This window comes from Adiantum capillus-veneris, chromosome 19 (genome assembly GCF_014529385.1).
Source record: "Adiantum capillus-veneris isolate H3 chromosome 19, ASM1452938v2, whole genome shotgun sequence".
NCBI lineage: Eukaryota > Viridiplantae > Streptophyta > Polypodiopsida > Polypodiales > Pteridaceae > Adiantum > Adiantum capillus-veneris.
This window is the reverse complement of record NC_140949.1, coordinates 96,057,845-96,129,933: the sequence shown is the minus strand read 5'-3', so window position 1 is coordinate 96,129,933 and position 72,089 is coordinate 96,057,845. Positions and strand designations below refer to the sequence as shown.

The window sequence follows — 72,089 nt, the reverse complement described above, 5'->3', positions numbered from 1 at the left end:
GACACACTACTTCATGGTTTAAAGATGTGCATTGGCCAAGGTATACAACGTCTCATGGTAAAGGGAGATGCACTTCTCATTGTGAAGCAGATTTTAAGCATTTGGGCATGCAAGAATGAAAGCCTAAGGACAAAAGTTCATGCCCTTCGTAGGTTGTTTAGGAAGTTTGAAGAAGTGCAACTATATCATTTTCCTAGGAAACAAAATGAAGATGCAGATTTACTTGCATAACAAGCAGTTACATGTGTTGAGAAAGAAGTGCAGGTCATCATGGTGGCAGCAGTTGTCAAGCAACCAAGATACTAGGGATTGGAGTCATTGGCTCCCATTATTGGCTACATTTTGGAGGGCAAGTTTCCACAAGAGTTCACAAAAGTTCAAAAGAGGAGACCCATGAAGAAGGCAAGTTTCTATCTCTTCCTAGAAGGCACCCTCTATCAAAGAGGGAAGAATCAAGTGTGCAAAAGAGTACCAACTATCGAGGAAATTCTAGCCATTCTAAAAGGTTTGCATGAAGAGGCATGTGTTTGGTCATTTGCCCAAGAATTAACAGTGAAGAAGATATGGCTTGTGGAATATGTTTGGCCAAGCTTGCATGTGGATGTCTAACATTGGTGTAAAAGCTGTCACAACTGTCAGGTAAATGGAAATAGAAGGCTGGTGCATATGGTCCGAGGCAAATAGTGCTTGCAAATGGACCCTTTGAAAAGTGGGGCATTGATACTATGGGTCCTCTGCCTAGAACAAAGCATGGTAAACTCTACATTTTAGTGCTTTTAGACTACATAACTAGGTGGGTAGAGGCTCAAAGTGTGGCAAGGGTAAATGGAAAAATAGTGAGCAGGTTTGTCTACACTAATATTTGTTGTAGATTTGGCACACCTCTAGAGATTGTGTCGGATAATGGTTCAGGGTTCAAGAAGGGTTTTAGTGGTTGTAGACTACATAACTAGGTGGGTAGAGGCTCAAAGTGTAAATGTGGAAAATAGTGAGCAGGTTTGTCTACACTAATATTTGTTGTAGATTTGGCACACCTCTAGAGATTGTGTCAGATAATGGTTCAGGGTTCAAGAAGGGTTTTACTCACAGAAGTTTGTGAAGAGCTTCATATTCTACATCTTCATAGCACACCCTACTACCCACAATCAAATGGTTTGGTGGAGAAGGCTAATGGTGTCATTGCAGGCATCATTAGAAAGATGGTGCAAAACAAAACAAAGTTATGGGATGACTTCTTGGATGGTGCCTTGTGGGCGTATCGAACCACATATAGGGAGGCAACAGAGTTCACGCCATTTCACTTGATGTATGTTCAAGAGGCTTTGCAGCCTATCGAGCTCAACATCCCAACAACACGTCTTCATGGCAGAGGTGCACAAGCTGATCAAGAGGTATGGATGGATTGACTTCTCACACTATTGGAGCTTGAGTGGAAAAGAGAAGCAGCTTACGAGTGCTACAAGAGGAAAGCTATACAAGCAAAGGAGAAGCTTGACAAGAAACTCAAGGACAAAGGCATCAAGGAAAGAGAGCTTGTGCTAAGGTATGACAATCGACTCGACAATCGTTTTGATGAGGGACCGTACATACTCAAGAAGGCTTTCAATTCAAGTTACTATCAGCTTATGGACTTGAATGATAAAGAGCAAACGGGTATCGCTTGAATCCCTATTTGAGTCGCCTTCTACCAAAGGATCTACCATAGATCTATCAAAGAGTGACTATCTCATGTAAGTTTTTTTGCATGAGGCATGAGTGTGACAAGATGCCACACAATGAAAATCCTGTCAAGGGACCAGATATCATAGAGGACTCAAAAGCACTCTCTTTGGAAAAGATGCTTTATGATGGTACATGAATGTACCATCATCCTGGGAGGGCTAATGATCGCCATTTTTTGGCTCTCCGTAATTGCCATAGTGAGATACCTCACCCTATCAAAATCACCCAAACATTGTGGCTATCTTCAGCCTTCCATTGTACATAGGCGTGTGTGAGTTAGGGAGCTTTCCCCATATCTCCTTAAAACCCTCACTTAGCTAGTCACTGTACTAGTTGAGCCAAAATAAATAAATAAAAATAAAAGCCAAAGTATATTATGGACCTTTTGTGTATAAGTATTGTATTGTAAATAGGGCCTAAATATAGGGATTTTTATTATATTTATTTTGGTTTTATTTAAATATTTTTGTGTAGGTGTGCGTGATTTACCTATGTATGCTATGTACATTGACTCACCATTACTACAATTCTTTTTACCATTTTGCATACTCTTTATTCCATATAGAAATATTTTCATGTAAGCTTCTCTTATTTTGGGTGAGAATCCACTCCAAGGAAAAACCTCAAAAATACCTTTCACAATCAGTCATTGCCTTTCACTAAATTCCTATTTCCTCGAGGTAATTTTTCTTATCTCTTGTAAATAAATACACTTTAATAAAAACAAATGAGGTTCCCCTCATTTGATTTCCTATGTTTTCATGTATTTATTATATATATATATAACTCACACTATTCTAGATTCCATAAATCGTTTATATATACTAGCCTCTTTTTTCCCATCATATCCATGTATTAAATTTATGCATAATCCACAACCATGCATATTTTCAAACCCCTAATAATCAATTATGTCATGCTCTAATGCAAGGAGGGGCTCACCTTTGGAGCCATATGCAAATTCAACAAAAGGGAGGCCACTGAAGACTTTTTTGTGAAGAAAAGTAAACATTTTGGTGGTATTTTTTATATCCATCTCCACTCCAAATTTGAAGCAGTAGTTACAAAACAAAATGTGGACTAAGAGCTGAATAATCACCTCAAAAATTTTGATAATTTTTGGAGCTACCACCGGTGAGGTATGATTTTTTGATTGGACCCCACTTTGCCCACTTTTCTCACAAGTAGCCCATAGTCTTCTCTCACCTCTTTCCTACTTCCACACACACACACACTCTCATTCCTCACCATCCCCCACTCAAACCTGCAACTTTCATGGCTTCTTTCATCTTCTTCACCATTTCCATCTCTCTCTTACTCCATAGCTCAAAATTGTCATCTCCACACCATATAGCTCAATTTGTCTCTCTAGAATCAAACTCATATTACCATACCCTCTTCATACTTTCACAAAAAGAGAAAAAACCAGCAAATAACCAAGCTCAAGCTTTGCAAAAGAAGGAGTTTGATCATGGAAAATTCAACTTTTCCATGGTCACAAAAACTACACCGACAGAGTTCTACAACCGCTTCATTCACTAGAGGAGATAGGTGGAAAATTCCCTTTCTATCTCGTGGTTTTCATCAAATCGTGTATATTCTCATCCTTATCTTACTCTTTATCATTGTATAAATCATGTAATGCACCTTGAGTGCATATGCCATTGTAATTTTAACCCATCCCACTAACCACTAACATACTAACACAAAATAGCCATTGACCTAACTATAAAAAACACCTCACCTCAAGACATGTGCTTAGTAACACACACTCTCTCTCTCTCCTTCCTTAAAACTCTACTTTCCCCTTATCTACCATCAATAATGCTCTCTTCTGAGCCCACATCCATGACTCAAGCAGACAAAGAAGGCCCGCAATGTTTTGATATTCAAGCAAAATCATAATCCTGATTTGTTAGCTTATAAATTAGGATTTCCACTAATCTTAATGAGAGGTCTCCAACCTATAAATAGGCCTCTCTCATTCTTGTAAATTATCTCCAACATCTCACATAGCACCCCAACACTCTATACGTGAGGAGAGACTTAGGAGTAGCAACCACTTTGTGAGCTTCACTTTCGGTGTGAGAGAAGCTTTCAAGCTACACATTGCAAGTGAGAGAGCTTGAGTTCAAAATTCTCAAAACCAATATTTTATATGTTCCTCCATCATCAATAAATTGAGGTTTGATGCATCAAAGGTGTAATTCGATGTTCAAATCTTTGTCCCTCCACTCGTGCAATACGGTTTGATGAATTCAAGGTGACTTGTGTATTTTAAGTTTCTATATTTTGATCTTGTTTTAGAGAGTGTTTTAGTGTGATTCATTGCCAATTTTGGTCCATTGTAAGAGGGTATTGTGGTGAGAGGTCTTCCACACCCTAGGACAGTGTGTGTGTGTGTTGGGAATGTTTAGCATTTACTAAGCATGAGTTAGTATTGTACAAGATCTACCATAGCATCATAACGAACCATTTCCATTTGCAAGTCACAAACAAGGTACTACGTAAGTTTCATTCCTCTCTCTCTCTTCCCTTTGCTCTAGCTCACTCTACTCCATTTAGTGTGTCTTTGTGTGAGATTAATTGTGTGTGTTTTGTGGCGCATCTTCTTGGTTGTGACAAGTTCTCTATTGCATCCTAGTTCGCATACCATAACTAGGTGATGCCCTTTCAATTGTTTGGCTGTGGGTTTGTTGTTGTTGTTTCTTGCGTGTGGTTACCCCAGTCCCAATTGAGCAGCACGGAAGCCTTGAGGGGTGTTTAGAGGTCGCCTCTCTTATTGCCCGCCCCGGATCTCCTCACTACTATGCGTACTTTGTATTTTCTTATTCATCAATCTATTTCTCTCTCCCGTGTCACATCACACAGTAGTGCTCGTGGTTATTGTAGGCACTTTGTGGTGTTAGAGGGCAGTGCTATTAGCAATTGGTGGTGATCTTGACCCCCAAATGGAGGTCATTCAAGCGGGGGGTGCCCATGAGCCCCTCCCTTTTATTAGAGGCACATGAACACATGCTTGGGTCCCAAGATATCGGTCACCACAGCTATGGCTACTGTGAAGCCTCATGACAAGGTCCCGGATCCTTTCTCCTCTAGCTCTTGTAACCCTCTTTGAAGTAGGTCATTCGTCCCTATTCTCATGCCTTCACTTCTCTTTCACAATTGCTTCATTGTTATGAAACTTGGCAAGGTATGCATGCATTGATAAAGAGTCCACACGATCATCCCTACTTGTTGTGTGGCGTATGCAATCACAAGCTTCATGCAACACCTATTTAGCTACCTTTTGTCAGTTGATTTCATTCCATACACCCAAAAGCCATTTACCTCCTCAAAACATGTTTATAGGTCTTGACCCTTTCTTTGGGATGAGCTCTATCTTTGCCCCATAGGTAGCGGCCTCCACTACAACATGGAATGATTGATTTCCATATCCTCTAGTAACTTTTGCATACCTAATTTTCCAAAGTTAGTTCCCAATGGATTTTTGTCCAAACTGTTTTCCTTTCTCTTCAAGCTCAGCCTTAAACTTCAGTTCACGCATGCCCTTCATAAGCGCATCAAGCATAGAAGTATCACCTTTTGGAGTCACAGTAGCAAGCTTTGTTGGGATCTCGGGCATGCTAGAGGTAGGAGTATCACCACCATCTTGTCTCTGGATCGTTGCCTCTTAGAAAACAATGAGACTGCATCCTCAACCTCTTTCCATGTTGCCTTTAAACCTTGTTCTGCATTCTTATCTTAGCAGTCTCTCTAATTTTTCTTGGAGTTCGGGTCCTACGGCTTGAAAAAATAGTTCAATCTTTTCACTATCCAAAGTGCCTTGACAGTTAAGCATAGCGTCGCTCAAACTCCCTTAGCGGTTCAGTGATAGAAAGCCCTTCTTTTGGCTTTGAAGCCCACTTTAAGAAAGCTTGTTTTGTAACACTGTTAGAGTCTTCCATAAAGTATTACTTCTTTTTTTTTAAATCCAAATTGCTCGGAATCTCTTCCATGCTATTCCATGATAGCCCTCATATACTAGGCTAATCTTAGGAACCACAACAAGCTCGAAACTTTGGATCATCTTTGCCTTTAGTACTTGTTGTAACTCCATCTCTTTCACATAACCACGAATATACGTTGTGACATATTTCCCTTCAAATTGATCCATTTTATTCACAATAGACTTAAGGACTTTGATTGTTGGCATCTCCTTTCGATTCTACAGCTTCTTGTTGTTGCACAAAAATAGCAAAAGCTTGAAACATTTGTATTGTACCTTGTTCAAAACGCATCCCACGTTGCTCTGGTTGCTCCATAGCTTATAAGAATTATATTGAGACCTTTGAAAAAGATTTTGAATCCTCACTCTAGCCCACTTCATGCCGGATTCACCAAAAAAATGTGTCAAAAAGTTTGCGGTGCGGCTTGGAAAGCTTCGGGCCTCTTAACTGTGAGAGTTCGTTGCAAAATAAAGCAAATCGTAGACGATTCAAATAAAAAATACACTTGAAATGAACAAAAATCCAACCACGGAAGCTTCACTCTATAAAAAGGTAAGATAACTCGCTCCCAATTGCACAGATACAATGCCTGTTTGCCCTATTGAAAACTCTTTCTTCCTCCTTTAAGACTTCATCAAGGCCATTTCATGGAAGCTTCAACACTAATATAGACAAGATGACACACTTTTTTCTAGAGAGAAAACCCTAATTGGAATCCTCACATGCTCAAATACAAGGTAGGAACAGTACAAGATTGCACTAGCACACCATAGAAGAAGCACCTTTTTCTAGAGAGAAAACCCTAATTGGAATCCTCACAGGCTCAAATACAAGGTAGGAACAGTACAAGATTGCACTAGCACACCATAGAAGATGACACACCTTTTTCTAGAGAGAAAACCCTAATTGGAATCCTCACACGCTCAAATACAAGGTAGGAACAGTACAAGATTGCACTAGCAGTCCACAGAAGAAGCATGTGTATTCCTTCTCCAAGAGGATTGAAGTGCTCATATTTTTTCCTATAAGCATCCCCCCTGTTTAAGCAATCATACTCACCATTGTTGATGTGGAATCTTGATCCATTTTTTGCTATTTTGGGAGTATCTTTACCCATTTTTTGGCTTTTTTGCTCTTTTTAGCCCAAAATGCCCTTTTTTGCCTGTAGAAAGTCCAAACGAGGTTTTAAAATTTCCTAAATCAGTAGAAACATTCCCTTAGGCTCAGATTTCATGTTGAATCTCAACTTCCCACTTGGAAAGCACTTTAGATACATCATGTACAGCTGCATATGAAACTTGTTGTTCTTAGGTGAGATCACCAACTTTCTAGGCAAAACAAGTGTGCCCTCTTCATGCACTTGACCTATGTACACTTCTAACCCAAATTAAGCATGTTTCATTGTGAGAAAATGCCATAGTGTCACATTTAAAGCCTCACCTCCTCAATAAGGTTTGTAGATAACAGCAGCCGTGGCATGTTGATTATAGATTGTAGCATTGGATCCCACATATCAAAAGACATTAAAAGTGAGGTGAACATTTTTATTTCACATTGTAAACATGCCACGGCAAGACAATGGTGCCCTTTTAGTTTGTCCATGGCCATTGAAAGGCTATTGAACTTTGTCCCTATTTCTTTAATAAAAGAGAGGAGAGAGTCGTCTTTTGCTTGGGTTTTCTCCTATGGAAGCACCAATTGCTTCCTAGGACTTTAATTTCACTCCAAACATATGCTCTCTCTAGAGAGAGAGAGAGAGATAGGCTACGCACATACGTCTCTTCTACAGTTTAGCGAGTCAAAAAGGTGTACAAGGACCACCATAAGCTCAAAAAGCCCCTATCTATTTTTCATCATCTCTCTCAAACAGCTCCATCAAAGCTCTAACAAGGAGTTTTCTATGGTGGACCTTGTGTCAGACCTCCTCTCTTTCTATCTCTCTCTAAAATGGCATGCATGTGCTCAAGAAGATGAGACCATAGCAATCGATTGCCCATGATCAATCTATCACCGATGGTATTGCATGTGCTCAAGAAGATGAGACCATAGCAATCGATTGCCCATGATCAATCTATCACCGATGGTATTGCATGTGTGCAACATGAGAGAGAGAGAGAGAGAGAGAGAGAGAGAGAGAGAGAGAGAGAGAGAGAGAGAGAGAGAGAGAGAGAGAGAGAGAGAGAGAGAGAGTTCGCTCAGTGCTTGCTCACGTCAGTGAAGTAGAAAGCGTCAAGGGTGAGTCTGCAAACGGCTTAATCCTTAAGGACAATTGTTGGCTAGAGAGATAGATAGATAGATTTCATTCACGGAGGTCACATATGACCCATGGGACTAAAAAACACAACATCACAATTTTCTTCCAATATAAGGCGTCAGATTTATATCAGTTAAGGACTAAGGGTCCATTAAAAAAAAGGGGAGGTGGAGCAAAACAAAGCCTAAGGAGGGTTAGGAGCGAGGAGAGCTGGTCTTGGAGTTCAAAACTCTTGAATGACCGCTTTGCCCCCTCGGTAAACTGCCCATTTTCCTTGTTTGTGTGCTTCGTTCATCTTCTTGAGCTTGATTGCTTTGCATTTGAGTTGTTCGGTGGTTAATTCCTCGACAATCCAGAGCTTGGTCCCCTTGAGGAGATGAGATTGGCACAATAGTTTCAATCATTCCTCCTTGTCCTTGAAGGTGATGATGCAACGCTCGGCTCGCACACGTTTTTGCGTGTTATCAATCCATGACATTGTGCTTGACTCAATGGTGATTGGTTGGAGGATGTCATTGAGCTTGGTGATCGCGACCTCGAGGATGTCTTCTTTTGTGCACCATGGTGATGGAAGCCCCCGAAATCTGATTGATCGTATAGAAATGTTCTTTTTTTATTATTATTCATAGCACTCTTTTTTTCCACACACAAGAGTGCCCACAGGGGGAGGTGCTTATCCCTTCCAAATATTAGCCATGTTACATGTTCGAGCAAGGGCCGCGTACCATCGGGCAAGAGCCATGCGTAGACATCACCATGGCCACCTAATTGATGCACCACGTGATGGAAACAACGGAGAGAACTCATAGAAACCAGCTAGGAACCTCCTCCTTGGGTGACCCACCCCAAGAGGAGAATGCACTCAAGTGTCCAAGGGCAAGATCCCTAGCAACGTGAACACCAGGTGAGCACAAGGTGTCCCTCTAGAGTGTGACCCAACAGGGGATTTGAACCCACAACCTGTAGGTTGAGAGGCCAAAGCCTTACTATTAGACCACCTCTTTGGGGACTCTTTTTATAGTGGTCTTTGTGATGGACAGCAGAAGGTCCATAGGACCTGCCTACTTCTCTTTTGTCTTAGCTTCATTTAGGGGAAAGCAGCACCAGAGAAATAATTTGATAGCCAAGAACGGGCCTAAATAGCTAAAAGCCTTCGTGAGTTATACCTTATGTATTCATTATGCTTAACTCTTTTTTCCATTGGGATGCGTTTGAAAAAGTTTAGATAGGGGATTTGATTCTTGTGAATCTTTGGATGCACAGCTTTTTGAACAGGGTCGTAGGTAGTCTAAAGGAGATCAAACACGGAGGATAAGCATGCTTGCCTTTTTTATTAGTATCCCCTCTTGCTCCCTTCGAATAAAGGAAGGGCTAAAGAATCTGCAAGAAAATAGAACAAAAAAACAAGATTTCGGTACCAATTCTCCCTAAGAAAACAAAGTGCTTGGCACTTTCTTGCTCCACTCTTTTGTTTGTAAAGCCAATGAAGTTCTCTGAACCTAAACAATTTATAAAGAAATTTAAGCAAGTGATTCGTACAATGGGTGACCCTCTTCCGTGGTTCTGAGGGGACTGGGTGTCCCGGAATACCGAGGGTAACTCTATATTACTACATACTTTTAGTGAAAATAATGTATTTTGATACGCCTAAAAGATGGATTCTATATAACTAATGGATCCTAAAAATTTGTTACTATCAGCTAATACTTTCTTGCTGATTAGTTTTCTTTTCTTATATCTTTCCGCGCTTTCCTTAGTTACTTATGAAATGGCTTGTTGTCTATGTCTTTGAGTGGTGTACTCTAATTCACTATACAGAGGAAAGGAAAGGATTGAGATAAATGAGAAAGGTGATCCCAACTTGTAGGTCATTTCATTTTTGTTAGCCTCTAAGAGCACGTTAGGCTTGGCCCTTGAAATCCATAGAAGTGAATTGGACTTGGAAGCAGGTCAATTGATTGAAGTAGACTAAACCAAATTATCTTTCTCTCAAGCATTCATGGCAAGGAAGAGGAGGGATTCAAACCCTCTGTAAACAGGAGTCTACATAGCATTTCCAGTGCTACACTTTAAACCACTTAGCCACCCTTCCTTAGACCCTTCTCATTTCTTTTTCACTTCAAACCCTTAACCAAAGGTTTTGGGGACCATTGTTCTACTATTGGAACTATTCTCCCAAAATCGAATGATTACTTACAAGCCCTGCTTTGTTGGGAATAGAGAACGTCAAGCAAGGAGATGGGGGAGCGCTTCTTTGCTTTATTTGTAGGTAGCATGTAATATAAGTGCCACGTAGGATGTAAGAATCTTGGGAATGGTTGAATTTTGTTTGCCTCTTCAGCAAAGCACGTATTGTCACAAAAAGAAAAAGACTATCTTCTTTCTCTTCCATCTGAGCTAGCATACATAGGACTTTGATACTTTGATTGGCCTTTAGCATCCCATCTATCAAGTTGTTTTACATCATTATGTTTGGCTTGTAGCCTATACTTAGCCTTTCTTTAAGGACCTACAGAGCCACATCAGTTTTTCTTTTCTTGTCTGGTTGTGTTGCTTTAATAGTAGTAATAGTCATATATTTTACATTGTTTTGTAAGTTGAATTACCACAGTCGTGCATATGCTTATTTCAGACGTTGAATTTGATTGGTTTGATTCCAGTCATGGACTGCCATGAATTCAAACCCTCAAGCCAATATCCTATAGTATCCTATAATTAGTTCAATGTTATATGACCCATCATTTCCCAACTTTCTTTGTCAAAGTAGCCTTTCAAGATTTACTAAAGGTATAAAAAGAACATATCACCAGAATGTTCACACTAATTGCTCAAGTAGGAAATATTGGTCAAACAAGCATTATGTGAAACCATACGCCCGATTAGTCCACTGGTAAAATGATCAACATAATGCCGTTTATTACGGCTACATCTTTTGGCTGCATAAACTCTAATGGCAACATGGCCTCTGAAAGTGTGGACTCTGTTAATATGCACAAAGGATTATTACTTTTTAAATAAAAATAAATAAAAAAGGAGGATCAAAATAGGTTTGACTCCGCATCCTAAGTGCTAAAGAAAAAGGGAGCTTTCTATATAGTTTGAAAGTGGTAGCTATTGTGCCATGGCATGATAGCGGAAAAATAAACAAAAAACATCAACATCATAATTATTACCAATAAAACTAGTGTTACCATATACATGTGGTAGTGATGTGTGTGAACACACTTAGGACCATCAGGGCATTTTTTCCCTCACTAGGAGATTTTTTCCCCCTGTGCATTGTATATACGCCCATCACTCTAGGGCTATCTTATCTTTCCATTGCACACTAATTAATACACTCTCTGTGGTGTGCCTTGAGCTTCCTTTGTCTTCTTGAAGACGTGTGTGTTTTCCTTCAACCCTAATTCCAACAATTGGTATCAGAGCAAATTGCATCCTCTAGGGCTTAGTCGCCAATAGTTCAAACTTTGACGAGCGTGCGCAGGTTGACAAATATTTTGGCGGAGCTCAAAGATCTTGGCTTGCTTAAATTTTTGATTCAGGATCATTTCGGCCTCCGTTTCCACTATGAACAGTGTTGTATTGGCAATTCAATGCCGTTTTCTACATAATAGGTCGCTTACAGTCTTCTACGGTTTGTGCTATATAGCACATGTTCTTCTTGCTCCATTTCTCCTCTTTTCGATCAGTTTTCGCATTAGGTGCAGCATTTTCCATGGCTAACAACAACACAAATGTATTCAAGATGTTTGTTGTTGAGGATAGATTGGATGGGGACAATTATCCTATGTGGGCTTATACGATGCAACATGTCCTTCTGTCAAAGGTGTCTGGAATATTGTGGAGGGCATTGATGTATGTCGTGACTCTGAGTATGTACGCGATGTTGAGGATGTTGCAGGTTTTGGTGGCAAGGTTGCTGCTACCAGAGCTATTTCGCATATGACTGAGCAAGTTCATTGGGATGTAAAAGATGCACAGGCTCATGCATTGATTGCATTGTCTGTGAAGCGCACTATTACTCCTCACATTTGTTCAGCAAAATCCGCAAAACAAGCTTGGGATATTGCGGCTGGTCTTTATGCAAGTCACAATGAGGCAAAAATTGCATTGTTGTGTAAAGAGTTGTAGTCAAAGATTATGCACATTAGGAGAAACTTGGACTCAATTTTGGGCCCTGTAAGAACCGCCAACTCAGCAAAAATGCAAAAGGTTTTTTTTGGAATTCTATTTCTCATAGTACATACGTAAAAGTTTGCTCAATCACTTAAATGCATGCTCGTACAAAATGCTTTTCGAGAGCCCAACTTAAGTGCACAAAATTCCATGTCTGTGAATCTTAATGAGTGATGTGATGTGCAATGAAAGAAAACACATAAGAGTTGTTTTCAAAATACAAAAATAATGCCACGGAATAGAGGCACAAGTATCAATCACCTATTTATGAAGTACTCGCAATTTAAATTCGAACAGATTGTACTTGATAGTGATTGATAGGTACTATTTAAGACTATGAAGGAGTCAGAACCAAGCGAATAGAGACGCTTGAGGGGTCTCTGGGACCTCTATTCGCTTGGTTCTGACCTTATGAGGCCCTAGGATTAAGACATAGCACTTTCTAAGCCCACGGATGCATCCGGAACGTCCAAAAACCATAGGATAGCTCTTTAAAACATTGAAATCTGACGTCTCTAGCTCAAGATATAGCATTTTTAAGCCTAGGGCCTCATGAGGTCAGTACCAAGCGAATAGAGGCCCTTGAGATCCTTTAAAATCCCTCAAGGGCCTCTATTCGCTTGGTACTTTGAGGTCAGTACCAAGCGAATAGAGGCCCTTGAGGGATTTTAAAGGATCTCAAGGGCCTCTATTCGCTTGGTACTGACCTCAAAGTACCAAGCGAATAGAGGCCCTTGAGGGATTTTAAAGGATCTCAAGGGCCTCTATTCGCTTGGTACTGACCTCATGAGGCCCTAGGCTTAAAAATGCTATATCTTGAGCTAGAGACGTCAGATTTCAATGTTTTAAAGAGCTATCCTATGGTTTTTGGACGTTCCGGATGCATCCGTGGGCTTAGAAAGTGCTATATCTTAATCCTAGGGCCTCATAAGGTCAGAACCAAGCGAATAGAGGTACCAGAGACCCCTCAAGCGCCTCTATTCGCTTGGTTCTGACTCCTTCATAGTTTTAAATAGTACCTATCAATCACTATCAAGTACAATTTGTTCGAATTTAAATTGCGAGTACTTCATAAAAAGGTGATTGATACTTGTGCGAGATGCACAAGTACAAGTACTTCACTTTATAGGATAGCAACAACGGGTCATAAAAAGACGTTCGGCGCTTGTGCCAGATGTTATTATCAAGCGCCTTACTTTTCTAATGATAGTGACAATTTCACCAAAATGGTTTTCATGGACATTTTCAAATGAGAAAAAATGTTTTTTCAACGTAACGGTAGCCTTCTTCCTATTGGCTAAGGAGCATTCTCTCACTAGAGTTGAAAGGCCCGAAAATGACTCCATTTCTTTCCTAATGTGAGGAAGATGATATGGACACTTTGCTTGCTGGTATCAAGGATATCAATGAGCAACTTATTTCTGCAGGCAAAGTTATTTTTGACAGTTCCCTTGTGCAGACTGTTCTTGATGCTTTGCCAGATTTTTACCAAACTCTTGAGCCTAGTACTTGGAGACTTATGACCCAAGGACATCCAGAAGTTGTGAAGTTTGATACATTATACACATTGTTGTTGCAAAATTCACTTTCCAAAAAAAAGAGGACTAAACAACGTGCAGTTGAATAGACCTTTATTGTTGCTCAAATAAATGGTGGTAACATTAATGTAGCAACTTCTCGTGGTTCTTCTACGAGTGGTAAATCACCTACCTGTTCCTAATGCTTCTATTGGCAGCAATTCGTCCGGGACTTCTAGTGAAAAGGACAAAAAAGAAGATGTGTTTTCATTGTTGTAAAGCTAATGATCACTTGATCAAGCAGTGTCCTAAGTTGAAGGCCAAAGAGGCTAAGAAGAAAGAGGTTGGTTCCACTACAAATGCAGCTATTGTTGAGTCTACTGTGGAAGGAGACAATGATGCTGATGTTGATGCAGAATGGGCTTTTAGTGCAGAGTGCACTTATGATCCTACTGTCCATGATGCATGCATGTCAGTTGGTGCAGATTCACATGTGTGGTATTTTTATAGTGGTGCTGCAAAGCACATTACCTCACATCGTGATTTGTTTACCTCTCTTGAGTCTCTCTCTCATGGAAATTCAGTCACTTGTGCCAACAATGCCTCTTATCTGGTTCAGGGAGTTGGAAAGATTGTCCTTACTACTCCAAATGGCAGTTCTTTCACACTTGTTGATGAAGTGTATGTGCCTGGGATCAAGAAGAATTTGTTGTCTATATCTGCACTTGTTGGACTTGGTCTTGTAGTCAAATTTGTGGATGACAGATGTATAGTACATTATCTCAGTTTTGGCGATGAAATTGTTACATCTGGCATTTTATGTCGTGGGTTGTATAAGCTCACTTTGTATGACAAGTGTGGGCAGAATTTTCCAAATGCAGTTGTGGATTCTAAGGCTATTTCAGATGCTAGTTTGCTGCATTTGCAAAAATCTGATATAGTTGCTTCTTTGCTACCTCTTGAAGCACATGTCAAACATGTTTGTGAAGGTTGAACTTTGGGTAAGATGCAGCGTTAAAAGTTTTTAAAGAATGGTCCAGTTAGGGCCACATGCAGGTTGCAGATTGTGCATAGTGATGTTTGTGGGCCCATGCAAACTCAGTCCTTGGGCAATTACCTTTACTTGCGAAGTCCAAAGTGTTTTGGTGCTTCAAGCAATTCCTGGCTATGGCTGAAAATGTCTCGAAATGTATTATGGGCACCCTCCGTTCCGATCGAGGGGAGGAGTATATGTCGCATGAACTTAATGCATTTCTGGCTAGTCGTGAGATAAAACACCAATGTACAGCTCCGTATACACCTTAACAAAATTGTGTTGCTGAAAGAAAAAACAAGTTGCTTACACAATGGCATGATATATGGTCAAAAGTCAAGCTTTGCCACATTCGTTTTGGCTTGAGGCTAGCTATCATGTGTGCCACTTATGTACTTTATAAGTGTCATATAAAGGCTTTGCAGTCTATGAATCCTTATGAAGCACGGCATGATAGAAAGCCATTTATTGATCACAGATGCGTTTTTGGTTGTTTGGCTTATGCTTTGGTGCCACAAACACAGCGCATGAAATTGGATGATAAGGCTGTCAAATGTATTTTTATTGGTTATAGTGCTGAAAGCAAAGGTTACAGGTTGTATCATCCACAAACAAAGAGTATCTTGGTTTTACGGGATGTTGTGTTTGTGGAAGAATCTGTTCAGCCCTTGCTGTCATGTATTAGAGACAGTACTTGATGCAGATATACATGATGTACTTGATGAGAAAAGGGTTGTGAATGAGTGAGTAGGCTAGAGGTATGCCAAAATGGCTGGTGCATACTTTGTGTGACAATAAATTGGATGCACCTTTTTCTAGTCGTACTCGTTCTGGTTCTTGCCATGCATCTTATGCATCATATTGTTCTACTGTATGTTTTCAATGTGCATTGGCAGCGCATTTTGGTTGGGATGTATATCAATCAGGCATTGTTACTGCTTTCTTGAATGGTGACATAAATGAGGAAGTTTACATAACACAGCCTCGCGGTTTTGTCAAAAAAGGACAAGAGTATAAAGTGTGCAAATGTAAGAAATCTTTGTATGGGTTGAAGCAATCTCCTCGTACTTGGTATGAGAAGGCTAACACTCATTTGGTCAAACGAGGCTTTCATAACAGTCCAACAGAAAGCACATTGTATGTAAAGCATGAGGGTGATGTACTTCTCATTGTCGTTCTCTATGTGGATGATTTGTTGATCACTGGACCAAATGAGAAACATATTGCTGAATTTAAGGCTGATTTAAATGCTACTTTCAAGATGAAAGCTTTGGGCGTATTCCCCTTTGTGGACTAATCATGTGCTTACGGCATGGCACTTCCCTATACTCTAGGTGCCAGCACTCGTTCACCGCATCACTCCCAGGGGGGGATTTGTTACCATATATATGTGGTAGTGATATGTGTGAACACACTTAGGACCGTCGGGGCATTTTTTCCCTCACTAGGAGGTTTTTCCCCCGTGCATTGTATATACGCCCATCACTCTAGGGATATCTTATCTTTGCACACTAAGTAATACACTCTCTATGGTGTGCCTTAAGCTTCCTTCGTCTTCTCCAAGCTGTGTGTGTTTCCCTGCAACCCTAATTCCAACAACCTGGACTCCAAAAGACAAGCTAAATTCCATTTCTCCATACTAGAGCGTAATGGCACTTGGGTTTTCTGTTCTTCATCTCATACCTTGTGTTACCTACCCACTTGGCGATAGTCAAAGCGAAATGCAAGTCTTTTTTGTTTATAGGAAATTTGAGATCCCCGAGAAATCCAAACACCTCAAAGGGCTGAACACAAAACAATTAAAATTGTGGAAACAAGGCTTGTAGCTTAGGGGATTAGAGCACATGGCTACGAGCCACCGTTGGGGGTTCGAATCCTTCCTCTCCCATCTTTGCTAAGAAAATAAAAGCAAAGCCACTAATGTATAAAGGAACGCATACACGAAGCTAAGAAAGCATTGTAGCCAGGAAAAGCCACTAATGTTTGCCTTGAGTGAACCCTTGGGCGAAGCTTCACATTATCGGCTCTTGCTTGGCGCACTTTCCACTTTAACGGTGTACCTTTTTCATAATGGGTTAGCGAGTAAATGGGAATAGCAGCTTAAGCCATTAGGTATAGGCGTGATGAGGTTGAATCTTTGGCGTTATTTCTATTTGACCCGAAACCGATTGATCTAGCCACGAGCAGGTTGAATCAAGCTCTCCATAGAGGCCTTAGAGGACCAAACTCACGTGTGTGGAAAAATACGGGGATGACTTGTGGCTAGGGTCCAAATAGTTCCTTTGTTGAAGTCCTTGGAACATAAGAAACTATAGGCAAGAAAAGGAGTCCTTTCGCTTTTCGCCCCACAAGCGTGCGAAGCTTTTTCAATAACTTACGCATAACGGTGAAACCAGCTGTTTTCGAAAGTAATGGCCACACCATGGGAAGTTGTGAAAGCTTCTCCCCTTTATTGCTTGCAATTGAGTGCTCTTTTTGCCGCTCAACAAAAGAGAAAGCAAAAAAAAACCTTGTTTTTAAGTTAGGGAATCCCTCTTTTCTCGTAGCTACAAGCTAGCTCACTGACCCCGTAACGTCTGATTTAAAAGATGAGAGCATGATTGTTAATGCTAACATGCAGGTTCTTATCCCAACCTGAATCCCTCTTGTGAAACTATCATTTACAAATGATGTACCTGACATTAATGAAAACAACACACAATACAATAGACATACATGAGTTTGGGTCTATACGAATATGTTGTGACGTGCTTTTGGAAAATGATGTAGATCACTTCAAAAACTTTAAGATGGCTTTTTAAATGCTTTTGGACTTCTCATATGTGAATAAAGAATGTGTGTATACAAAGACGGTGTCTACTAGGTGTCAATTTGCATGAGTTACAGCTACATGGATGTGATGCTAAGTGTGGCGACTTTGTGTATTAACTAATTCTAAGTTGTAAGCAAGTAGAGGGATGCTTAGTTTAGCTTTTTATTATTTTTTGGTCTGAGATTTTCATGTGGGGAAGAAGCCCTCGTCGTTGCAGTTTGCAGTGGTGGGTGGGGGTTGTGTAGTCGAGGTGCCCATGTGTGTGTGCAATGGCCTAGAGCCTTGATTGGAGAACGTGTCTCATCAAGAGAGCCATGAACATCGATGGTACCCTCTATGCTTTCACCCCTCTTCTATTTGTTGTTTTTTCCCCCCCAAATTAAGTGGTTTTTTTGCCTTGAGTCCAATTGATCATAGTTGAGGATATGGCAATGTAGAGGAAAGCTAATCGAGTGTAAGAGGAGTTTTGTTTCAAGGGCAAGCAAATTTGTGAGTGAACATCAGACCACGTTTTCCTATGAGAGCTACTTTTCTTTTCCTTATGATTATGGAGGTGTTATAGTTGATAGTTCGAAGCTCATTAGATGCATAGCTACATCTTAATACAATGGATTGCCAGCACACCACCCTGAGCAAGAGACATTGCAATAGAGATGTCTATGCTCTTCTTGATAGGAAGAGGCAACTATCAAGATGCCAACATCAGAATGAGGAAAGAAAATTTGTTCATATACACTTGGTAACAACTGTGTTTGCTAATGGTTGTACCACCTAAAACAAGCCATCATGATCGTTGGGAGGAGAGAGGTACCAGAGGCAATGTCTACCTAGGAAAGTGATTGCAACCCTTCTTTTGATGTTTTAGTGGTCCTCACCTTCAACGAAGTTAAGACAGAGGGTTTTTGGCCTAAACCAATTTCTCCAGTTTGCCTTCCTCAAGCTCCGGGAACGAATATGTTCCGAAGGAGTTCCAACACACCAACAATGGAGCGCTTACTCTACAACAATAAAAGCTGTTTCAAGTGACATTCAAGGACTACACATCATCTCGGTATTCTAGGGACTTGTAAGGCATTTCTTATCAAGTGGAGGAGCAGCCTAGTTCAAAAATACCATCGTCAAACCAACATTTCCCACAATGGATACATCCCAACGGAAGACATCGAGCTCGCTAAGGGAGGTCAGAGTCATCGTGGGAAGCTCGGCGCCTCCAAATGCAGACTAAGAGGAGAAAATATTCGTCTTGATCTACGCTAGGGATGAATAGCAAACCAAGAGGCGAGGAGAACACACAGCACGTAAGCACCTGGCTATCGTAGAATATAAATATAACAATGTGAAAGCCCTTCAAAGTAATAAAACGACTGTATGAAATAGCTACACCGTGCAATTGGAAAGGAGAGAATTTTTAAATACTATAATTAGTGTGTACAAGATCCTCAAAATGAATGATTCTTTAAAATTCCTCTATGGATTAACATAACATGTTATTCAAAAAGAACACTTGGCTGTCCTGCGTTGTTACAAAGCTACTCACATGTCCTGTTTTGTTACAAAACTTATATTAAACTTATAGCAACAGTTACACATCAAATGGAAGGTGTAACCCTTGAGAAAGTTCGCATGTAACTAACACAAAAATACCCAAGGCCCTCATATAGGGTACTTGGGATAGTTTCCTACGACGTTAAAATACTCTTCTTCTTCTTCTTCTTCACCATTACACTGATACACACTATACATGTTTGTCCTCTGAGTGACTCCTTAGTTCGAGCTTCATTAGGAAAGAGCCCTTTCTAAATTGGTGTACACCATTTCAAGATTGCCAAAAAAAACCAAATGTCAACTATATGGTCACAATAGGCCCACATAAGAGGATGCCTAGTTGATGGCCCTCTTAAAAAAACAGGAAGAAAAAATGTTTGTCATCATTAACTTTGCAATGTGGCACTAATCAAGAAGCTTTATCCAATGGTTACTAAGAGTACAAGAGTTCAACACGTTACTAAGGCCTTATGTAGGCCAAAAACTCTCCCACATAAACTAGCTTTTGACATGTGGCAAAACAGAGCTTCTCTATCGAGCCTTTATGAGTAATGTAGCTCTTTGCAAAATTCCTTTTCTTCACAAGGATAATGTGCTACCGACTTAGTTCAGCTCGCACGGTGAGCGCTTGCGCTAGTGAAGAGTTCAAAGACTGATGAGATCAAAAACAAGTTAAATAGGCTACAAAAAAGAGTTAGTCGAGGGCATGGAAAGGATTCAAAAGAAAAGATAACCAGATGTATGCATATTTCTAACCTTTTTTTACCCCGTTAAGCATGACCTTGATGCATATCAAGTATCACTATCCTCCTCCTCTTCATTATCTTCACTATCATCATCCTGTTCATACATTCCTTCTTCCTCATAATCCTCTTCCTCTTTCATTTTCTCCTTCCCTTTGATTGAGCTCAACACTACTTTTTTCCCTTTAGATTCTTCGATATCTTGTTTAAGCTTTGCCAGCGACTCCTGTTTGCGCATTTCCTCTTTCTGCTCCTTTTCTGCCTTCCTTGCGTCGAGCTCTTTCCTGCATTGCACCAGGCACATTACTAATTTTCCAAGCTTCTTATCTTGCAAATTATAAGAGAGAACATGTTTAAATGAGAAAAACACAAACAATACTTTGAGTAAACTAAACATCTTAGCAATAATAACAACAATATATATATATATATATATATATATATATATATATATATTAAGGAGCAGTAATGCTAATTTGTTTTAAGGATAATGCACAGGCTTACTTGTAGGTGTCCATGTATTCACCCGCGCATTCTTCAACAGCATCAAAGAAATCGTTTAAACCAGAGCCGGTTACTGCTGATACCCCAACAGTGCGTAGATTCTGATAGAACTCATCAAGCACAAGGCATAAACTCCTGCTCAAATTTGAAGAATATGACTTTTCGCCATCAACGGCGGCTTGAAATGCTTCAAAATCTTTCATCCACTGCAAAGTGAACCATTTCAACACCAGTTTTTTGTAAGCGAATTTGTGGCAAATGTGCAAAACATACCTCAACAGCAAATTCATGCTGTGCCACATCTGTTTTGTTGAACAACAATAATAACGGTAGCCTGGTTTTGTACAATATACTACAAGCATAGAGCATGTTGCTCATAAAAGTCACTGGATTTGTAGACCTGGGCGTGTCCACTACATAGGCCACAACTGTTGGAAATGTAGAAGCAAATGCTTCGGTGATTATTGCCCCAGAGGCCGACCAAGTGAATATTTCTATTTGCCCAGGTGTGTCCACCAGTACATAATCCAATTCATTTGCCCTTTTCTCCACCAGCCCAACCACCTACAAGTAGACGTTAACAACTTTCTATTAGCTTCCCCTTGCATAAAACCCATTTGAGCACAAGCTTGCAAGAAGGCATGACCAGATTGAATACCTCATCAAACTTCGTTGCAAAAAGGTTTAATGATGTAAGTATTCCTCCATTTGGACCCAGATTGTACTCTTTCATGACGTTTTTATAGTTGACGGTGTCCCGAATGTCTATGTTGGCCATGAATGGTAAAGACAAGACTGCTGGGTCAAGGTTTAGAACATATCCCCTGATACCTGCCGTTTGAGTATGGGCCACTAGGCGATGTAGAAAGGTTGTTTTTCCACTCCCTGTGAATTTATAACCCACCATTAGCACAAAGTAGCACAATCCTCCTTGGAAGATTGCACCGCTCATTCCTTCAAGCTTACCAATCAACAAGGCCAATTCAGATAGATATTATGGCTTAAACCAACTTAATACATATTAAGAAGTCAATAGTGACTAAATCATGCAATGTATGAAGAGTATCTGCGGAGAATCAACACCACAGGAATCCATGATAAGAAAACCAGTCAAAAAGAGCATGTCTTTGGCAGGGTATCAGATGACTAAGCCCCTCCTATGCCTTTGACCAATGACCTCCTCAGCAGCAAAAACCTCTGAATCAACCAGGCATTAACTGAAACATTGCTTTAAACCCAAAGCCTTCAAAACCATGGCTCGACTTGCTGACACTACAACGCAGAATAAGCTTGCCAGCGTAGCTGACCACCATGGTTACCAGGAACGGGAAACCGGAACGAGAACAGGGAACGGGACCACGGAACAAAATGCCATTCCCTGTTACGGGTACTCACGTTTGAAACACGGAACGCGGATTCGGAACGGGAACTTGGAATGGGAACGGGGAACGGAGACCTGAAAACGGCCATTCCCTGTTACTATGCTGACCACACTTAAGGGACTGCAAAAGCCAGCTTGCATAGAGCAATGCTGAGGTGATGGGTGCAGCGAACAATGCTGCGCAAGGAGTTACAGAAGACGCTGGGATAGCAACAAGCCTTAGCTACAAAGGTCAATAGAAGCCAAGCACATGGGTTGTGCTACAGCTATTTTGTTGCGACAGGACAAAGCACTACTGTTGCATGGGCTATCCCTGCTGAGTGTTATGGAGGTGGCTGGGCAAAGCAGCGATGTGTGGCTGTGTGTGGCATGAAGTGGGGCGGCACGAGTGGCGCAATGATAGGGATGGGCAGCGCGCGATGTTCAGCTATCCCCACACAGGCGGCTGCATATTCAATGGGTTGTGCGTGAGTGAAGGTCAGCTCACAGAGGAAGTGCAAGCGACTGCAAACATGCTGCTAGCTTGCAGGCATTGGCAGGGCCAGAAAAATACATTTTTCCTAACCGAAGAAAATAAGGGCAAACTTGAATTCTACCGGTTTTTAGGTCAAAATTTGAAGCTTTTGCCGGTATTTACACTAAAACTTGTGTAAATTTTCCGGTTTTCTTCAAGGCAAGCTCAAAATCTAACCGGGATTTTATGATTTTAGTCATTTAAAATACACTGTACCCGGGTTTTTTCTAACACCGAGGCTGCAGGTGTGCGAGGAGAGGACGTAGGAGACGAGGACCAAGGAGGTGCACGTAAATGGCCACCACCTGGCGAAGCGCTGCTAGATTTCAAAGCAGCTTCAATATGTACATCTCTCTATCTCTCTCTCTCTCTCTCTCTCTCTCTCTCTCTCTCTCGGATATCGACCGCATCCTGGTAAAGATGTCAAAGAGGTAGAGTGTCACACAAACGGAAGCGTGTACTTCAATACTTTTGTGATTATTTAATTAAATTCACATATCCACACAGAACAGAACTTAGAAAACAAGGCAGAAAGTGAACACAACAGTAGGGAGTCAGGACAAGAAGATGGGTTGGTCAACCCCCCCTTGAGGAGAATTTCTTTTAATTTTGAACTGTTAACAAGCACATAAACCAGAAAAGTTTACATTGTTCCCTATCCTGAAGGACTGTTCTGATGCATAGAGATGCATGTATTCATGAGCCAATTTGGCTGAAATTTATCATACTTGTACCCGAGAAAGGCTATTTCTGCTTCATTTCGAATTTTTTTGGCGGGTCTATTGTTGTCACGTGACACATCCAACCCTATGTGTCCGTGGCAAGCTACAGCATGACCAGGGTTCAGTTCAGTCAAGTCAGTCTAGAATAGGAAGTGTTTTGGCACTTTTGTGAGTCTGTTCGCAGACCGTGCATGTCCAAACACTGAGATTAGATGCATATCCTCTGGTTGCACACAGCATGATCATCGGCATTACCATCTGAACCATCAAAATACATCAGGGGAATTTTCCAGTGCATTAAACCTATTTTCCCTATTTTTGACATTTTTCACTTATTTATTAAGTGACTTTTGTTGGGAACTAGGTAGGGCAATTTTGCTAATGAAATATATAAGCAACCTAGCGCTAGCACTATCTAGCAGAGGAGGAGAAAGAGCATCAGGCAATTTATTGCAGCAGGCTTCTCTCTCCCACTCTCAGCAAGAACAACCCCCCCTTCAGCCTGGCGTTTTCAGCAAAGAACTCCAACGTTTTTCAGCCCCTCAACCTGGCGTTTTTCAGCCCTGCACTTGGCGTTTTGCAGCAGCGAATTCAGCCCATGACCAACGTTTGTGAACAGCCATAAATCAGCATTTTCAGCAGCAATTAAGAGGGCAGCAGGTGGCGTTTTTCACGCAGCAGAAGCAGCGATTCAGCCTCAGGCCAGCGTTTTCAGTAGGGAATTTCAGCAAGCAAAGGACCAGCAGAGCAGCGTTTTTCATGAGCAAGTATGCCAGCGTTCCAAGCATTCAATTTTCAGCCTAGTTTCACCACCGTCAGCCTCGACATAGCATCACTTAGATTTGCGTCAGCATCTTATACCAGATTGTGCAATCAATAGCATAGAACTCTCTTGCCATCGAGAGAGGGGCCCTTGGAGGAGGGTTTACAACTTTCCAGTGTCGTATCCTCTCTCTCTCTCTCTCTCTCTCTCTCTCTCTCTCTCTCTCTCTCTCTCTCAGCACCTTCATTCACAGTGTTCATCCACTTTGTTTGTGATCACTTGCACTCTCTCATTAAGAAATGGAAGGCTCTCCCTTCTGTAAGTAAAAGGAACCTTGAGCACAGTTCGGAGCACTCATCTTGAGCAAAGTTCAACATTCACTTCCGTTGCACCTTACATTGGTATCAGAGCACGAGTGTGCCCCAAGTTTCTCATGACCCTCCCATTGATGAGTCTCTCGTTAAATGTTATGGTCATATGACGGGGTAGCGTTTTGTTATATTGTTTGATCCACACAGTATGCATGATGTGATTAGTCCCTCTCTTGTTGAGAGAGCCCGCCTAGCGGTTAGTCAGAAATCTCCTCTCGAGGTCTCTGGCTTCGCTCCCGGTATAGACTCTTTCATCACGAAGAAGTGCTCTCCGTAGAAAATTTTTAGTCTCTCCTCTCTCAAGATGTGATATGATTTTGGGCATTCGATGGTTTCGTGAGCATAACCCTCTCATTGATTGGGCGGAAAATACGTTCACTTTCAATGCCAAAAGTGACTCTCCTATTGTCATTTTTGTGGAGAGCAAGTTGTTCATTCTTCCTCTCTCATTTCTCATGTGCAGGCACAGATGCAAGAGGATCAGGAGAAGGAGACTCTTTCAATCTTTTCTTCTCCAAAGCACGTCATTTGCATGATGATTTGCATGATAATGATAAGTATGACGATTTGCATGATCAAGATGTGATTATTCACAACAGGGTTGTTCTCGTCCGTCGGACGGAACGAGGCGTACGGTCCGGTCAAGGCGTCCGTTGCGTCCGGTGGTTTTTTAGTACGTTTGACCGGTTTTTTAGTCCGTTGACTGTGCTTTTTTTGGGGAGGTTTTTGGGTTACCTTTTGGCATAGGATCCCTCCCACCTAGCCTAGGATCCCCCCCCCCCCCAACCTCCCACATGCCCTGAGCCTCTCTCTCTCTCTCTCTCTCTCTCTCTCTCTCTCTCTCTCTCTCTCTCTCTCTCTCTCACACACACACACACACACATTGCTTTGGATTCCATTAGACTCCTCTCTCTTCCTCTCCCTCTCCCTCTCTCTCATTGCTTTGGTCCTTCACCTTGGATTCCATTAGGCTCCTCTCTCTCTCTCTCTCTCTCTCTCTCTCTCTCTCTCTCTCTCTCTCTCTCTCTCTCTCTCACACACACACACACACACACATTGCTTTGGATTCCATTAGACTCCTCTCTCTTCCTCTCCCTCTCCCTCTCTCTCATTGCTTTGGTCCTTCACCTTGGATTCCATTAGGCTCTCTCTCTCTCTCTCTCTCTCTCTCTCTCTCTCTCTCTCTCTCTCTCTCTCTCTCATCTAACTCTCTCTTGTTCAAGGGCAAGTATCTACACTCTAAATCTATATATGGATGCCCTCTTTCTGTTCTTCTCCATTATGTTCCAACTCAAGGCTCAAGCTCACGAGTCATTCTCAAGCTCTCTCGAGTCTCATGAGTCATGAGAGATTGCTCAATGGCTCAATGAATCCACGATAAGCCTAGGTTCACCCTTAAAGGAAAGTGCAAGGTATAGACCCATGGTAGTCACCCACAAGACAATATAACCATCAACTCCATCCTGCATAGTATTGACTAAATACCACGACATCCCCACTGTGATAACCAATTGTCTAATTGTCCCAAGTGTAAAATCTAGGGTTAAGAATTGCATGTTTTTATTTTTGAACGTACGTAACCATGTCGTACGACATAAAATTTTCTAGTTCGATGAGTACCGTACGTCTTCGTACGTGGACAAAACGTACGTGACCGTACGAGACCACCTTGATTCACAAGCATGATGATTTGCATGATCAAGATGTGCTTTCTCACGAGCATGATGATTTGTATGACCGCGATGTGATTGTTCACAAGAATGATGGGTTGGTTGATACTGTTTCTAGTGAAGCTAACCTCGTTGCAGATTCGATCTTGGCTCTCGAGTCAAGGTCCAAATAACTCCCTCAGGAAGAAGTGATCTTGTAAGGTGCAGCGGAATGATTGAACTTTGCTCAAGATGAGTGCTCTGAACTGTGCTCAAGGTTCCTTTTACTTACGGAAGGGAGAGCCTTCCGTTCCTTTAGTGAGAGAGTGCAATGGACACAAACAAAGTGAATGGACGCTGTGAATGGAAGTGCATGAGACTAAGAGATAGAGAAGAGAATACGACACCAGAGACGTTGTAAAACCCTCCTCCGAAGGCCCCACTCTCTATGGCGAGAGCGGTCTACTTATGATTGCACAAATCTCTACAATGCTTGGGCCGCGACGATGTCAACGACGATGAGGACGACGACGAGACGGGCTGAAATCTGAAAACGCTAAGGGCTGAAATCTGCAAATCTTGTATCTGCTAAACTCTGACTCTATGTCGATGGCGACGATGCGTTGAAAACGCAGATGCTGAAATCTACGTTTTCTGGGCTGAAACTGTAAACCTTGCGGAAACTGACCGTGCCACGAGGAACTGCTGCTGCCAGAAGGTGAGATCTGCGATGTTCAGGGGGTTCTTCTGCGAGTGCTAAGGGCTGAAAACTGAAAACGCTGGTGTTTCTTGATGTTCAGTCGCGGTGAATCTACAAAACGCCAGGGCTGATCTGCAAACCAAAAACACTAGGGCTGAAAACTGATCTGCTGTCGTCGGATGTCCCACAAATGCAAAACGCTAGGCTGATTTGCTGTGTCGTATTGATGCCGGGCTGATCTGCTATGCACAAAACGCCAAGGCTGATCTAATGCAAAACGCTAGGTCTTCTATGGAGAAAATGCCAGAGTAGTCACAGGGGTTGGTCTTGCTGAGAAGTTGCCTGTTGAGCAAGGTGCTCCTGCTGCCTCTTCTACCAATTAGTGCTAGCCTAAGTTTGCTTATATACAAACTTAGCAAAATTGCCCTACCTACTTCCCAACAAAAGTCACTAAAAAATAATAAGTGAAAAATGTCAAAAATAGGGAAAATAGGTCTAATGCACTCAAAAATTCCCGTAATGGATTCTGATGAATTCTTATGGAAATGCTGACGATCATGCTGTGTGCAACCAGAGGATATGCATCTAATCTAAGTGTCTGGACATGCACGGTCTGCGAACAGACTCGCAAAAGTGCCAGGTCACTTCCTATTCTAGACTGACTTGACTGAACTGAACCCTGGTCATGCTGTAGCTTGTCCACGAACACATAGGGTTGGATGTGTCACGTGATATCCCCTCCTTGGAGATCGCCAATAACATCCAAAATCCTGTAAAGGACTCTTCGCCGGCCCACTCTGTTGTGTGGGTCGTGCGATACTTGAACTTCATAAAGGTCTGCAGCGCTTGCTTCTTTGGGCCACGCCGAAAGCGACACAAAGTCTTTTGTGGCTCCTTTGATGCTTCAACTTCGTCTAGAGTCGTGCTTCTTCCTTCTTCAAGAATCTCCATGGCTGAAAATTCCTGAAACCACTTCCAACACAAAAACATGAGCATACCTAATCCATGTAAAGTGACTGAAAAAACTCGTCTTTTCTAAAGACTGTGTATGCAATGTAGATGAACAAGGAGACGGAGTGCCAAACCGTTCACCACACACACGCAAACAATGAGATCGAATCTTTCTCTTCTGATCTAAATCAATCAACTGTGGCAATTCACAACGGAAATGCCCATGCTTGGTGCTCATACTTTCTTGTGCTCTTTCTACAACTGTGTCATGCCAAGGAAGAGACCTGGAATGTGACGTCCTTGAATGCATACTTTTCAGCTTCTCATGAACAATCCGCATACATTCGTAAGGGATCACATAAAGACGCTGACAAAAATATAGGAACCGATCACAAATGAAACACTCAAACAATGCGTGCGTATGAATCATGCAAACACATAATACTTCCTCTGAGGGTTCTTTGGACCTAAGCGCGAGAACCAAGATCGGTTCTTCCTGATTGATCGTATCTGCAACAACAAGGTTAGCTTCGCTAGAAATAGCATCCACTAACTCATCATCCTTGTGAACAATCACGTCATCTTCATGCAAATCATCATGCTTGTGAGAAATCACATCTTGATCATACAAATCATCATGCTCATCATTATCATCCAAATCATCATCATGCAAATCATGTGTGTCTTGCTTTGGAGAAGTAGAGACTGAGAAAGTCTCCTTTTCTTGATTCTGTGCAAAGTGTGCCTGCACTTGAGAAAAAAGTCGCCACAACTCTTTCATGTGTTGATCGCTCTTCTCTTGTCTTGCTTTGTTCTCGCGGTCATATTCTGCTTGTCTTTCGTTGTTCTCGTGATCAAATTTGGCTTGTCTTTCTTTGGCTTCCAAGCATGCTTGCTCACTCTCACGCGCTATGGTTGTCATTCTTTCTTGGTATTTGCGCTCTATGGCTGCTATTCTTTCTTCGCTTTCTAACTTCCTGTCCATCATCCTCTTGTCGAAAGCCTTCATAGGAGTTAGTACAATCCTTGGCGTAGATGGGGAAGGGTCGGAAAAACCTCCTGGTGGGGAAAATTCTACTTCGCCTCTCTCATCTCATCACCTCCAAGCGAAGTATCCATTCCGCTTCGAGTGATGACCATTCTGAAGTCGTGGGTTCTTGTGGGTTCTGTGGTCTTGGGTTCTTAAGTTCACGAGGAACTTAGATTCTTGTGGGTTTTGGGTCTTGGGGTTCTTGGGTTCTTGGGGGTATTGGTTCTTGGGGTTCTTGAGGGTCTTCTTTTGCTTGCAATCTGTGTTAAAGAAGGATCTTCTCTTCACCCGAGTTCTGCTCTTTTCCGTGGGCGCACTCCTTGGCGGCCTTGCACTCACACCAAGGTTGCTTTTCCCCACCTCACGTCGATTGGCCGGCCGCTAAGTGCACGATCCGCTCTCGATGAGGCACAAGGGGAGGCTGGACAAGCCCTTCTCTTTCTTGGGTTTCCTATCACTCTTCAAAAACACGATTAGTAATCTACATGCCCGAGTGAACTTGGGTTCGTGCGACCTCAACAAGCAAAAAAAATTATGTGGTTCTTGTGGTTCTTTCCTAGAGTGATACAGAACACTGCCAAAGCTCTGATACCAATGTAAGGTGCAGTGGAGTGAATGTTGAACTTTGCTCAAGATGAGTGCTCCGAACTGTGCTCAAGGTTCCTTTTACTTATGGAAGGGAGAGCCTTCCGTTCCTTTAATGAACGAGTGCAATGGACACAAACAAAATGAATGGACACTGTGAATGGAGATCAAGGGCAGACTCAGCCATAATGAAGCCTAGCACTGTGAATGGAAGTGCATGAGACTGAGAGATAGAGAAGAGAATACGACACCAGAGACGTTGTAAAACCCTCCTCCGAAGGCCCCACTCTCTATGGCGAGAGCGGTCTACTTATGATTGCACAAATCTCTACAATGCTTGGACTTGCCGACGATGTCGACGACAATGAGGACGACGAGTCCCAGCGTAACCGCGAAACGTTTCACCCCGAAACGTGGCGTTTCACCCTAGGCTAAGGCTTTAGTGAAACGTCTGATCGAAACGCCAATTTTGTGTATATATAGAGTTATGTATCGACAAAATAGGTGTTTACAGTGCAGTGAGTAGAGACACATGCTATGTTAACCTTGAAATAGCATATACATAATAAATAAATAACTATTTAATGGCTAAATTCTCTAAAGGCAATTTTTCATTTCAGGCGTTTCACTCCATGCGTTTCACCTTGCAGGTGAAACATTTCGGCCGTTTCACCCGTTTCGCATTTCAGGCCTGCTGAAACGCGTTTCGCGGTTACACTGACGACGACGAGACGGGCTGAAATCTGAAAACGCTAAGGACTGAAATCTGCAAATCTTGTATCTGCTAAACTCTGACTCTATGTCGATGACGATGTCGATGGCGACGATGCGGCGACGATGCACTGAAAACGCAGATGCTGAAATCTACGTTTTCTGGGCTGAAACTGTAAACCTTGCGGAAACTGACCGTGCGACGAGGAACTGCTGCGGAAAGGTGAGATCTCCGAGGTTCAGGGGGTTCTTCTGCGAGTGCTAAGTGCTGAAAACTGAAAACGCTGGTGTTTCTTGATGTTCCGTCGCGGTGAATCTGCAAAACGCCAGGGCTGATCTGCAAACCAAAAACACTAGGGCTGAAAACTGATCTGCTGTCGTCGGATGTCCCACAAATGCAGAACGCTAGGCTGATCTGCTGTGTCGTATTGACGCCGGGCTGATTTGCTATGCACAAAACGCCAAGGCTGATCTGATGCAAAACGCTAGGTCTTCTGTGGAGAAAACGTCAGAGTAGTCGCGGGGGTTGGTCTTGCTAAGAAGTTGCCTGTTGAGCAAGGTGCTCCTGCTGCCTCTTCTGCCAATTAGTGCTAGCCTAGGTTTGCTTATATACAAACTTAGCAAAATTGCCCTACCTACTTCCCAACAAAAGTCACTTAAAAATAATAAGTGAAAAATGTCAAAAATAGGGAAAATAGGTCTAATGCATTGGAAAATTCCCCTGATGGATTTTGATAAATTATGATGGGAATGCTAATGATCATGCTGTGAGCAACCAAAGGATATGCATCTAATCTAAGTGTCTGGACATGCACGGTCTGCGAATAGACTCACAAAAGTGCCAGATCACTTTCTATTCTAGACTGACTTGACTGAACTGAACCTTGGTCATGATGTAGCTTGTCCACGGACACATAGGGTTGGATGTGTCACGTGACAAATCTTGGCTCTCGAGCCTAGGTCCACAGAACCCTCACAAGAAGTATTATGTGTTCGAATGATTAGTCAGCACGCATTGTTCGAGTGTTCCATTCGTGATCGTTTCCTGTATTTTTAGTCAGCGTCTTTATGTGATCCCTTTTAATAGGCATGCCATATTGTACGTTGAGCACGATTCACTCATGAATGAGCATGGATGTAGGCGGATTTCTCATGAAAAGCTGAAAAGTATGCAATTCAAGGAAGTCACATTCCATGTCTCTTCCTTGACACGACCCACTCGTAGAAAGAGCACAAGAAAGTTTGAGCATCAAGCATCGGCATTTCCATTGTGATTTGCCACAATTGACTAGGATAGACTAGAAAAACAAGATTAGATTTCATTGTTTGCGTGTGTTTGATTAACGGTTTGGCACTCTGTTTATTTGTTCATCTACATTGCATACACAGTCTTTAGAGAAGACGAGATTTTTTGTAGTCACTTTACATGGAATGGGTATGTTCATGTTTTTGTGCTGGAAGTGGTTTCAGGAATTTTCAACCTTGGAGATTCTTGAAGAAGGTGGACCTACGTCCATAGACAAAGTTGAAGCATTGAAGGAGCTACAGAAGACTGTCGCTTTCGGCGCAGCCCAAAGAAGCAAGCGTTGCAGACCTTTATGAAGTTCAAGTATCGCACGGCCCACGCATCAGAGTGGGCCGGCGAAGAGTCCTTCATAGGATTCCGGATGCTATTGGCGATCTCCCTCGACGCCATGCAATTCGGTACCAGTACCTCACTTTGAAAAGTCACGTAACACATCCAACCCTATGTGTCCATGGACAAGCTACAGCATGACCAGGGTTCAGTTCAGTCAAGTCAGTCTAGAATAGGAAGTGTTTTGGCACTTTTGTGAGTCTGTTCGCAGACTGTGCATGTCCAGACACTTAGATTAGATGCATATCCTCTGGTTGCATACAGCATGATCACAAGCATTACCATCAGAATCCATCAAGGAAATTTTCGAGTGCATTAAACTTCTTTTCCCTATTTTTGACATTTTTCACTTATTTATTAAGTGACCTTTGTTGGGAACTAGGTATGGCAATTTTGCTAATGAAATATATAAGCAACCTAGCGCTAGCACTATCTGGCAGCGGAGAAGAAAGGGCATCAAGTAATTTATTGCAGCAGGCTTCTCTCTCCCACTCTCAGCAAGAACAACCCCCTCTTCAGCCTGGCGTTTTCAGCAAAGAACTCCAACGTTTTTCAGCCCCTCAGCCTGGCGTTTTTCAGCCCTGCACTTGACGTTTCGCAGCAGCAAATTCAGCCCATGACCAGCGTTTGTGAACAACCATAAATCAGCATTTTCAGCAGCGATTAAGAGGGCAGCAGGTGGCGTTTTTCACGCAACAGAAGCAGCGATTCAGCCTCAGGCCAGCGTTTTCAGCAGGGAATTTCAGCAAGCAAAGGACCAGCAGAGCAGCGTTTTTCATGAGCAAGTAAGCCAGCGTTTCAAGCATTGAGTTTTCAGTCTAGTTTCACCGCCGTCAGCCTCAACATAGCATCACTTAGATTTGCGTCAGCATCTTGTACCAGATTGTGCAATCAATAGCATAGACCTCTCTCGCCATCACGCCCCTTGGAGGGTTTACAACTTTCCGGTGTCGTATTCTCTTCTCTCTCTATCTCTCAGTCTCAACACGTTCATTCACATTGTTCATCCACTTTGTTTGTGATCACTTGCACTCTCTCATTAAGAAACGGAAGGCTCTCCCTTCTGTAAGTAAAAGGAACCTTGAGCATAGTTCGGAGCACTCGTCTTGAGCAAAGTTCAACATTCACTTCCGCTGCACCTTACAATTGCTGTCTGCTCGCTTATGGGGTACTCGAACGGGAGCACCTTTGCTGAAATTGACAACTCGAATTCAACAAAGTGCTGAAAAATTGAGCGAACAATCAATTCCACGCTTCTTTGAGTGCGACTATTCCCTGCGGGGACGCACACAAGCTCTAATGGCTGTCTGCACCTCTGTCGCAAGCTGTTGTTAGACTTACACCACTCTGGTGCTTCACAGGTCTAGGGCATACATGTACAGCTAGTGTGCCTCCGGGCTAGCCACCCTTTGCATATGCATTTAGGCTACATCATTGTCCGGCCGCCCACTTTGTCTGCACGTCCTCATATTTCATTTATTCCTTATTGGGCCATGGGGGGATTTTCCAGGCTTTTGCCCTACCTCCCCTTGGGCACCTATTTATGGGGGCAGGGGGGTACCCATGTCACGTGCACATCTAAACCTATGTGTACGTGGACAAACTATCTCAAGTCTAGGGTTCAGGTTAGCCTAGGAAGTGTTCTGGCACCTTTGTGAGCCTGTGAGCCTATGCGTAGGTCGTGCATGTCTAGGCACTTAAGAGTAGTTGTATATCCTCTGATTGCACAACCCAATACCAACCAGCATGTTCACTTTCCGGTCAGGGTACCCAAATTTGGGGCAGTACATTATTTGGTGATTTTATCATTTTAATTTCTCATTTTACGAGGTCGTGGGGCTGTTGGGGAGACTACTCGACCCAACCTTGTCCAGCTATATAAGCGAGGGGGGGTGTAACAAACTTGGACACTCCAAGTCGAGAATCTACCACGACACCACAATAAATCACTTCAAAACAATTCACAGTTCACAATTGATTCGACACAGGCCCGGCGGAGTTTTATGCCTAGAGATATTGGCCCCAAAGACTGGCGCCCCTTTCGGTATTTCTTTTTGTATTAATCTGCAACTCAAAGTACAAGCAAGTAGTTGGGACTCACTCTCAGACTCTGTGTCCGAATGCTCTGAGAAGTAAGAGCCCAAACTACCAATATAAAGATTTACAAGGGATGCTAAAAGCAAAGCCCCAAAAGCTTCAAAAAGCACTTTAAAAGAAGTAAAGCTCTCTCTCTCTCTCTTGCTTAGTGGAAAATAAAGCAAATCCCAAAAAGCCCCAACGTAGGTTTTTTTCAGCCACTATTGCGTAGCCAAAAAGCAGCCCTCAGCTTCCGTAAAAAGCAGGCGTCCGTACATACTGCCACGTGACAATTTCCGCAAATTGCGCCACAGTTTTCAGGGCTGCTGTACAGCCAGCCACGTCAGCATTTCAGCCACTTTTCTCCGCAGGATTTGTTCATGTCAAAAGGGAGGGGGGGGGGGGGGGGGGGGGGGTTGTACTGGGCAACCACGTCACCACTTTGTTTTGTAAGGCTATTTGGGAGAACATTGGCACGCGGTTGTAGTTCTCCTCATCTTTCCACCCGAAGACTGACGCGCAATCTGAGATTGCCAATTCATTGGCCCTTTGCGTCATGATTTCAAACTACCCCAGTGAATGACAAAACCCCGTTTAGCATGACTCATCAACTCCTGAATGGAAGTTGACTTTTGTTCTAAGCAGTGATCTCGGATCTCTGTAGAAAGACCCAAGGTAAACCGCTCAATCTGTTCTTTGAACGAGATCTTCTTAAATGAAGAGGCGGATAGAAAAGAGCTCCAAAATCTCTTGCAATACACGTCCACTGTATCCTTCTTGCTCATCCAAAGATGGTTCCAAGCAGTTCGTATGTCGCGTTCATACTCTCAAGACAGCCATGAAGAAATAAAAAGCCTTTTAAATTTCAGTCATTTAACTGGCGCTGTCTTGTTTAATAGAAGCGTGGACCACCAAGTTCGAGCATTCCCCTTGAAGTAAGAGGTAGCTCTCCGAATCTTGGAGTGCTCTAAGTAATGCCCTCCATAGAAAGCTATGTCAAACTACTGTATAAAAGACAAAGCCTTCGAAGCATCTCTGTAACCAGAAAATGTGTCAAATTTTATTGACCGTCCACCTTCCTTAAACTCTCGGACTTTCTTGCTTTTATCTTCCAGAAAGTCAACCAGAAGTCATACTGGTTGGCTTTATAAAAATTCTTCTTTGCGTAAATCCTGCTGTGGTCAGAGTTCGAACTATCTGAAGATGAGTCCTCTGTAGAACTTTCAACCAAGGGGCGAGATTCAGACTTCTTTGCCTTTTTCTTGCCCTTTTCAAAGCTTTGCTTTCTGCTTCGCTTTTTGCCTTTTCCGTCTTCTTCGCTCGAGTCAGAGGAGCTAGAAGAACTCGAAGAAGAAGAAGAAGAACCGGGTATTCCTTCAAATCAAACACGCTTCTTTTGCTTTCTTGCCGATTCAAATGTAGACTGACGACCCAAATAACCCGAGAAGTTAGCGCCTTTCTTCTGCTTTTTGTCATGCTTTTTAGCTTTGTTCTGCACATCAAAAAGCTAAGCAATTCGTGCAACAACCACCTTTCCCAGTAGAAAAGAGCTCCAGAATCTCTCGCAATAAGCATCCACTATAACCTTCTTGCTCATCCGAAGATGGTTCCAAGCAGTTCGTATGTCATGTTCATACTCTCAAGTCAGCCATGAACAAATAAAAAGCCTTTTGAATTTCAGTCATTTAATTGGCGCTGTCTTGTATAATAGAAGCGTGGACCACCAAGTTCGAGCATTCCCCTTGAAGTAAGAGGCAGCTCTCCGAATCTTGGAGTGCTCTGAGTAACGCCCTCCAGAGAAAACTATGTCAAGCTGCTGTATAAAAGACAAAGCCTTCAAAGCATCTCTATAACCAGAAAATGTGTCAAATTTTATTGACTGTCCACCTTCCTTAAACTCTCGGACTTTCTTGCTTTTATCTTCCCGAAAGTCATACTAGTTGGCTTTATAATTCTTCTTCTTTGCGTAAAAGCTGCTGTCATCAGAGTCCGAACTATCTGAAGACGAGTCCTCTGTAGAACTGTCAACCACGGGGCGAATTTTAGGCTTCTTTGCCTTTTTCTTGCCCTTTTCGAAGCTTTGCTTTTTGCTTCGCTTTTTGCCTTTTCTGTCTTCTTCGCTCAAATCAAAGGAGCTAGAAGAACTTGTAGAAGTAGAAGAAGAAGAAGAGGAAGAAGACCTGGTACTCCTTCAAATCGAACCCGCTTCTTCTGCTTTCTTGCCCATTATGCCATGAAGAAAATTGAGGAGACCGTCGATGACCTGCAAGTAGCCGTAGCCGCTAAAAAGAACCACCGTAAGAGGGAGATGAAAAGTCAATGTCGAAAGCCAGCAAAGCAAGCCACTAGTGAAATGCCATGAAGCAAATCGAGAAGATTCCAATTCAACCATAAGGTAAAGAGGGAGCCAGCAAGGCCGCCATCAAAAGAAACCCAACAAACAAACACCAACAAGACAGTAACAAGGATGACTGTAGGGAGAGCAACAGCAATGTGAGGAAAACTGCCGGTTCAAGGCAAGAGTGGAGGCTCTCGTCTTGGCAAAACCCATCAAACGCGTCATTGGGAGGAAAACAACCCACTGAGGAGCCTACTCCATCCACCCCCGCAAGAAAAACATTAAACAAAATGCACATACACACTCACTGTTCTCTGCTCCCTCTCTTTTTGTACGTCTCTACATCATCTCCCTGACTCTCTTTCAAGTCTCTAGCTTGACTCTCTCAAGTGTCTAAATGGAACCATCAATAATGTAAAGTTACATTCATTAACGCAAGGTTGACAACAAAGGATTGTGGTAGTGTGATTGCTTGATTGTACATTCACTCTCAATTCGTTGCCCTTGACAATTGATTATGATATTCACTATTATGGTGAAGATATTCTTATCAGATATACTGATTCGAACTAGCCTGGTAGTGTTGACACACAATTAGCATGTGTCACCCCCAAAACAAAAGTGCCCATTATTTCCAGGACTCTACATAACTTATACCAGTATATAATAAGTGAACCTGGGATTCTCGTTATCCAGCTGCATGAACACTCCCTCAAATTTGTAAGATAAAATTTTATTGTTATCAGTCATTCCCATGATTTTAAATAAAAATCATGGGTATAAATGCTTTGCAGATTCATTTCAAGACTTCAAGTTAAATGAAAACATGCATCCTTCTCCCAATTCACAAAATCTTAAAGAAGACGATTACATGGATAGTTGGATTGTGCTTGTGGCAGCTTAAATTGCTGGTGCAGACAAGTCTTGACTTATGGTTCCATGATGTAGGTGCTTGCACAGTGAGGCGCTCTCTCTCTCTCTCTCTCTCTCTCTCTCTCTCTCTCTCTCTCTCTCTCTCTCTCTCTCTCACCTGCCATGCCAATGACGATAACGACAACAGGTTTCCTGCGACCGAAGGAGGAGGGTTCGCCAGTGTCAGCTGCGTCAAAACCCAAGGACTGCACGCCATTTCTCACAAGCTCCTCGTCTTGCTCTTCGTGCTCTTCTTGCATGCGATCGCTTTCGGAGTCTGTTTCGCTCATGCTTGCGCTTCAAGGGAAAGAACGGGGGCACTCGGGAGGGAAGTGCACTACCTAAAAACGCACCTTCGAGCGCATAAGTAATTTACTCGATCGCTCGTCGCTCGTTCAGGCCGGATCTCACAATGCGTTAGGAAGTTTGAGTGTTAAATATAGGGTAAATTACCAAAATGCCCTTCCAATTTGCGGAAATTCCCAAAATGCCCAACGTATTTTCATTATTCCCAAAAAGCCCATCGTATTATGTATGTATACGGTTTCGTCCAAAACTGAGCGAAAACCAGTGAGCTGTTGCGCAGAGGTACTCGCCAACGAGCAGCAGAGAATACTGTTGTGCAGAGGTACTCGCCACAAAGCAGCAGGGAATACTGTCGTGCAAATACACTCGCCAGCTGCAAATACACTCGCTAGCTCTGAGTCTCAATCTGCTTACATGGCCCTTGAGGTCGACAACTCAAAGAAACGAGGGGAGACTTGAGTGCGATGTATGGGCATGGTTATGTGCAAGGCAAATGTGCATCCGCATAGTGCAAGATACATATTGATGCACGAGCTTTTTGTTGTTTGTATGTAAACAAGTGTGGTATTGCGGATACACAGAAGAGGAAAACCATGGCTGAGAGTAATGCAAATACATCAGAGAATAATGCTACCGTCTCTGCAACTCTTTCTCTTGGTGCTCAATTTGAATCTCTCGATGTGCTTCGTTCAAAGATTCAAGAACAAGCAATCAAGTCTCATGTGGAGCTTAGGCATGCCAAGCGTGATCGATCCAGATATACAGTTGTCTGCAAGGCAGAGGGATGCATGTGGCGCTTGCACGCGTCTTTGGTCTCTGGTGGACCTGGATGTATGGTCAAGGCATTTCATGATGAGCACACTTGCGGTGGTGCTACACAACTTGGAAACAAGGAAGCCACTGCTGAATGGGTTGCAACAAGGTATGTAGAGAAACTTCGAGACCATCCAATGTATAGGCCGAAGGAGCTCATGGCCGATTTTCGTCGAGAAGTTGGAGTGTCAATTTCGTACAAGGTTGCTTGGAAGGCGAAGCAACTTGCTTTGGGTATTATTCATGGTGATCATGAAAAATCTTATGGAAAGCTTCAGTCTTATTGCGACAAGCTTGTGGCTAGCAATCCGGGCACTGTGGCCCATCTGCTGAAAACCACTGAAGGTCGTTTTTTTCGAATGTTTCTTGCATTCGGAGCATGCATCACTGGTTTCACGCATTGTCGTGACTTTATTGGGTTGGATGGCACATTCTTAACAAGCAAATATCTTGGTGCTTTGTTGACAGCCACAGGGATTGATGCTATGGGGGCCTTGTTTCCGATAGCATTTGGTGTAGTAGATGCGGAAAATGAAGACAATTGGGTGTGGTTTTTGCAAAATGTACATGATTGTATGGCGAGTGTCAATGCGGTTACTTTTGTATCAGACAAGCAAAAAGGTCTTCTCCCAGCTGTGGAGCTAGTCTTTCCAGGATGTGAGCATGCATATTATATGCGCCATTTGGATGCTAACCTCAAGAAGAAATGCAACAATGGAGAATTTATTCGATTGTTTTGGGTAGCAGCTTATGCTAACACTATGAGCGACTACAAAGCGGCTATCGAGGGGATGAGAGTTATAAGTCCTGCCACGACGGAGTACTTATTGACCACTTCACCCCCATCTCATTGGGCGACGACACACTTTAAAGGAAAGCGTTATGGGCATCTTACATCCAACATTGCTGAGTCATTGAACGCATGGTTGCTTGAGGCTAGAGATAAGCCTATCATATCTATGCCTGATATCATTCGTCGCCAACTAATAGCTTGGTTCTATGCACGTGGAATGGAGGGAAAGAAGGCATGTGAGTCTTTGGGAGATAGAGCACAATTTGCATTGGTTGCAAACGTAGAGAAGAACTTGCATGAGGTTGGAAATAGTGCTCGGGAATACCGAATCTTGCCCTCTAGTGATATGGTTTTTGAGATCTTGACAAGTACAAAAACATGTGTGGTTGATGTATGTACAAGGTTATGCTCATGTAATAAGTGGCAAACATTTGAAATTCCATGTGCTCATGCTATTGCAGCTATTCTCTTCAAGAGAGAGTGTGTTCAATTGTATGTACATAAAGCATATGCTTTGCAGGCCTATTGTAACACTTATAGTGGTGTCATAAGTCCAATTGTGGATGCAAGTGAAGATGCTAGTGATCAGTTGAAACCACCTGCCACACGTAGGCCACCTGGGCATCCTAAAAAACTTCGTATTAGAACTGAGGATCGCTTCAAGGAAAAGCGTATTTTCACATGCTCTCGTTGTGGTGGTCTTGGCCACAATGAACGTTCTTGCAAAGCTCCAATTGCAGATTGAATATGTAGCTGGGATGTGGCTTCATTTTGTATGGGAAAGTCACAATGCGTGTGAGGACCTTTCTTTCTATTTTCTCGATATGTGGTTGGGATTTGGCTTCATTTTGTGCTGGAAGATTTGACTTGCCTTCATTTTGTGTCAAAAGCTTTAATGCATTACTCTCAGCATGTGAGGGATTTTCTTTCCGATTATAGTGAGGATTTGGCTTCATTTTGTATGAGGAAGCCATACCACATTTTCCTTGCGATTTTGCTCTATATGTAGCGGAGATTTGACCTGCCTTCATTGGGTGTTGAAAGCTTGAATGCATATGAACGATTTTCTCTCCAATTTGCTTAATTTAGGACTTGGGGTATTTTGGGAATTTTCAAATTATTTAAGGGTATTTTGGAAATTTTAGGTGTATTTTGTGGGCGGATTGGGAATTTTGAAAATACGAGGGGCATTTTGGGAATTTCATCAAATTAGAGGGGTATTTTGGTAATTTTCCCTTAAATATACTGGTACTGTCGGCTACCGAACTTTCTCCCTCTTTATCACGTGCAAAGGGGTTTTTTTTCATTTTGGACTTTAGCTTTCAGGTCGCAAATTGCGACACATGTAAAGGGCTTCCCCTTTCGTCATATTATGTTAGTAGATTAATAAGGTGTCACACTCCCATTTACAATTTGGAAAGCAATTGGTTGCAAGATTTGTTGTTTCCATTTTTACTTCGAAACCTAATATGCTTCCTTGGTTTCTTAAGCCCGGAGTTGGCCGCTTGCCATGATTTAGGCCATTACCCTAGACTCAAATCAACGGCTAAGAGCCTCACGTAAAAAAACTTGAGGGCGTTTAATATTAGCCTACCGCTGCCTTTTTTGTTGAACATGCCTGCATTGAAAAGGCGCACTTGTTACGACGGTGAAAATCTTCTTGAGGACTTCATCTAAAGTTTGTGCACCTGTAATAGAAACGGATTATGAACATAGAGAATAGCGGAATTAAGAAAACTATAGTGAGCATTTTTATGAGAATACTTTAAGAAAATAGAGGGTGAACTTGATTAGAGGTAGCAACATAACCATTATACTTAATTAACTTGGCATGAACAATACTTTACAAGAGAGAGAATTAGAGAACTTGACAGTATTTGAGGACTGGATTTATGTGGAGCCGGTCCCCAATCCAAAAGGCTTTTGTATTATAGCTTCTCCCATAAAGAGAGACTTGGTACAATACAAGCTTTGTATTCCTTGAGACCTTTATGGTGCAATAAAGATAGAGAGCTTCATGCACCACACTTATGCTTGTAACTTAGCTAAATGAAAGCATTAACTTGTCCCCGGCCTCAGTCCAAGACCTCAAACACCTTCAAAGGTGGAGAGAGCTAGCAGGGAATGAGGATACGGAAGAGGAAAAAGAAGTATTCTTACGAGAAAGAAATAGTCTCATACCATTACTCATAGAGCTTAGCATAGCATAGTAGCATAGTAATGGAGATGAATAAGATGGCTAACATAGCATTGAAGCATGGCTCTTGGTTGGATTTGCATTCCATAGCCAAGGTTGTTGGTGTAGGCTCTCAACTTTTCAAGCTTGGAGAAGGAGATGGAGTTCTTGCACTCTCACAAAGTGAGAATGAGCACATGTGAGAGTGTGTGAGCCCAAGCACACCCCTAGCTTGCTTTGGTCGACCCCTCCTTTGTCGTTCATCCTTGAATTTTATTAGACCCCTGCAAGCATAGCCAATCACATGCTTAGTGTATATCAAGCAACAAGGGTAGCATGTGGACAAGTGTCCTCCTTACCCCTTTGAGAGAGAGGGCTTGATAATGCCTAGATAATTATTTAAATAAACTAAATTCTCATTGGACCCCTTTAGAGGTCAACCAATAGGCTTTAGGCACCTTACGAGGGCAACATGGGGAAGAGCTTGACATGTGTCCTTGTTGCCTCTTTGGACTTGGCTTGCCTTGAGTGAGTGTGTGTATGTGTGTTCTCTCTCATGCCCCTACTTGTAGGGATCGCCCCCCCTTGTGTAGGTATGCATGTTGACTTTGGGAACATCTCACCCCTTGAGCACCTTAGTCATTAAGCCCCTCAAGCACCTTAGTCATAAAACATGACAAGCACCTTAGTTAGCAAGCATGACAAACATCTCAAGCACCTTAGTCAGCAAGCACGACAAATACCTCAAGCTTGGGCCGGGTTCCCACCTCAAGCTCACTTGCCTAAGGTCTTAGGTCTAAGGACTTTTAACACTAACCTTTGGAGGTCTTTAATGAAGCTAACCCTAAGGTCTTTCAAGCTTCATTAGCTAGCATTGCTCTTTGACATACCATCTCTCATTTGGACCCATTGACTTTGGTCCCATGCTAAGATAAATCCATAAGCACATGTCTATATTCTAGCTCTTGTTCCCATTTATTCTCCCACATTAAATGATCAGTTTAATATGAGAAAATCATTTGGGTTAGTTAGATATTAGATTTTATGACAGCACCTATAGCATGTCTACTCCAATCTCCATATCTCTTTTGCGTCCCCTCGTGCCGATTGTTGTGCTCACTGCGAACACAAGCAGCATGTGTTGGGGTGAAGGCATTGCACCTTTCCCCGGGGTCGGTTGCCCTGGGTTGGACGTCCAGTCATCCACTGTATATACATACACATTCCTTATCTTCATATACACAAAGAATAAGGATCTCCTCACCACATTCTTGGAGGTTGCTCCACCCGCACAATGTGTCTTCTACTCCTCTCCTCCCTCGCACTCCGCACGCACCGTGTATCCATTCCGCACCTAGCGCTCTCACAAGTGGTATAAAAGCTTTGGTTTCTCATGGGTGTAGTGTGACGATCAAGTCGACGGCTTTGCAACGACAAGCGTATGGACCGCAGTAGATTCAAGAGAAGGGAGAGAGAGTAGCTTGGCAATGTGTGCACATCACAGGTTTGTGAGCGGTTTTGCTCGTGTACATGGAAGCTTCTACGTCGACATTGTGTGTACACAAGTTGTAGTGCAAGGGAAGCCCAAATTGCAAATTTGAGCTTAGGCATGTATATTCATCTTGTATAGAGCTTGTGTAGCAATCCATTGCTGAATTTTGTAGAGAAGAAGAAGGAGCAAGAAGTGTTGCAACTCGTTTTTTTTGTTTTTGGCTAGTGAAATAATGTTTTTTACATATCTCTGTCATATGGAGTCGAATAGATATGATCCAGGAGTTTAGGTTGGGGTTTTGGCACATTCTAGATGCAATGGTCATGTCCATTTTCTAATATTTTGATCAAAATCAGGTGCAACAACAGCAAGTTTGTGCTGCGTTTTTGGGCCAAAAACGGATGTTTTTGACATATCTCTTACACCCATACTTGGATATATGTGATCCAGGAGTCTATTATGGGATTTTGACACGTTTTGGACGCACGGGTCATATCAAAATTTTGAAATTTTGAGCGTTGAATCCTACAGCAACCTCAACATATCAAAGCTTGGTAGTTTGATTCCTACATTGCAAAGCATTATGCGGTTTGCATCTATGGCTATGTATGGCACACTGTGGTGCTATTTGAGAGGGAACTCACCTTGCTTTTGTGTATACAAGTGATTCTTTGGCATGTGAATTTTGGATTGTTACACATTTGAACACGTTTTTGTACGCATTGTATGACTGTGTGGGGCAATCCAACGAGTGGTTTTAGCATGATTCTGTGCAATTTATGCTATGTATGCATTTGCGGATACAACTTGAACTAGGTATAGCTCGCAGGTACCATGTTCACAAGTTCACATCGTATTTCGATAGGTACAGGTCCATAGAGACACTCGTTCAGGAGTGAGCCAGTTTGCCAGGCTTTTGGCAGTTGATGCATACCAAATTGTGGATTTTGCTACTGAGACAGTGAGTGCCTGTTTTTCATACGGTTTATGGTTGACATTTTTTGAGTTTTTACTCAGTTTACAAAAGAAAATCTGCCAAATTTTTCCCAGATTCTTGCCATGTGTTATGCATATCTGCAGTTTTGCTCTCTGATGGTTTAGTGATTGAGTGTTTGACTCCCATTTTGACAGGTTTTGTCAGCCTTGTACACACTCTTGCAGGAGTGAGAGTTCCATATGCTCGTGTGGCTGCAGACTTTGCCAGTCCACAGGTTTTGTAGGTAGTTTCTCTTGTGGGATGCGTTTTGAGCTAGTTTGTTCACTACTTGCGTATATGGTTATGCACTTTACGCTTGGTTGAGTTTTTTTTTCTAGATTGTATGCCTGCAAAAATAGCAGCTTCTTATGGAGCTATTTTATGAATATGTGAGCATCAATTTCAATGCGTGTGATCATGGTTTTCATGATCGTGTAGTGGTCGAGTGATCCCCAGTTTTTGTCGTCAGTTTGACATGGTTTATGGTTGAGATTTTGCTTGAATTTTTTGCTCAATTTATAAGGGAGACTCTGCAAGATTTCTCCTAGGATTTCTTGCCATAGTTTGGTTTCTTGGCATCCAGTTAGCAGATATGTGTGATAGTTTAGAGTCGATAATGATGACTCACGAGAGATGACGTCTCGTTCTTGCCGATATATGCAATGTTGGCATTGTGGTCAGACAAGGAACATTAGCCACTGTTGTTTCAGACGTATGAGGCAGCAGTGGAGATCTATGCGTGATGCAGATGAGGTTTTGACACATGCTAGAGCGATGGGTTCATATGCCAATACATTGACGTCATGTTTTCCTTTAGCGTTCCTCCTCCTTACATGTCTTCTAGAGGTGACACACCTTCCCATTGGTTGCTAGATGAGGATGCAGTTTTCCACGTCACGTTGCATCATGAGTGGTTCAACACATTCTCTAGTGGGAGCTTTAATTGTGTGCACTTGGCTGATGGTTCAATGTTTGACATTGCAAGTGCAGGAGATGTTCCCAATGGTGCATCATATACGCTACACCATGTGCGCTATGTTCCTCAACTGAGATCGAGTTTGATCTCAGTGAGACGGTTAGTAAATTATGGGTGTCAGGCAGTGCTTAGAGAGCAGTCTTTCTAGATGCATTGTGGTTCATTAGTGATTGCCATAGGAGCATGCAGTGGCTTGGTATATCCTATGCATGTATCTGAGGCTCGACATATCATGGTCTTGGTTTTGTTGCTCGCATGCATTGAGCAAGAGACAATACTTGTCTCTTTCACGAGTGACCTTCACCATGCTCGCAAAACAGAGAATTTAGCTATGCAGGATGTCATAATAACTAACATCTAATTCTCCTAAATGATTTTCTCATGTTAAACTGATCATTTAATATGGGGAAGTACCAGGGGAGAAAAAACTAGATTATTAGTAAGGCTAGCAGGTTGGTCACAGTAGGGGGCCCATAGTAGGGATCCAAAGGGGTACCATCTGCAGAAGAAAAATGTGCAATGTCATCAAATATCTAATATCTAACCAACCCAAATGATTTTCTCATATTAAACTGATAATTTAATATGGGATAATAAACGGGAACAAGGGTTAGAATATAGACATGTGCTTACGGATCTATCTCAACACAGGGCCAATGGTAAAGGGGCCCAAATGAGAGATGGTCTGCCAAAGAGCAAGGTTAAATAATGAAGCTTGAAAGACCTTAGGGTTAGCTTCATTAAAGACCTCCAATGGTTAGTATTAAAAGTCCTTTTGACCTTCAGCAAGCTATGGTTGTACTTGAGGTGGGAACCCGATCTAAACTTAGGCAAGCTAGGGTTGTGCTTAAGGTGGGAACCCGACCTAAGCTTAGGCAATCTAGGGTTGTGCTTGAGGTGGGAACTCCACCTAAGGTGCTTGTCATGCTTGATGACTAAGGTACTTGAGGTACTTGTCACATTTGATGAGGAAGTTTCTTGAGAAGCTTTCTATGCATGGGTGGTAAGATGCTTGAGTAAAAAAGAGAACCTGCTCACTTAATGAGGAAGTTGCTTGAGAAACTTCCTATGCATAAAAATCTCAAAGTTAGGGGAATTCTAAAAGAGCACATGAGACACATGTCAGACTCTCACTAAGCTTAACCACATGGGTGCTTGAATGCTATTGGCTGGGCTAAAGAGGGATCCAATGAGCTTTTACTTCCACCTAACAAATATCTAGATATTTTCAAGCTCTCTCTCTCTAAGGGGTAAAGAGGACTCTTGTCAAAAGACTACCCATATGCTTGACTGCATGCTGGATGTGATTGGGTAAGGGGAGAGGGGTCCAATGAGCTTGTAGTAAGTAGAATTTTTGCCCAAAGCAAGAAAGGGGGGTGCTAGGGGGCAAGCTTGTGAGAGTGAAAGCCTACACCAACACTCTTGGCTATGGAATGAAAATCCAACCAAGAGTCATACTTCAATGCTTAAGCTTGCCATCTTCTCCATCTCCATTACTATGCTATTATGTATGCTAGCAAGAAGAGTAAAGATAAGTGAGGAACTACTTCTTTCTCCTATGGAATGTTTCTTCTTCCTCTTCCCTATCCTCATTCCCCGCTAGCTCTCTCCACCTTCGAAGGTGTTTGAGGCCTTGGGAGTGAGGCTTGGGATAGTTAATGCTTTCTTCAAGTTTATGTTATGTTATGTTTGTGATGCATGAAGCTTTCCATCTTCATTGCATCACCAAGGTCACAAGGAACACAAATATTGTATTGTACCAAGTCTCTCTTGATGGGAGAAACTATAATACAAATGCCTATTGGAGGGGGGACCGACCCCGGTCGTCAACTATTGTCATGTTCTCTAAACTCTCTCTCTTGAAAAAGTATTGTTCATGCCAAGTTAACTAAGTACCATGTTTATGTTGCTACCATCAATTAAGTTCACCCGCTATGCTCACAAAGTAATCTCTTAAAAGTGCTTCACCTACTTTCCTAATTCCGCTACTCTCAAAGTTCATAGGCCATTTCCATTACATTTGTATCAGAGCATTTGGTTTCTCTTTTCTTGCTTAAGAAGAGAGGTCCTTAAGTAGCCTATTAATGGTTGATTTTGTTAATTATATTAGGGTAAGTGGGACTGGGATCTATTATCAGTTTTGTTGAGCCCACTATGTGGGATACGGTGCACACCTCGGGAGCTTTGGACTTAATAATGGAGTCTATTTAGACTTGCCTATCGCTTTACCATTATTGAGCCATAAGAAGTCCGAAAGGAGCTATCCCTCGACAACTTCGCTATGTTAGACTCACTCCACTACTCTCTATAATTAACCAATTCGAGCCGTGGGTGTAGATACTTAAGTACCTATTTCCAAAGGCTAAGAGGAGTAGCAACTAAGGTTTTGAATTGCCAAAGCATACACTACGTAAACACGTAAGTTTAATTAGCATGGCTGACAATAATCAAGAGAGGAGAATGAACATCGATAACTTTGATTTTGCACATGAAGGTGCCAATGATGATGCTCCCATATTTGTTAATTATCTTGTCACTAGGTTGCAACAAGCTATGAGCAACCCCACTTTGCAAGCCGAAGTTACTCAACAACTTCGTGCTTATGGGATTTCCTTTCCTCTCAAAGAGGAGAGAGAGCTTACGATGTCGTGCTGTGACACGCACATAGTGGGAACACATGCTACAAGATCTATCTTGTAACTTTTTAGATACATAATTATATTTCCTATAATGTACATATGTATATGTAAGTATAACAATAAGCTTTCTATCTCATCCTATTATTTATCTCAAGGGTAAGGTATTCTTACTTTACCATAAAAAAGTACTATGGGAAAAGCGTCAATAGCTCCGCCTCTTTAACTTGGGGCCAAAAGCATTGATTCTTTCTTTCTACCATCTCATTATTATCTCACACCCTATCTTGATCCTATATCTAGGGTAATTTCCAATCTATATATATTCTATGTATTTTTCATATTTTTTCTTATATTTCTTTTTAAATAGCTACTAGGAGGGAATCAAATCCTAGTGGGACACTAGGTGGCATGATTTCAAAGATACACTTATTTTAATGCATTATTGCAAGCCTTGATTACAAAACTTTGTCAAGGAGCAATGTCATGATTTCATATGGCATGAGGTGTCCATTGGAATCAAATAAAAGTTTAGGCTAAGGGGACCACAAGAAGTCTTTTGCTGCCAAAACTGTACCCTATTTTAATGATTTTTTTACACACGGTTCCAATCTGAATTGGACAATGCAGAAGTCGTAGGTAATGAGCTGAAGTTTTTTCCCATATTTTTACTTTTTTATTTGGAGCCACGGTTGAGGAGATATAATCAGAATACTGGACCCCAGTCTGTTGCCCACATCATGCAGGGACAACTCATTTCCAACTTTTCTAGTTTCTGTTCACACTGGCTCTTCTCTTCTTGTGTAAACCCTTGGGGGTTCCCTTCACCTATAAAAGGGGACCTCTTCTTCCTTGAAAACCACTCAAGTATTTAAGCCATTGATGAGAGAAATTCATGAGGGAGTGAGTAGTAATGCCAAATTGTACTTAGCCATTAACATAGCCTAAGCCTACACTTTCTCCTAGAGGAAGACTAACCATTCTTGCATGCTATCCTTGGAAGATCAACTCTAATCAAAGAAGGTCTTGGACTTGGCGTATCAATCAAAGTTGAATTCTCCCCTCTTCTTCTCTCTCCATCAATAATGGTGCCGAAGGGTTTGTCAAGTAAGATGTGTTCTACATTGATGTTTTCTTGATTTCTTGTTGTTTTCTTTTTCATCTCTAATCCAACATATATATATATATATATATATAATCTCATCTCTTTAACCAAACCTATCTCTCTCACTCTTAGTAATTCATCCTCTCTGTTGGGGTATAAAGCCCAATGTGGTCGCCGAGGTAAGTGGGCAGGCCGCCAGGTATGTATACATATTCTTTTGTAAAAACCTAATAAGAACTCACTATGCTCTACACATTACAGTAGAGCGAGTTCACCATATCGTCGTGCTCTTCTTCTCTCACTCTCTCTCGCGTCGCACTTTCGCTCGTACTCCTTCAACTGGTATCAGAGCTTAGATCGAGGCTCGGGGCAGCATTTGAAGGTAGCCAGAGTCACCTGCTCAAATTGGAGTGAGATTCGACAGGCGAAGACACGGCCCCAAATCTTGTGGGTAAGCCCGAAGGACTTGGTGTTCTCAGAATTTCATTCTGAGGTCATCTCGACCACCGTTCGGCTTCGACAAAGATCTGCGCATGCCATTTTTGACTACGTGGTCTCGGCGGGTGCAGATCCGACTCTGCAATTTTGGGGTTTCAGCCTACGGTTGCAAGTGCTGAGGATATCTGCACTTCCAGAGTGCTGATTTGTGGCTATCTACACAACGAAGAACGGCTTACAGTTCTTGGAGGCGTTGTCAGGAGTTTTTTGGAGCAAGGGGTTGCGCATATGTACATACCCATGCATGGTGCATCAAATAAAGGATTGCCCATTTTCCAAAGCCAGGTGGTTACGTGGGGCCCACATGTGTACAGGTAGGACAACATGTACATAGTGCATCGATTTTCATTGTTACCAGTACTAGTGTGTTTTTTCTATAATAATGAGGAGTTGGTAGCGCGTAAAACTTCTCGAGGAAGCTATCCGCGGGCCGACGACATGAGGTAAGCAGGTGCGTCAGATGGCATCTAGTGGCATCAGGAGGCCGAATGGGGTCAATACTTGCACGTGGATGAGTACGGACACAACGTGGATGTTTTCTTGTGATAATTATGCAGAAAGGTCATCATGAGGACCATATTTTGGGGCCACTTCATGTGGTGGCGGGATGCATTATGGAAAAAAGTTGCGTGCCAGGTGTGTGGATGATGCAAAAAGGTGATAAATATGCACTGCGAGGTCAGTTTTTGGCCTGTTCGGGTCCGTTTGAGGTCATCTAAAAGGCCAAGGGTGCCCAAGTAATAAAGCTAAGTGTGGGAACTGAAAAAATAGAGAGAAGACCAGAAAAAACATGGAGAAGAGAGGAGGAATAGCCGCAGGTGTGTTTTTGGGGTTTTTGGAGCCTGTTTTGGCCGTAAACTGCTCATCCGAGGTCGGATTTGAGCACTTTGACATTGCAGACTGGGGTTTTGGGCTGTTCCGAACGCGATGGCACTGTCTATTTTGCCAAATTACTCACTCTTTTTTTGCTGTTTTTATGTGTAAGTTTCTCCTATGAGCGAAGTTTCTGCTCGAGTTTGTGATTGTATCTAGCTTATTCTACCCATAATGTGTGAGCTATTTGCCCCATTGGTGTTGGCCAAAGCTCTATTGTATCTAAACATCAGAAATTCTCCTCTTTTGAGCTGAGTTTTGTGTGTGTGTGTGTGTGTGTGTCTGTGTGGAGTGGGCAAGTGGATAGTCTCTCTCCTCTCACTCCATAGGTGTGTTCCCTGTCTCGGCCAGGGGTGTTGTGTAAGCCGAGTGGTGCCCCCTAGTATGTGTGTATATCTTCCCAAGAGTGTGTGTCGGGTCATTATAGAGGCGTTCTGTGTGTTTCCATCCCGCTCATAGCGTGTCACATACCACACGGGCGCACCTACACACAGACTGTAGGCGACATCCACCCGTTCATCAGGTAGCTTGTGTTTGCTGCTTGATATTCCAGATTTCATCCTGACATTGCAGGTACTTCCACATGGGATGTATTGTCAGAGATGATGTATGTCTGTTGAGGGTTTGCTGGCTGTGAGTCACGCAGCAAACAACCGCCGCAGCGGTTACAGCATACAGTGGGAAATTTGTGGATGTATGACTTTGTGGGAAGTCTATGTATAGTCAGATTTACTGCAGCCTTTGTTGAGGGTTGAGTGAGGTTTTATTGAACTGGGGGATTCTTGAATGTTGAGATCCTTTCGGTGATACAGGTCTTGGAGCGATCCCTCGAGCACCCTTAGATAGGCAGCTAGGATGTATTGACTGTGAGTTAGATAGTTGGGATTGCATCTTTGCTTTACTGCCATTGAGGCATTGTCGCAGTCTATGCTTACAGGACAGTGACAGGATAGTGAGAGACAGTACAGGTGCAGGACAGGTTTACCCACAGCTTACAGTGTTAGAGAGCCAATGGTTTTTTAAGCTGTTTTTTTGGTCTGTTTTTTAGTACACCAGAGCCATTTTACAAAGGAGACTTTGCCGAAATTTATGCAGAATCTGAAGCTTTCTTGGTTCATTTGACAGGTTGATATTGGTTCAGAGGTCAGTTTACAAGGGAAACTCTGCCGAATTTTTCCTAGGAAAGTAAACTACTGTGAAGCGTAGTTATGGCTGGATCACAGGACACTACTCTTTACAATATCAAGAAGCTGGATGGAACCAATTTCCCATTGTGGAAGAAGCAGATTTGGCACGTGTTGGTACAAAAGAAGCAGATAAAACCTATAAAGCTCAAGGGGATAAAACCAGAAGATATGGACAAAGATGAATGGAGCGAAATGGATGAATTGGCACTTTCTACCATTATGCTGACTTTGGCAGAAAGCGTTTACTTCAATGTAGCAGACGAGATGTCGGCTTATCAAGCATGGATAAAGCTAAGTGATCTTTATGAGAAGCAGAGTGCAGCTTCACAGGTATACTGGCTTAAGAAGCTTGTTGACTTGAAGATGAAAGAAGGGACACCTATGTCCAATCATCTGAATGAATTCAACACAATCTACAGTCAATTGTCAGCTCAAGGTGTCAAGTTTGATGAACCTGTTAGAGCTATGTTCCTGTTGATCACATTGTAGGAAAGTTGGGACACTTTTCGCACAGCTTTGAGTAATTTTGCACCTCCAGATGGTTTGAACATAGCAGGTGTAGAAGGAAGTCTGCTTACTGAAGAAACCAATAGAAAGACAATGGACAAAGGCAAAGGAACAGCCTTAGGTGTCAGGGGAAGGACCAAAGAAAAGTACAAAGGTGGAAAGAGGAATCAGTCTCGTAGCAAGTCCCGCAGTGCTAAAGGCAAGAGTGACATAGAATGCTACCATTGTGGCAAGAAGGTTCACATGAAAAGAGACTGCAGAGAATGGAAAGCAGAAAAAGTCAAAGAGAAAGCTGAAGACCATGTTGAGAAGAACAAGTCCTCAGTGAAGATTCAAGAAATAAATGTGACAAACACTGTTGCAGAGGATGACAGTTTAGTGTCAGGAGACATCTACTTCTTGAAGAATACAATGGACTCAGCTCTTCTTATAGCATCTGATGGAAATGCACTGAGTGACTGGATTATAGACTCAGGGGCATCACTTCATGTGTCTCCAAACAAGGAGTGGTTTACCTCTTATGTGACCACTAAAGATCATGTTCGGCTAGGCAATGGGCAAACATGTGAGATCTTAGGTGTTGGAGATGTTCAATTGAAGTTTCAGAATGGCTCTTCTTTCATGCTGAAGAATGTGAGACATGTTCCCGCAATTACAAAGAGCTTGATCAGCACAGGTTTACTTGATGATGCTGGCTACGTCACCACTTTTGGACAGAACATGTGGAAGATATCCAAGGGTTCTATGACAGTAGCACATGGAGTAAAGTCTGGAGGACTTTACATGATTTATGTATCAAATGTCTCTAAAAATGTAATCAATGTTAACCGAGCAGCCGAACGTTTCTTTGTGGCATAGCCGGTTAGGACATATGTCCATGTCTGTATGGTAAGCAAACACAACAGCCACATAAGCATAGAAACAGTAGAAGAGATACACAGTTGGCACTTGTTCATAGTGATTTGTGTGGACCTATGCCTAACCTATCTCTAGGGGGAGCTTCTTACTTTATGAAATTTATAGATGATTACTCGAGGAAAGTATGGGTTTACTTTCTGAAGCACAAGGATGAAGCATTTAGTGTTTTCAAAACGTTTGTGACACTTGTGGAGAATCAGAGTGGCAAGAAGCTTAAATGCTTACGCACTGACAATGGTGGAGAGTATGTTTCAAAGGCCTTTCAGGAATTTTGTGAGTCAAAAGGTATAAAACGTGAACTTACTGCTCCTTACAATCCTCCTCAAAATGGTGTTTGCTGAGAGGATGAATAGGACCATACAAGAGAAGGTCAAAAGTATGTTGTCTAATGCACAACTGCCAAATGGGTTTTGGGCTGAAGCTGTATCAACAGCTGTTCATCTTGTAAATAGATCTCCTAGCAAGGTTTTGCAGAAGGATTCAGTGCCAGAGATGGTATGGTCAGGCAAAATGCCCTCATACAAGCATCTCAGAGTCTTTGGCTGTGAGGCATATACTCACGTTCCAAAGGAATTTAGGAACAAACTTGAGCCAAAGAGTAGAAAGTGCATCTTTCTAGGCTATGGTAATTCTAGTGAGATGGGGTACAGACTTTGGGATCCCGAATCCAGAAAGGTTGTCCGCAGCAATGATGTTCACTTTAATGAATCCAAATATCATTCTAAACCAGAGAGGGTTGAGGAGATTAGAAGAGTTGTCTTCCAAGAAGATGGACCTGCACGTGCAAGACAAAATGTCAGGGCTCAAGAGGAGCAAGGACAGGATAGAGTGGAACCACAAGTTGTGGCTGAGCCTAAGCCACCTATTGTGCGTAGATCTGGACGTATCACGCGACCTCCTGATAGGTTTGTTCCATCTATGAACTATGTCATGTTGAATGATTGCAATGAGCCTTCATGTTACAAGGAAGTAGTGCAAATGAAGGACTCCGGGAATTGGCAATTGGCCATGCAGTCAGAGATGACAGCTCTGCATAAAAACCAGACATGGAAGCTAGTTAAAATACCACAGGGCAAAAAGGCTCTACCTTGTAAATGGGTTTATAGGTATAAGATTACCGCTCATGATAGTCAACCAAAGTACAAAGCAAGGCTTGTTGCCAAAGGCTTTAAGCAAGAACAAGGCATTGACTATGATGAAGTCTTCTCTCCGGTGGTCAAAATGACTACATTGACATGCTTTCTTGCATTGGTTGCCATATTAGATTTGGTGTTGCACCAAATGGATGTCAAGACAGCGTTCTTGCATGGTGATTTAGATGTGGAAATTTACATGCAGCAGCCAGAAGGGTTTGCTGAGAAAGGCAAGGAAGATTGGGTATGCCAGTTGTTAAAGAGTCTTTATGGCTTAAAACAATCACCGAGGGCATGGTACCATAAATTCCACAAGTTTATGCTTTCTCAAGGCTACAAACGTAGTGAGTTCGATCACTGTCTATATACAAAGAAGGCTAAGGATGGCAATTGGATGATCCTTATTTTGTATGTGGATGACATGTTGATTGCTGGCAAGCACTTGGAAGAAATTTCAGCTTTGACGTCAAAGATGGCAAAATCGTTTGACATGAAAGACATGGGTGAGGCAAGTCATATACTTGGTATGCGCATTGAGAGAGACAGATCAAAGAAGTTGATTTGGTTATCTCAAACAGAGTATATTGACAAGGTTTTGCAACGTTTCAATATGGAGAAGGGAAAGGCATTGAGTGTTCCATTGCCACCATATGTGAAACTTAGCAAACAAGATTGTCCTGTGTCTGAGGAAGAACAGGTTGAAATGGATAAGATTCCATATGCGTCTGCAGTGGGTAGTTTGATGTATGCAATGATTGCTACTCGCCCAGACATTGCATTTGCAGTGGGAGTAGTAAGTCGATACATGTCAAACCCAGGCAAGAAACATTGGGAGGCAGTGAAAGGAATATTGAGATACCTGAAAGCTACAAAGAGTATGCGTATATGCTATGGGAGTCAGGAGCTAAGTGTAAAGGGTTTTACAGACTCAGATTATGCAGGTGACTTAGACAACCGAAGGTCTACGTTAGGGTATGTCTTTACATTGGCTGGTGGAGCAATATCATGGCGTTCTAGATTACAAGATTGTGTTACTCAGTCTACTACAGAGGCTGAATATGTTGCAGCATCAGAGGCATGCAAAGAATCAATTTAGCTTAATCGACGAGTAACAGATTTGGGAATCAAAGAACAGATGCCTGTGTTATATTGTGATAGTCAAAGTGCTATACAATTGGCTCGCAATCCAGTTTATCACTCAAAGACAAAGCATGTGGATGTGAAGTATCATTTCATCAGGGAAATTCTCGAGGATAAACAACTTCAGCTTGTCAAAGTTTACACCACAGAAAATCCTGCTGATCTACTTACAAAAGGACTTCCCTCAGAGAGCTTTGCGCATTTTCGCAAGCAGTTAGGTGTAGGGTAGTACATCACTTCTCTACATCTCTTGTATATTAGCTTGTATAGTAGCTTCTCTCACACTTAAAGTACCACATTGGACTTTAAGTGGGAGGTTGTTGGGGTATAAAGCCCAATGTGGTCGCCCAGGTAAGTGGGCGGGCCGCCAGGTATGTACACATATTCTTTTGTAAAAACCTAATAAGAACTCACTATGCTCTACACATTACAGTAGAGCGAGTTCACCATATCGTCGTGCTCTTCTTCTCGCACTCTCTCTCGCGTCGCACTTCCGCTTGTACTCCTTCACTCTCTACAAATTTTAGGTTCTCCTTGCCACAGGTACATCTTTCCCCGTAGTATCCTTATTGCCTACGGGCAAGAATAGAGCTTGGGAGGAAAACTCTCTTCTCTTCTCTCATATCAACATTTTTCACATACTAGAGTTATCATAGATGAATAATCCACATGATGATAATTTCTATCGCTTTCACTCTGTATGATCTATTAGAATTAACGTATGGATTAGCCGTAAAATACACTTTCAACAACGTATAGTGTTTCTCTTTGGCCCAGAAAGACTCAATGAAATACTTCTATCACCGGATCCCATCATACTACCTCTCATAGACTATAACTTTTCTTTTGACGTAAGCATAGTTATCTTGCTATGAAACAAGAGGATTTGTACACACAATTAATCCCAATCACTAGACAAAATATATATATTATGGTAAGCACAAAACTACAATTCCAAAGAACAATTCGTAGCCTATTTGGTTAGCCAAGATTGAATTCCATTAACTCATCTATTAACCCTTTCATACTACCCATGATACGATATGACCATAGCCCTGATGTTTTCATCTTTGTGTTATTTTGACATTCTCTTTTGTGTTCTTTCTTTGTGTGTGTGAGTGCAAGAGAGAAAGAGTGGGGCTTCTTTGATCGCACTTCTTTCCAAACCCTAGTCTTCATGGCATCTATGGTTTAACCCCTTCATATAGTTTTTTGGAGTTCTCTCACAAACTCTCATAGCCATAAGCCCGGTGCTTTCCCGGCAAGACCGCAAATTTCTCGACATATTTTTGGTGAACCCAATGTGAAACTGCCAAGGTGAGAGTTTGTGGGTAACCATGGGTGATCATGTTGAGCAACACGGTATGCATTTTGACCCATCAACAATGCAAATGTTTCAAGCATTTGCAATGTTCATGCAACAACAACATGCTACTGAAAGAAGGGAGATTTCAGCAACAAAGGCCATACAAGCGATCGTCAACAGAATGGATCATTTCAATGGCAAAGATATAACCAAGTACTTACGCGAGTATGTGAAGGAGATGGAGCTGCATCGCGTGTCAGAAGGTGACATGATTCAAAGCTTTGAGCTAGTTGTTGCTCCAGAAATTAGGGAACATGTTAGGGGAATTAAAGATGGGCATGGGAGAAACTGGGAAGAACTCAAAGTAGCTTTGAAGAAGGAATATTTCATGGAGGACTCTGAGAGAGTAACCAAAAGGACATTCTTAGAATGGGTAGTCAAGCCAAAGCAAGGACTATGAATAACAGAGCTACTTAGGGAATTTGAGCGGCGCTATGCACAACTCACCAGGACAGAAAGGGCCACACTAGATGTAGAGAAGACATATCTTTTCTTACAAGCTGTAGGTAAAGAGTTTCAAAAAAATTTGGAGCTTCTTCTTGAAGATAAAGATGCTGAGAAAGGACTAAAGACCGACTGGAATGAGGTTGAAGGTGCTGTCTCACTGCTTGCCAAACGACAAAGAAGAAGGGACAAGATGGTAGTAACACTACAAGTCCTTCCACCTCAACTTCTGACAAAATGGTAAAACCTACTTTTATCGCTCCTAAGATTGATGAGTCCATGCTAGACGAGCTTGTGAAGGGAATGCGTGACTTGAAGGTGAAGCTTGCAAAGCTTGAAGAAAAAGGCCAATCATCAGGGCCACTTCCTAAGCAAAGACAACAGCCCAAATAAGGGTTTGTTAATAGATGTATTTGGTGTGATAGTACAGACCATGTAAGAAGGGATTGTGATGATTTTAGTGATGCTTTGTCAAAAGATATTGTTTTTTTTAAGGATGGTAAAATCCACTTAAGAGAGACAGGTCTACCCTTGAGAACTAACTTTGGGAAGGGGGGAATGCAAACCTTAGTTGAAGATATGGCAACTAAGCATGCCACCTCTTCAGTTGAGGCAGCTACTTATGGAGTAAAAATTGAGCATCTTAGTGATGAAGAGGTGAGTGACATCATGGTCAAATTTGGCCAAATGTCATGCAATTAGCTAAAAAGGGAAAGCTTACAAAAGAGATTCTACATGAAGCAGGTGATTGCATACGTCTAGAAATAGGATGGAATGATCCAGTGGACTCATTGTCAGTGCATGCCTACATTACAAAATGTCAACAAAATGAGGTGATTGTAGTAGAGAAGCGCAGACATGAGAATACTGAAGAAGGACCATCAAAAAGAGCTTCTATAAGTGGGGGAAGAAGTGACTCAATGCCTTCTCAAACACTCTCAACACAAAGAGCATCTCCACCTGAAGTACTCATGGAGGAGTCTACAATAGGAAAGAAGAAAGAGCCAACAAAAGGTAAGACAAAAGGCCCAACTTATAAACTACAATCTGATATTGAGGTTGCTAAAGATTTAAAGAAAGTCTTGGAGGAAAGGATCTTGAATAGCAAGATTGAGTTTACTCTGAGAGAAGTTCTTGGCATTGCAAAGCGTGAATTCCATGAGGAGATCATTGACATCATCAAGAGGAAGAGGCAAACGCTTGCTGAAGTTTCTCATCCACAAGTTGAAGGGGAAACCTCGAAGACACAAGGGATGCAGCTGCAAAATAAGGAGGATGATGGAGCTGTGGTAGGATGCTACCAATCTAGTGGAAGAGTGAAGCAAGTGTATTTCTCAAATGATGATGAAGAAGTTGAAGATATTCCTAGGAGCTACTATTCACGAAGTCACTGGGCAAGTGCTACTACAGAAACTTTGGTCAAGGTAGGTGACCTTGAAGAGCCATTTGTTGCCTTGATTGACCATGGTTCAGAAATAAACATAATTTCAAAGAGTCTCTACAACAAGTGCAAATGGCCGATACACACAGATCATGGTTGGATGGTGAAAGTGGCAAACAATTCATCCGGTGAATTGTATGTAGCATGTCAAGGTGTGAAGGTGACAATAGGTGATGTAAAGATTGACCAAAACTTCTTTGTACAGGATACATCTTCATATCATCTCATCCTTGAACAATCCTACATTGTGGAAGTTTGAATGGAAACAAAGGTAATGGATGATGGTTCAACATATGCTAGGATACGTAGCAAAGATGGTAAACGAGCTGTCCAATTTCTCACAGTTTGTGTTAACCATGAAAGTGTTAAGTATGGAGCCTGATTTACCCTTGTAATTTTCTGTGGTAAAAGCGCACATTTGTAAGGCCCCCATTATGAGGAGAAGCCATTGTGCGTAAAGGAAAATCACTCGCCGAAAACGAAAATTTTCACGGCCAAAAATCAGCGGCAACTTTTCTCCGGAATATTCCTTTTCGCCAGAATATTATGGCTGGACGGCGGCCGGAAAGTGGTCGGAAAACAACCGTCGGTTGGCCGGTGGCCGGTGGCCGAATTTAAAAGCGGACTTGTCTTCTCAAGGGCGGCCACACATGGGCGGATTGGAGGGTCCGATTTGGAATTATCTACACAAGAGCGGCTACACATGGCTGCCTCTCATGAGAGAGGGCATCCCTTTTGGCCTATAAAAGGAGGCCATTTCTACACACATTATATAGTGTGAAGTTGATGCAACAAGGTGAGTGTGAGGTGGTGAGAGTGAAGCAAGGCGGGAGCTCCATTAAGGGTATAATCCCTTTGTAAACTACTTCTTGTTTTGAAGTACTAAAGCCATTGAGTGGCTGCTTTCCCGTGGACATAGCCCACATTGGGTGAACCACGTATATCGTGTGTACTCTCTCTCTCTCTCTCTCTCTCTACTCTATAATCTCGTGTATGTAAATCTGTCTCTCTCCATTAAGTAATCTACTCAATTATCTATTTAGCTACGTCTTATTTCCTAACAGAAAGAAATCGTGACAACCTCAAAGAACATCCTCTACCAAAGGTGAGCAAAGAGTTTCATGATCATAGAGAAATGATGGGTTTTGGTCAAGTACCATTGTAAAGCGAGATTGCAGTGGTACAGAAAGAAAAAGGGTCTCGCCTGATCCAAAAATAGGTGAAACTTTTTCAACGGGCTCCTTGGTAACAAGGAATGGATCAGTATGTTTTACAAAACTTGAAGATTTGAAGAGATGTGAGAGGCAATATGTGCATAATGTACAAATAGGCATGAAAAAGAGTGAGTTGCTAGAGCCTACTGAAAATGTTTTGGGTTTGTGTGAACAAGTTTCTTTTGTAAATACTATGGGTGAGCTTGATGCTATAATAGGGTCTAGTTTGCATCTTGAAAATGAAGTTGTGGAAGTTTGCTCTATGGAAATGTATCAGCAATAGAAGCCTTTAAAGAAAACCAAACAGTTGGCCCAAAAGTCCATGTTGAAACTAAATACAAGAGTGTAGCAAAGAAGGTGAAACCAATAGCTTCACCCTTACCACCCAACAATAGGGAGAATATTGAGCAGGATTTTGTACAACCAAGTTTGAGGAATCCTAAAAATATTGGGTATACCTTCACAAAGGAGTCTTTCCAAGAGTTGCAGATTGGTCGCGAGGAGTTTCTAGCACAGGAGGAGACAAAGTGCTTCAAATAAATGCTTTCAAAGCATGGTAATGCTTTTGCATTTGAGCCACATGAGATAGGATGTGTTGATCCTTCTATTGTAGCTCCTATGGTAATTTTCACAATACCTGATGTGCCTTGGAATCTGCAGCCTATTCCGGTTCCAAAGGCTCATTTGCCAAAGTTAGTAGAGCTACTGAATGAGAAAATCAAAATGGGAATCTTGGAGCCTTCTTGTGCTCCATACTCAAACAGGTGGTTCACAATTCCAAAGAAGAATGGTTCTCTACGCTTCATCCAAGATATGCAACCAGTGAACAAGGTGACAATTAGAAATGTAGGTACAGGTCCAATTGTAGATGAGTTTGCAAAGGCGTTTGCAGGGAGGACAATCTACTCAATGGGGGATCTCTACTCAGGGTATGATCAATTTCAGCTTGCAATCGAAAGCAGAGACTTGACAACCATGAGGACACCTTTGGGTTTGGTAAGGATGTGTACCTTGCCACAGGGAGCAATCAACTCGGTTGCACATATGATGAATGGGATGAATAAGGTCTTACGTGACTTTATTCCTCAAATCACAATGCCTTTCATTAATGATTTTCCTATCAAACGATGTGAAGAAAGTGACAAAGATGAAGCTTTGGATCTCAAGGGATGTCGCAGGTTTGTGGTAAATCACATAAATGATTGTGATAAAATTTTGTCTAGGTTGGAAGAAGTGAATCTTACATTGTCAGGGAAAAAGTTTATGTTTGGTGTCAATGAAGTGCTCATTGTGGGGCACATGTGCAGGCCATATGGTAGGAAACCTTGTCCAACAAAGGTAGATGCCATCCAAAGAATGAAAGAAACGTGCACTAGCATCACTGAGGTTAGAAGGTTTCTGGGAGCATGTGTCTTCTATGTTATTTGGATTCCACATTATGCACATGTAGCTGGTCCTCTTTATCAGCTACTCAGAAAGAATCAAAAGTTTAAATGGACAGAAGCATGTGTAAAATCCATGAAAAAGCTAAAGGAGTTGCTCCAGTCAGCAACGACCTTGAAAGAGGTAGACTATGAGTGTCAAAGGCCAGTAATTGTGACAGTAGACACCAGTCCTACAGGGATTGGATGGGCAATAGGGCAAGATGACAAAGAAGGACACATGTATGTGGTAAGATTTGGAGCAAAGGTACTAAGTGCTCGCCAAAGAAACTATCCACAGATAAAGAGAGAGTTATGGGGTATGGTTACAGCCTTGAAAAGTGGAAAAGAGTACCTAATTGGTGCATGTGTGGTTGTAGAAACAGATTGTCTACCACTTCTTGGGATGATTACAAGCTGCTCAACGCCAGACATTGCTATGTTGCGGTGGATTGCCTACATTAAGTCCTTAAATCCCGACTTTAAGCACATTGCAGATAAAGACAATACAGTGGCAGATATGCTATCAAGGGAAAGGTATGAAGATGAGTCACAAATGATTGATGAGGGAGATGATGTAGGCACAAAGTTCTATTCTATCTCTCATGTCAAAGGTAACAATGTCTGCATGACTAATTCACTTGAATTGTTCTTGAAAGATCTTTATGAAGGTGATTGGCTTTCTATTGGAAGCTACTTGAGTACTCTAACAAAACAGGATGATTGGTCTGAACAAGAATTCAAGAGGATACAGAAGAAAGCATATGGCTACTTTTTTAGGGATGGTTACTTGTGGAAGCATCCTAAACAAAAGGGTGCTACACCACAACGGGTTATATGTAAAAAAAAGACTCAAGTAAAGCTCATGCAAGAGTTTCATGCGAGTCTATGGGCTAGACATAGGGGTGTGTGGGCAACCTTCTCCAAGTTGAAAGAAAAATATTGATGGAAGGGTATGTATAAAGATGTATCTTAGTTTGTAGAGTTGTGTGTAACTTGTCAAATGTATTTAAATGTTCGACATCGTGATGGATTGCACCCTACATATCCACTAGCCATGCACTATAAATGGGTTGTGAATCTAGTGACAATGCCTTTAGGACTCTGGCAGATGAGATACTTGGTTCTTGCACGAGAGGACTTAACTAACCAGGTTGAAGGAAGAGCATTAAGAGCTAAAACCACAGAAGCTGTGTGCAAATTTCTTCTTGATGAGGTGATTTACCGTTATGGTTGTGTGGGAAAAATCACTGTAGATAGAGGTGAACTCGATGCCGAAGAAGAAAGGGAGTTCTTTTCTAAATTAGGAATCAAGCTTTCTCTTACTATAGCTTACAACCCTGAAGGCAATGGAAAGAGTGAAAGAGGGCATCCTCCTATCATTAAAGCTTTGGCCAAGGCTTGCGAAGGAAGAGTTGGTGAGTGGCCAAAATTGTTACCATATGCTTTATGGGCTGATCGTACAACACATAGCTCAGTAACTGGCTACATGCTTGCGGAGCTAATGTATGGTCAAAAGCCAGTGATGTCGATTGAAGATACAATTCCCACATGGAATGTACTACCTTGGCAAGAGGGGCTTAGTAGGGAAGATCTCCTTGCACTGCGTATAAGGCAGCTAGAGAGAAGACTTGGAGACATTGAAGCTGCAAAAGAACGACTCAAAAATGCAAGGTTGAAAAACAAGGACTACTTTGATAAGCGACATATCGACTCAGGAGCAAAACAATTGACAAAGGTGACTGGGTTTTAGTGTATGATAGTAGCCTTGATAACCAGCAGACAGTCATGCGTAAGTTCACAAAAAGATGGTTTGGACTGTATGTTGTAAAGCATGTGCATGAAAATACTACTTACAGCTTGTTTGAACTAGATGGTACAGAAGTAAAGATTCCCATTGCAGGAAAAATGATCAAAATGTTTAAGAGAAGAGGTGACAATGATCCAGAAAATGTTGACGAGGAGGAAGAGCAAAACACATGTGAAGATGAATCTTTGGAATCATCCAGTGAAGAAGAAAGCAAGGAAGATGTATAAGAGGACTGATCTTACAACAAAGAGAAAATGTGGCACATACCGGAGGATGTGCAGGTTTAGAGGGGGTGGATGTCGTGCTATGACACATACATAGTGGGAACACATGCTACAAGATCTATCTTGTAACTTTTTAGATACATAATTATATTTTCAATAATGTACATATGCATATGTAAGTATAACAATAAGCTTTCTATCTCATCCTATTATTTATCTCAAGGGTAACGTATTTTTACTTTACCATAAAAAAGTACTATGGGAAAAGCGTCAATAGCTCTGCCTCTTTAACTTGGGGCCAAAAGCATTGATTCTTTCTTTCTACCATCTCATTATTATCTCACACCCTATCTAGATCCTATATCTAGGGTAATTTCCAATTTATATATATTCTATGTATGTTTCATATTTTTTGTTATATTTCTTTTTTAAATAGCAACTAGGAGGGAATCAAATCCTAGTGGGACACTAGGTGGCATGATTTCAAAGATACACTTATTTTAATGCATTATTGCAAGCTTTGATTACAAAAATTTGTCAAGGAGCAATGTCATGCTTTCATATAGCATGAGGTGTCCATTGGAATCAAATAAAAACCTAGGCTAAGGGGACCACAAGAAGACTTTTGTTGCCAAAACTGTACCCTATTTTTATGATTTTTTTACACACGGTTCCAATCCGAATTGGAAAATCCATATAAAAAGGAAGTCGTAGGTAATGAGCTGAAGTTTCTGCCCATTTTTTTACTTTTTTATTTGGAGCCATGGTTGAGGAGATATGATCAAAATACTGGACCCCAGTCTGCCCACATCATGCAAGGACAACTCATTTCCAACTTTTCTAGTTTCTGTTCACACTGGCTCTTCTCTTCTTGTGTAAACCCTTGGGGGTTCCCTTCACCTATAAAAGGGGACCTCTTCTTCCTTGAAAACCACTCAAGCATTCAAGCCATTGATGAGAGAAGTTCATGAGGGAGTGAGTAGTAATGCCAAATTGTACTTAGCCATTAACATAAGCCTAAGCCTATACTTTATCCTAGAGGAAGACTAGCCATTCTTGCATGCTATCCTTGGAAGATCAACTCTAATCAAAGAAGATATTGGACTTGGCGTATCAATCAAAGTTGAATTCTTCCCTCTTCTTCTCTCTCCATCAATAATGGTGCCGAAGGGTTTGTCAAGTAAGATGTGTTCTACATTGATGTTTTCTTGATTTCTTGTTGTTTTCTTTTTCATCTCTAATCCAACATATATATATATATATATATAATCTCATCTCCTTAACCAAACCTATCTCTCTCACTCTTAGTAATTCATCCTCTCTACAAATTTTAGGTTCTCCTTGCTACAGGTACATCTCTCCCCGCAGTATCCTAATTGCGTATGGGCAAGAATAGGGCTTGGGAGGGAAACTCTCTTCTCTTCTCTCATATCAACATTTTTCACATACTAGAGTTATCATAGATGAATAATCCACATGATGATAATTTCTATCTCTTTCACTCTGTACGATCTATTAGAATTAACATATGGATTAGCCATAAAATACACTTTCAACAACGTATAGTGTTTCTGTTTGGCCCAAAAAGGCTCAATGAAATACTTCTATCACCGGATCCCATCATACTACCTCTCATAGACTATAACTTTTCTTTTGACGTAAGCGTAGTTATCTTGCTATGAAACAAGAGGATTTGTACACACACATTAGGCAAAATTTGGACTCACAAAGGGACCCTTTAAGAAGTTTTACTTTACCTCTCTCTACCAAAACGGGCGCATGGATAAATTTTTGCAAACAAACTCCAAAGTTGGCGGGGGTTTGACAGTTAGAATGTCCTCTTCAAGCTCTATCTACTTATATATAGAACGCCATGAGATTCCTCATATTTTAGAAGATTCTTTTTTTGATTCACCTATGATGTGACAACTAAGTGAATCTAAGTGAATCAAAAAAAGAATCTTCTAAAATATGAGGAATCTCATGGCGTGCTATATATGAGTAGATAGAGCTTAAAGAGGACATTCTAACTGTCAAACCTCCGCCAACTTTGGAGTCTGTTTGCAAAAAATTATCCATGCGCCCGTTTTGGTAGAGAGAGGTAAAGTCAAACTCCTTAAAGGGCCCCTTTGTGAGTCCAAATTTTGTCTAATGATTAATTCCAATCACTAGACAAAATATATATATTATGGTAAGCACAAAACTACAATTCCAAAGAACAATTCGTAGCCTATTTGGTAGCCAAGATTGAATGCCATTAACTCATCTATTAACCCTTTCATACTACCCATGATAGGATATGACCATAGCCTTGATGTTTTCATCTTTGTGTTATTTTGACATTCTCTTTTGTGTTCTTTCTTTGTCTGTGTGAGTGCAAGAGAGAAAGAGTGGGGCTTCTTTGATTGCACTTCTTTCCAAACCCTGGTCTTCATGGCATCTATGGTTTAACCCCTTCATATAGTTTTTTGGAGTTCTCTCACAAACTCTCATAGCCATAAGCCCGGTGCTTTCCTGGCAAGACCGCAAATTTCTCGACAACGAGGCCTCTTGAAGAGACCCCCAAAAGAAGACTCTCTCCCATACAAGAGGAGAAATCCAAAGATCAAGAAAGCAATGAATCCCTAAATTCCTCTGAAGATGTGGCTCCACGAAGAAGGAGGACTAAACGATTGCCAACCCCTCCCAAGAGGAAACGGTTAACCCATAGTCCTTCTCCTCGTCACTCCAAAAGGGAAGAGAGGAAACCAAGGAAGAAAAGGGCAAGAAAGAGGTCACCCTCTTCTCCTTCTTCTTCACCTTCCTCCTCTACCGATGAAAGCTATGGCTATTCTCCTAGAGAATATAAGAGGGGAGGACATCGCAAATCTTACCCTGCATGGCGAAGGTCACAAAAGCTCAAGAAGTTCAAAGAGGGAGGAAAGAGTATCTCTTTTCTCAGCTATGATGGAACCTTTGGTGCTACCGACAAAGTATTGGCCTTCATCCAACAATTTGATGCAGCCTTTGGAGACGAGAGCTTCACGGAGTCCTCCAAGCTACGCCATGTAGCTATGCACTTCCAAAAATCGGCTTCTTAATGGTGGGCTAGTCTTCGAGGCAATGGCGAAGCACCAAAGACATGGAAAACTCTACGAGTTTCCATCATGAAGCAATTCCTTGCAAATGATGCAAAGGACAAAGTGCTCACCGAATGGCAGAGTTTAAGGCTTCTCTTTCATGAGTCTATCCACAAATATGTGGACAAGTTTTGGGATTTACATCTCAAGGCTAGCGTCTTTCAAAAGATAGACTTTGCTGAGCAAAAACAACAATTCTGTGCAAGATTACCTGAGGAGATGGCCGAGTATGTCAACTCTCAACGGCCTGACTCTATTAGCGAAGTAATCCACCATACCATGGTTGCTTCACGCATCAATTTCCAACAAGGGGTTAGACGGAATGTCAAGCCCATGGAAAATAAAGACAAAAGTGATGCAAAGGGAAAAAGGTACTACAACTCAAAGCTATTCTTCGGCATGAAAACAAGGTACTACGACATGGTAAGATTATCCGACGGTATCTTATTAAGTTCAAAAATTATCCTTTTGAAGATGCTAGATGGATGCAAGGAATCCAGCTTAAGGATAGTATGAACCTTGTACGCTTACAATGCTACATTAGAGTAACCAAATGTACATGTTTCTTTCAAATGATTAATGTTTTTGTTTAATAAGACTAATTATTGTGCACAAATTTAAGTAGTATGCATACTAAGAATCATGTTTGGGATGACGACGTCTCTCAAACACCATGTAGAAGTTGTCACTCTACTTGGGAGGATGAAATGGATTAAAGAGCAGACATGCTTGCGGCAGCTATGTCTCCCAAGCACCAAATGGATTAGTCATCCATCTTGGAATGATATCGTAGGGTAAAAAGGGATCCTCTACCCGCTAAGACAAATTGACTAATGGCTATGACTTTATCTCTTTTACCTCATAGTCGAGGACGACTATGATTTCAAGAGAGAGGTAATGTCATCAAATATCTGATATCTAACCAACCCAAATGATTTTCTCATATTAAACTGATAATTTAATATGGGATAATAAACGGGAACAAGGGTAAGAATATAGACATGTGCTTACGGATCTATCTCAACACGGGGCCAATGGTAAAGGGGCCCAAATGAGAGATGGTCTGCCAAAGAGTTAACTAATGAAGCTTGAAAGACCTTATGGTTAGCTTCATTAAAGACCTCCAATGGTTAGTGTTAAAAGTCCTTTTGACCTTAAGCAAGCTAGGGTTGTACTTGAGGTGGGAACCCGATCTAAACTTAGGCAAGCTAGGGTTGTGCTTGAGGTGGGAACCCGACCTAAACTTAGGCAAGCTAGGGCTGTGCTTGAGGTGGGAACTCCACCTAAGGTGCTTGTCATTCTTGATGACTAAGGTACTTGAGGTACTTGTAAAATTTGATGAGGAAGTTGCTTGAGAAGCTTCCTATGCATGGGGGGTAAGATGCTTGAGTAAAAAAGAGAACCTACTCACTTAATGAGGAAGTTGCTTGAGAAACTTCTATGCATAAAAATCTCAAAGTTAGGGGAATTCTAAAAGAGCACACGAGACACATGTCAGACTCTCACTAAGCTTAACCACATGGGTGCTTGAATGCTATTGGCTGGGCTAAAGAGGGATCCAATGAGCTTTTACTTCCACCTAACAAATATCTAGATATTTTCAAGCTCTCTCTCTCTAAGGGGTAAAGAGGACTCTTGTCAAAAGACTACCCATATGCTTGACTGCATGCTGGATGTGATTGGCTAAGGGGAGAGGGGTCCAATGAGCTTGTAGCAAGTAGAATTTTTGCCCAAAGCAAGAAAGGGGGGTGCTAGGGGGATATACACCATCACACACACTCATTGGAGACACCATTCTCACTTGGTGAAAGTTGAAGAACACCACCTCCTTCTCCAAGCTTGTGAGAGTGAAAGCCTACACCAACACTCTTGGCTATGGAATGAAAATCCAACCAAGAGTCATGCTTCAATGCTTAAGCTTTCCATCTTCTCCATCTCCATTACTATGCTATTATGTATGCTAGCAAGAAGAGTAAAGATAAGTGAGGAACTACTTCTTTCTCCTATGGAATGTTTCTTCTTCCTCTTCCCTATCCTCATTCCGCGCTAGCTCTCTCCACCTTCGAAGGTGTTTGAGGCCTTGGGAGTGAGGCTTGGGATAGTTAATGCTTTCTTCAAGTTTATGTTATGTTATGTTTGTGATGCATGAAGCTTTCCATGTTCATTGCATCACCAAGGTCACAAGGAACACAAATATTGTATTGTACCAAGTCTCTCTTGATGGGAGAAACTATAATACAAATGCCTATTGGAGGGGGGACCGGCTCCGGTCGTCAACTATTGTCATGTTCTCTAAACTCTCTCTCTTGCAAAAGTATTGTTCATGCCAAGTTAACTAAGTACCATGTTTATGTTGCTACCATCAATTAAGTTCACCCGCTATGTTCACAAAGTAATCTCTTAAAAGTGCTTCACCTACTTTCCTAATTCCGCTACTCTCAAAGTTCATAGGCCATTTCCATTACATGCAATGTGCAATGTGCAATGAATGGGCTCCAAAGACCTTAGGGTTCAACCCATTAAGACTTCCAAAAGGTTAAGTTCCAAAATTTCAAAGTGTAAGTCCAATGGTCAAATGTTAATGGATTTGGATGCTTTGTGTATGTATAAAAGTCCAAATATCTAGAGGACAAATTAGAGGGCGAGCTGGGAAGATGACAAAGCTTGTGAAGTGACTACACACACACACACAAACACACATACACACACATTCACACACTATACACCTAAGCTTACCCTTTCCACAAAGTAAACATGACACATGTCAGGCATGCAAAGAAACCCCCAATTCTTGCCTGAATCCTACTAAATGGACAAAGAGGTGGACCAATGAGGATTGAGCTAGTGTAAATTCAATTTCCTATTTTAGAAATGCTTGATAAAAGAACCAATGAGAATTAATCTCCCAAAAAGACTATTGGACAGTCAAAAGGTCCAATGAGAAATAAGCAGCCCACAAATTTGCTTAATTCCTATTGGCCAGAAGACTAAAAGGTCCAATAACAATTTAGATAATCCAATTAATTATCTGAGCTTTTACAAAAGAGGAAAGGGGTGGACACTTGTCACAAGGCTCTTGACTGGGCCTCTCAAATGCTATTGGCTAATATTTTCACCGGCCAATAAGAAGCTAGCATGAGTAAAAAGCTTGCTCAAATGCTATTGGCTAAGCTTTTCAAGGGCCAATAGGAAGGCAACATGAGTAAATTGCAAGAGGGGTCTACCAAGATGAGAGAGGGGGCTGATTTTTAAAGGCATAATTCCACACACACTCACACAACTCATGTGTAGAGAAAGAAAGTCATCTCCTTCTCCAAGCTTTAATGGAAAGCTCATCTTCTTCTCCAAGATTGGAGAATGGAGGCCTACACCAACAACTCTTGGATATGGAATGCAAATCTAACCAAGAGCCAAGCTTCAATGCCATGCTTCTCTCCTCTATTATCTAATTACTAAGCGAAGCTAAGCTACAAGAGTAATTAAGTGAGGAAATACTTCTTTCTCGTAAGAATACTCCTTCTTCCTCTAGATCTACTCTCATACCCCGCTAGCTCTCACCATCTTCGAAGGTGTGTGAGGTCTTGGGTCTGAGACCAATGAGGAATTGATGTTATATGTTATCACGTGTAAGTTTGGTGCATGAAGCTTCCATCTTCATAGCACCAACGAGTTTTTACCAAGGAACACAAAGAATTGTATTGTACAAAGTCTCTCTTAATGGGAGAAGCTATAATACAAATTCCTAATGAAGGGGGGACCGGTCCATGTAAATCCGGTCCTCAATAGTTGTCAATTGTTCTATTTCTCTCCCTCTTTCAAGTATTGTTATGCCAAACTAATTAGGTGTTATGCTAATGTTGCTATCTCCAACCAAGCACTCTTTTATGCTCATTATGAACTTGCTCTTAATGAAATGCTCACTATGTTAAGTTATTTTTCTCTATTTACAAGCTTTATAGACCATTAAATGTTACATTGGTATCAGAGCTATCGGTTTCTCTTTTCTTGCTCAAGAAGAGAGGTCGTCAAGCTTCCTACAAACAGTTGGTATTATTAATTGCATGAGGGTAAGTAGAATAGGGATTTATTTTTCTTGAGGTGCGCCTACTTCGTGCAGTTAACGGGGTATCACCGTCGAGAGCTATGGTCTTAATAATGGAGTCCCAAGGGGCTTGGCCTACGGCTTATTAACTATTATTGAGCTATTAGAAGCTTGACAGGAACCGGTGCGGACTGGGCTATGATAAACCCTCTCTTCTATTCCTTGCAATTAATTATATTCTGAGCCACGGGTATAGATGCTTGAGTGCTTATCTTTGAAAGTAAAGAGGAGTAGCAACTAGGGCTTGAAGTGCCAAAGTACAAGTAAAAATTTACACCTAAAACTTAGTTAGAATGGTTGACAATAGTAGAGAGACTGAAATTAATGTTGATGGCTTTGATTTTGCTAACGGTCAAGCTACTAATGATGCCCCTATGCTTGAGAACTATCTTGTTACTAGGCTTCAACAAGCCATGGGCAACCCATCCCTCCAAGGTGAAGTACAATAGCACTTACGCATCCATGGGATTCTCCAATCTCCTCACCTAGAAGAGGGAGTGCCTATGAAAGCTCCTAGTGAGATTTCTAAAAGAGGGCTCTCTACGGTGAGAGAAGAGGAGGACCCATACGAAGGACCCAGAAGCTTACAAGTTGACGGGGAAACTCCCTCACCAAGGAGAGCCCAAATCTCAATGGTAGAGCCCCCACTGAAAGAACGAGAAAGAAGTGAATCTCTCGCCACCTCGGTGGAGATGACACCACGAAGACGGCGGGAAAAACGCTCTCCAACACCCCCTAAATGGAGAAGACCATCGGATAGTCCTTCTCACCGTAATTCAAAGAAGGAAGAAAGGAAGTATGAGAAGAAAAAGGCGAGAAAGAGGTCACCCTCTTCTCCATCTTCATCATCCTCCTCCTCTTCTGAAGGAAGTGATGGTGCAGCTCCCAAAGAGTTCAAAAGGAGAGGCCATAGGAAATCCTATGCCACTTGGAAGAGGTTGTCCAAGCTCAAACAGTTCAAGGAGGGAGGAAAGAGTATCTCTTTTCTTACCTACGATGGCACCTTTGGTGCTACGGACAAAGTCTTGGCCTTTATTCAAAAATTTGATGCGGCATTCGGAGATGAGGGCTTCATGGAGCCCTCTAAGATACGTCATGTATCCATGCATCTCCAAAAGTCCGCCAAGCAATGGTGGTCTAGCCTACAAGCAAACGATGCTCCATGAACATGGAAAGCTTTAAAAGCTTCCATTATGAAGCAGTTTTGGCTAGCGATTCCAAAGACAAAGTGCTCACCGAATGGCGAAGCTTGAAGCTCTCTCCCTATGAATCTATCACAAATAGGTAGACAAATTTTGGGATTTACATCTCAAAGCCACTGTCTACAAAAAGATAGATTTTGGAGAGCAAAAACAACAATTTTGTGCGGGTTTATCTGAAGATATGGCGGAGTATGTCAACTCCCAAAGGCCTCGCACTATTTCAGCGGTTATACACCATACTATGGTGGCTTCCCAATCAGCTTCCAACAAGGGGCTAAGAAAAATCTTAAGCCCATCGAAAGCAAAGATCGTAATGAGCCTAAAGGGAAGGACCATGTCCAAAAGTTTCCCGAGGGCAACTTCAACAACAACAAAGCTAAGGAGAAGGGAGCCTACAAAGGCAAAAATAGACTCTCTCCTGAAGAGCTAGAGCGTTATCGCAAGGATAACCGTTGTTTCAAATGTGGGGAGCAAGGGCATGCTTATCGTGCTTGCCCACAAAAGAACACATGCAATGAACCTCCTAGAGCTTCCATAATTGAAGTTCAAGAAGAAGATGCTCATCGCAAAGGATCTCCTCTATGCCATTGACGGGAGCAAAGCGAACCCCGAACCCCGACGGCCTCTAAACCGCCGGGGGCCGAATGGCACACTTCGAGCCTGTCACGGTAAAGCGAACAGGGGGGGCACCACCTAGCTTTGAGAAGCTAGGACGCAGACTATGATGATATGAACATTGCAAACTTACATACACACACACACACACACATAGAGAGAGAGAGAGAGAGAGAGAGAGAGAGAGAGAGAGAGAGAGAGAGAGAGAGAGAGAGAGAGAGAGAGAGAGAGAGAGAGATGACCAAATGATGAAAACCCTCGGGGGTGTGAGGGAGAGTTATTTTTGCAGTATTTACAATGACCTTCCTTCCAGCAGCGAGGCGGCACACCGTGGTGATAGAGAGGTAGGGAGAAAAGATGGTGCAACTATTTGGTGCGTTCTCTAAGACGACTCAATGATTGTGAAGCTTGCTACCAAGAGCGTGTATGTGTGTGTGCATTGACCATTGGAGTTGAGAGGTGGACGTGGCTCCCTTCACATGGTGCAATTCCCAAGGCAAACCATCACACAAGCCCCCTCCCCATGCCAATAGTGTCAATTCTTCCCACTACACTCTACCAAGTGCTGACCTCTCATGAACTGCCCCCCCCCCCCCCGATAGTGACCTCTCAGTGCCAATTTATAGGTGTTGGCTACTTGGATTACGGTAATCCTGGTGTGATTAGGGTAAGCTAATCGGGGAGACAAAGCAAGCGGTGGGCCCGGTGTGGTTGACCCTTGCTTTGTCTTGAGAGTTATTTAAAATGAGAATCTCTAGGTGGGCCTTTGTAACCATCACCTAGAGAGAGGGAATTACAAAGTGGAAATTTTACAAGGCTTGGGTGAAAACTGAAGAAATGATGAACATAACCTACAAATTACTGAAAATGGCGGTGTGGTTGCATGATGCTGGCGAATGGTGCGTTGCCGGTGCGTCGGTGGAGCACGTACTTCTTTTCGGGGTCGGCCGGGGCATGCCTTCGGC

At 42.0% G+C, this 72,089-nt stretch overlaps 2 protein-coding genes across 3 annotated transcripts; one reads left to right on the top strand and one right to left on the bottom strand.

Annotated features, from left to right (window-relative positions):
• Positions 1–19,414: 19,414 nt before the first annotated feature.
• Positions 19,415–37,032, bottom strand: QQT2 (P-loop containing nucleoside triphosphate hydrolases superfamily protein). Of its 2 annotated transcripts, XM_086490953.1 has the most exons (7): positions 36,756–37,032; positions 20,957–21,183; positions 20,572–20,862; positions 20,299–20,504; positions 19,970–20,078; positions 19,808–19,832; positions 19,415–19,703 (listed from the first exon to the last, which is right to left on the bottom strand). In XM_086490953.1, exons 1-7 carry the CDS (start codon positions 36,925–36,927, stop codon positions 19,660–19,662), a joined length of 1,074 nt encoding a protein of 357 aa, XP_086347079.1. In that variant the 5' UTR covers positions 36,928–37,032; the 3' UTR covers positions 19,415–19,659. The 2 variants fall into 2 exon arrangements, with proteins under 2 accessions (XP_086347079.1, XP_086347078.1); XM_086490952.1 differs by having other exon boundaries at positions 19,808–20,078; positions 36,756–37,027.
• Positions 37,033–37,536: 504 nt separating this feature from the next.
• On the top strand, positions 37,537–39,294 carry LOC147434506 (uncharacterized). Its single transcript, XM_086489638.1, has one exon. It carries the CDS (start codon positions 37,537–37,539, stop codon positions 39,292–39,294), a length of 1,758 nt encoding a protein of 585 aa, XP_086345764.1.
• Positions 39,295–72,089: the final 32,795 nt, after the last annotated feature.

What these genes read in the sequence shown, in the direction of transcription:
- QQT2 (XM_086490952.1), bottom strand. Translation starts at nt 36,927, where the DNA reads ATGAGCGAAACAGACTCCGAAAGCGATCGCATGCAAGAAGAGCACGAA. An exon ending in AGCATGAATTTGCTGTTGAG is followed by an intron (nt 20,505 to 20,571) that starts GTATGTTTTGCA and finishes TTCACTTTGCAG; the next exon opens with TGGATGAAAGATTTTGAAGC. An exon ending in GAATACATGGACACCTACAA is followed by an intron (nt 20,079 to 20,298) that starts GTAAGCCTGTGC and finishes GGTGCAATGCAG; the next exon opens with GAAAGAGCTCGACGCAAGGA.
- LOC147434506 (XM_086489638.1), top strand. Translation starts at nt 37,537, where the DNA reads ATGGCTGAGAGTAATGCAAATACATCAGAGAATAATGCTACCGTCTCT.